Here is a 72089-nt window from a genome sequence, read left to right as displayed (position 1 = left end):
AAGAGCATTTCTACAGGGAGGAACAAAAATACCAAACTGAGTAAAATAAACTGTCAGATTAAATCCTGAATGTAAAAATAAATTCCCCATTAAAAATGCCTTGTCTGACCCAGGAAGAAGTACAGCGGCGTCTTAAAAAGATTAAAATAGACAAATCGCCAGGGCCAGATGGCATACACCCCCGTATCCTAAGGGAATTAAGTAATGTCATAGCCAGACCCTTATTTCTGATATTTGCAGACTCTATACTGACAGGGAATGTCCCACAGGATTGGCGCATGGCAAATGTGGTGCCAATATTCAAAAAGGGTCCAAAAACAGAGCCTGGAAACTATAGGCCGGTAAGTCTAACATCTGTTGTGGGTAAACTGTTTGAAGGTTTTCTGAGAGATGCTATCTTAGAGCATCTCAACGGAAATAAGCAAATAATGCCATATCAGCATGGCTTCATGAGGGATCGGTCATGTCAGACTAATTTAATCAGTTTCTATGAGGAGGTAAGTTCTAGACTTCAGAGCGGCGAATCAATGGATGTCGTATATCTGGACTTCTCCAAAGCATTTGACACTGTACCACATAAAAGGTTAGTATATAAAATGAGAATGCTCGGACTGGGAGAAAACATCTGTATGTGGGTAAGTAACTGGCTGAGGGATAGAAAACAGAGGGTGGGTATTAGCAGTACACACTCAGATTGGGTCACTGTCACTAGTGGGGTACCTCATGGGTCAGTATTAGGGGGGGTCGCTGTCACTAGTGGAGTACCACAGGGGTCAGTACTGGAGGGGTCACTGTCACTAGTGGAGTACCACAGGGGTCAGTACTGGAGGGGTCACTGTCACTAGTGGGGTACCTCAGGGGTCAGTATTGGGCCCTATTCTCTTCAATATATTTATTAATGATCTTGTAGAAGGCTTGCATAGTAAAGTATCAATTTTCGCAGATGACACTAAACTGTGTAAAGTAATTAACACTGAAGAGGACAGTATACTGTATATATACTACAGAGGACAGTATACTGTATATATACTACAGAGGACAGTATACTGCTACAGATGGATCTGGATAGATTAGAGGCTTGGGCAGATAAGTGGCAGATGAGGTTTAACACTGACAAATGTAAAGTTATGCACATGGGAAGGAATAATGCAAGTCACCCGTACATACTAAATGGTAAATCACTCGGTAAAACTGACATGGAAAAGGATCTAGGAATTTCAATAAACAGCAAACTAAGCTGCAAAAAACAGTGTCAGGCAGCTGCTGCCAAGGCCAATAAGATAATGGGTTGCATCAAAAGGGGCATAGATAGATGCCCGTGATAAGAACATATTTCTACCACTTTACAAATCGCTAGTCAGACCACACATGGAGTACTGTGTACAGTTCTGGGCTCCAGTGAACAAGGCAGACATAGCAGAGCTGGAGAGGGTCCAGAGGAGGGCAACTAAAGTAATAACTGGAATGGGGGACTACAGTACCCTGAAAGATTATCAAAATTAGGGTTATTCACTTTAGAAAAAAGACGACTGAGGGGAGATCTAATTACTATGTATAAATATATCAGGGGTCAGTACAGAGATCTATCCCATCATCTATTTATCCCCAGGACTGTGACTATGACGAGGGGACATCCTCTGCGTCTGGAGGAAAGAAGGTTTGTACACAAACATAGAAGAGGATTCTTTACGGTAAGAGAAGTGAGACTATGGAACTCTCTGCCTGAGGAGGTGGTGATGGTGAGTACAATAAAGGAATTCAAGAGGGGTCTGGATGTATTTCTGGAGTGTAATAATATTACAGGCTATAGCTACTAGAGAGGGGTCGTTGATCCAGGGAGTTATTCTGATGCCTGATTGGAGTCGGGAAGGAATTTTTTATTCCCCTAAAGTGGGGAAAATTGGCTTCTACTTCACAGTTTTTTTTTTTTTGCCTTTCTCTGGATCAACTTGCAGGATGACAGGTCGAACTCGATGGACAAATGTCTTTTTTCGGCCTTATGTACTATGTTTCTATGTTACTATGAGAGTAATGACTGGGATATAACAATACCAGGGTTCTCTCTATATAGGAAAGACAGAGAATGCAAGAAAGGGGGAGGGGTGGCCCTGTATGTGAAAGATAGCATAAAATCTAATCTAATACAAGTTAGCGAGACTAATTTAGAGTCAGTTTGGGTTACGTTGCAGCTTAATAATCATAAGGTAACTCGTGTAGGTGTGATATATAGACCACCTGGCGAAGTCAAAGAATTAGATGATCTACTAGTTAAGGAAATACCTAAAATGACATTGAAAGGGAAAGTTATCATTATGGGAGACTTTAATCTTCCTGATGTAAACTGGAAAACCAAAATAGCTAGTTCTGCCAGGAGTACAGATATACTAAATTCCCTATTGGGATTATCTCTACAGCAAGTAGTTGAGGAGTCAACCCGGAAGGAGGCCATTTTAGATTTAGTATTCACAAATGGGAATTTGGTATCTGATATTACTGTAGGGGAAAGCTTGGGCTCTAGTGATCACCAGTCAGTGTGGTTTACTATAAGTACAGTCGTGGCCAAAAGTTTTGAGAATTACATAAATATTGGAAATTGGAAAAGTTGCTGCTTAAGTTTTTATAATAGAAATTTGCATATACGCCAGAATGTTATGAAGAGTGATCAGATGAATTGCATAGTCCTTCCTTGCCATGAAAATTAACTTAATCCCCAAAAAACCTTTCCACTGCATTTCATTGCTGTCATTAAAGGACCTGCTGAGATCATTTCAGTAATCGTCTTGTTAACTCAGGTCAGAATGTTGACGAGCACAAGGCTGGAGATCATTACGTCAGGCTGATTGGGTTAAAATGGCAGACTTGACATGTTAAAAGGAGGGTGATGCTTGAAATCATTGTTCTTCCATTGTTAACCATGGTGACCTGCAAAGAAACGCGTGCAGCCAACATTGCGTTGCATAAAAATGGCTTCACAGGCAAGGATATTGTGGCTACTAAGATTGCACCTCAATCAACAATTTATAGGATCATCAAGAAATTCAAGGAAAGAGGTTCAATTCTTGTTAAGAAGGCTTCAGGGCGTCCAAGAAAGTCTAGCAAGCGCCAGGATAGTCTCCTAAAGAGGATTCAGCTGCGGGATCGGAGTGCCACCAGTGCAGAGCTAGCTCAGGAATGGCAGCAGGCAGGTGTGAGCGCATCTGCACGCACAGTAAGGCGAAGACTTTTGGAAGATAGCCTGGTGTCAAGAAGGGCAGCAAAGAGGCCACTTCTCTCCAAAAAAAACATCAGGGACAGATTGATCTTCTGCAGAAAGTTTGGTGAATGGACTGCTGAGGACTGGAGCAAAGTCATATTCTCCGATGAAGCCTCTTTCCGATTGTTTGGGGCATCTGGAAAAAGGCTTGTCCGGAGAAGAAAATGTGAGCACTACCATCAGTCCTGTGTCATGCCAACAGTAAAGCATCCTGAGACCATTCATGTGTGGGGTTGCTTCTCATCCAAGGGAGTGGGCTCACTCACAATTTTGCCCAAAAACACAGCCATGGATAAAGAATGGTACCAAAACACCCTCCAACAGCAACTTCTTCCAACAATCCAACAACAATTTGGTGAAGAACAATGCATTTTGCAGCACGATGGAGCACCGTGCCATAAGGCAAAAGTGATAACTAAGTGGCTCGGTGACCAAAACGTTGACATTTTGGGTCCATGGCCTGGAAACTCCCCAGATCTTAATCCCATTGAGAACTTGTGGTCAATCCTCAAGAGGTGGGTGGACAAACAAAAACCCACTAATTCTGACAAACTCCAAGAAGTGATTATGAAAGAATGGGTTGCTATCAGTCAGGAATTGGCACAGAAGTTGATTGAGAGCATGCCCAGTCGGATTGCAGAGGTCCTGAAAAAGAAGGGCCAACACTGCAAATACTGACTCTTTGCATAAATGTCATAATTGTCGATAAAAGCCTTTGAAACGTATGAAGTGCGTGTATTTATATTTCACTACATCACAGAAACAACTGAAACAAAGATCTAAAAGCAGTTTAGCAGCAAACTTTGTGAAAACTAATATTTTTGTCATTCTCAAAACTTTTGGCCACGACTGTACAGTGACTGAGTCACACCACACAAAAACAAAAGTTTTAGATTTTAGAAAAACTGACTTTTCTAAAATTAGATTAGTGGTCTACGAGTCCCTATCAGATTGGAACAGTTTCAATGGAGTTGAGGAGAAATGGGACTACTTAAAAGTGGCACTATTGAAGGCAACAGAAAATTGCATTAGGCTTGTCAGTAAAAGCAAAAAAGGGAAGAGACCACTGTGGTACTCAGCAGAAGTGGCCCAAATCATTAAAAACAAAAAGATAGCATTTAGGAATTATAAAAACAAAACGAGGATGACAGACAAATTTATAAGATTAGGCAGAGAGAGGCCAAACAAGTTATAAGAGCTTCTAAAGCACAGGCAGAAGAGAAATTAGCTCGGTCAGTGAGAAAAGGCGATAGGACATTCTTCAGATACATAAATGAAAAAAGGAAATTAAAACAAGGAAATACCAAATTAAAAACAAAAGAAGGAAGGTATATGGAAGAAGATAAAGAACTAGCTGACTGCCTCATGGAATACTTCTGTTCAGTTTTTACAAAGGAAAATGAAGGAAAGGGACCTCAGTTAGGAAGGAAGACTAATGAATCTTTTGATGCATGTGTCTTTACAGAGGAAGAGGTTCTGAGTCAGCTGTCTAAAATTAATACAAATAAGTCACAGGGGCCTGATGGGATACACCCAAAGCTATTAAAAGAGCTCAGCGGCGAACTAGCAAAACCATTAACAGATTTATTTAACCAATCACTGGCACCAGGAGTCGTCCCAGAAGATTGGAAATTAGAAAATGTTGTGCCCATTCACAAGAAAGGTAGTAGGGAGGAATCTGGCAACTATAGGCCAGTAAGCCTGACATCAATAGTGGGGAAATTAATGGAAACCATACTTAAGCAGAGGATTGTGGAACATCTAAAATCCCATGGATTGAAAGATGAAAAACAGCATGGGTTTACTTCAGGGAGATCATGTCAAACTATTCTTAGAGATTTTTTTTATTGGGTGACTAAAATAATAGATGGCGGAGGTGCAGTAGACATCGCTTATCTAGACTTTAGTAAGGCTTTTGATACTGTCCCACATAGAAGGCTTATCAATAAATTGCCGTCTTTGGGCTTGGACTCCCATATTGTTGAATGGATTAGGCAGTGACTGAGGGACAGACAACAGAGGGTTGTAGTCCATGGAGTATATTCAGACCATGGTCTTGTTACCAGTGGGGTACCTCAGGGATCTGTTCTGGGACCCATATTGTTTAATATCTTTATCAGCGAAATTGCAGAAGGCCTCGATGGTAAGGTGTGTCCTTTTGCTGATGACACAAAGATTTGTAACAGGGTTGATGTTCCTGGAGGGATACACCAGATGGAAAAGGATTTAGGAAAACTAGAGGAATGGTCAAAAATCTGGCAACTAAAATGTAATGTTGATAAGTGCAAGATAATGCACCTGGGGCGTAAAAACCCAAGAGCTGAATATACAATCAGTGATACAGTCCTTACCTCAGTATCTGAGGAAAGGGATTTAGGGGTCATTATTTCAGAAGACTTAAAGGTAGGCAGACCATGTCATAGAGCAGCAGGAGATGCTAGCAGAATGCTTGGGTGTATAGGGAGAGGCATTACCAGTAGACAGAGGGAGGCGCTCATGCCGCTCTACAGAGCACTAGTGAGACCTCATCTGGAGTATTGTGCGCAGTACTGGAGACCATATAGAAGGATACTGATACTTTGGAGAGAGTTCAGAGAAGAGCTACTAAACTGGTCCATGGATTGCAGGATAAAACTTACCAGGAAAGATTAAAGGACCTTAACATGTAGAGCTTGGAAGAAAGACGAGACAGAGGGGAGATGATAGAAACTGCTAAATACATAAAGGGAATCAACAAGGGAAAAGAGGAGAGAAGATTTACAAGAAGAAAAACTGCTACAAGAGGACATAGTGTTAAATTAGAGGGGCAAAGGTTTAAAAGTAATATCAGGAAGTATTACTTTACTGAGAGAGTAGTGGATGCATGGAATAGCCTTCCTGCAGAAGTGGTAGCTGCAAATACAGTGAAGGAGGTTAAGCATGCATGGGATAGGCATAAGGCCATCCTTCATATAAGATAGGGCCGGGGGCTATCCATAGTATTCAATATATTGGGCAGACTAGATGGGCCAAATGGTTCTTATCTGCCGACACATTCTATGTTTCAATCCAGAATCTGCCTAGTTTGCCAATCGATAGTTGGATTATGCTTGGTAAGCCACGGTAAACCCAGAACCATAGGTGCAGGGAGACCTTCAAAGACAAAACACGGGATAACTTCTTGATGAAAGTCACCCTCTCTTAATCTGATATTATACAAAACTTGCGACAAGCACCTCTGAGTAAGAGGGGCAGAATCAATAGCAAATACAGGAATGTCTTTTTTTTATGTACTTGGTGATAACCCGTGCATGCTGACAATCTAAGCATCAATCAGGTTCACCCCGGCCCCGCTGTCGATAAATAATTCAATTTCCACAGTTTTTGACTCTAGCGCCACCTCGGCAGAAATCGGGAACTACCAGCAAAGGACAAATGCACATTCTGTGACTCCCCACTCACACCTCTGATAGTCAGATGGGATTTAGACGCCCCTTTTTGCCGCTGAATGCTTGGACATATATTGACAAAATGTCCTCTTTGACAGCAGAAAAAACATACTCCCTGCTTGCCACTTCTACTTTTGCAAGCAGATCCAGGAGTCGCTCCCCCTAATTGCATGGGTTCATCCCCAGGTATAAGCTCAGGAGTCTCTTCACGCAAAGAGTCAAAGGAATACGATACATTATGTAATAGAGCGTCCTGAGAGAGCGGGCCCTTAGATCTCTCTCTCAGGCATCTATCAATACGTACAGCCAAAGACATAGCGGCTTCCAAAGACTCAGGATTCTCATGAAAGGCCAAAGCGTCCTTCAGCCTCTCAGATAATCCCTGACAAAACTGGCTACGGAGAGCTGGATCATTCCACTCAGTATCCGTAGCCCACCTCCTAAATTCGGAACAATAGATCTCTGCCGAACGCTCTCCCTGACAGAGGCCGCGTAATTTAGTCTCGGCTAGGGAGATTCGGTCCGGGTCATCATAGATGAGACCTAAAGCTCAGAAAAAATGCATCTAGATCAGAGAGACTGTGATCCGGTCGGCATAGAAAAAGTCCAAGACTTGGCATCCCCTTTACGCAACGAAATAATCACACCTACTCTCTGGCTCTCATTCTCAGATGAGTGTGGATGCAACTTAAAGTACCATTTGCACGCTCCCCTGAACCGAATAAAATTATCAATTCCCCCCCAAGAATCTATCCGGGAGGACAACTTTAGGTTCAGGACAGGTCAGGTAACCACTACTAGGATCAGCCAACAGTAGTCTCTGCATCTGTGAGACGGTCGTGCGGAGGTCATCCACCTCCAGAGACAGCCCCTGTAGCTGTCCGGTCAGTGCAGCGACAACATCCATGGCTGAACTGATACAGACAACAAAATGACGGTTATTCTGCGGTTTATAATGTCACGATCAGTGTGGGGGGAAAACGCCACATTGAACACAGGAGGGAAGGGGAACATTAACTGCGCCTGGAAACTAGGGAAGGAACAGGTCACCTCCTAAACAACCCTAATCCGGGCCCTAACTACCTATCAATATGAATAGACCTTGAAGGTAGGAATATTCATAAGCTGTATACCTAGGCCCGTATGTCCATATAAGGCCCTGGAATGAGGTTAGGACCAGAGACAACCCATTCCTCCTCAGATGGACGAATGGAAGTCTCTGTCTCAGGCTCAGATACAAACAACAGGGAAAATAACAAACACAATACAATAAGAAAAGACAAGACTTAGCTGAAAGTAGAAAACTAGCAACTCCAGAAACACTACAGAGTACAACCGACCAGCTAGTTAGAAGACAGGAAAAAAATCTATAAACCGCACCTCCAAGAGTAAGAAGCGGCTACTTATGGGAAAGGTAAATTACCAACAAGCAACACCTGAAGCAAGGGGTGTGGCAGTCACCAAAACACAGGCACAATAAGATCCACAGGGAACTTGTCAATTTAACCCACGAGTTGCCAGTCTCTCCAATCTCCTGGTACCTGCTACGGGAACGTCCGTGACAGGCAAAATGACAGAGTCTGAAGGTGGCGGCACCATCAGGAGGCCACAGAGTTGACCAATGACATAGTCTGGAGGTGGCGGCAGCATCAGGAGGCCACAGAGTTGACCAATGACATAGTCTGGAGGTGGCGGCAGCATCAGGAGGCCACAGAGTGGCACAGTGACAGAGTCTGGAGGTGGCGGCAGCATAAGGAGCTGAAGATGCTGTCAGCATCAGGAGGCCACAGAGTGGCACAATGACAGAGTCGTGGTGGTGGCAGTATGAGAGTGGCCCAATGACAAAGTGTGGTGGTGGCAGCAACATGAGGAGGCCACAGAGTGGCACGGTGACATAGTGGGGAGGTGGGTGGCAATACTAGTACCCGATGAAGATGGTGGGTAAAAGAAGGCTCTCGTGGCATCAGGCGGGTGGCAGCATCAGAGTAGTAGCTGAGGCAGGTAGCCAGAAGAAACCGGTCTCTTTTGTCAAAGTGTTGGTGTGGCACCATGGATGATCTAGTCTGATGCTTCAGGAATTGGTGGGTGGAAATCCTGGCTGATCCACGCCTGATTCATCTTGACAAAGGTCAGTCTCTCCACATTTTGGGGTGGACAGGCGAGTTCTTCTTGGGGTAATTATGGCCCCCACTGCACTAAACACCTGCTCTGATGCCACACTACTGGCTTGGGTATATTTCCACTGGACCGGGGGTCGAGTGGAGGGGTGGACCGTAGGCGCAAAAACGCAGCCAGAGTATTTTTAGAAACCAATGTTTTTTTTATTATTGTTATAGTGACAACGCGTTTCGGGGTTCTGCGGACCCCTTTTTCAAGTCGTGGGTGGAAACCGCTGGTGGAGAGAGCGCTGCTTCTAGCTCCTGGCACGTGACTTGAAAAAGGGGTCCGCAGAACCCCGAAACGCGTTGTCACTATAACAATAATAAAAAAAACATTGGTTTTTAAAAATATTCTGGTTGCGTTTTTGCGCCAACGGTCCACCCCTCCACTCGACCCCCGGTCCAGTGGAAATATACCCTATTCATCGACCCAGACGGCGGCTTGGCCCCCGCCAAAGGGGAACACGGACGGAATCGGCAGCATCAACCAGTGAGACGCAATCAGTCCTATCCACCTCCAGTCCAGTTGCACCAAACAATAGGTGCATCAACAAAAGGTGTGCAGTACCACTCTTCCTGTTGCTCTGGAGGCTCGGCTCTTAACTTATTTACCCTATGAGCGTCTTTTTCTCTCCTTGGCCATTATCTACACTACTGGCTGGACAGGACAGCTGTTCCAGGGCAAACTCTGCTAGTTGCGGCCGCAAATCCAGTTTGGCTGCCCAGTAGTCCAGAGGATCTTCAATGTGGGGTGGCAGGGTGCTGTCCAAGTATGCCACCACCTGCTAGTTCAGGTGCTGCTCTAGGTGTAGCTGCTGCTGCTGGTGAGTAGTTTCTTCACTAGGGGGGTGAAGGAAGCTGCTCATCAGTAACTCTAGACTCAGGCTGCTGCTGATGGAGCTGGTACTGCTCCTGCCAACCCACCCCTCCCCAGCAGCCATGGCAGTGGAATGTGAGTGCAGAGGGCCCCCCCTGGTCAAACCTACGAGAGGATGGACGATGGCGCAGATAGGCAGCGGCCAACTGACTACAAAGGATGTCTCTATAGTAGTTCAGTTTGTCCTCCCTCTCAGCGGGTGTAAAAAAGGCCCCCATTTTGGATCGGTAGCGAGGGTCCAACAAGGTGGAGAGCCAGAAGTCATCCCTCTGCCGAATGGTGACAATTCGGCTGTCACTACCCAAGCAAGAGAGCATGCATCGGGCCATTTGCGCAAGTGACTCCCTGCCTCCATCTCCACTCCATACTGCCATGGTGTGTCTGGGTCCTCTGCCTCGTCTTCCTCATCACCCTGTTGCTCCTCCGGCTGCTCCTCCTCTCCGGTCACCTGTGTAGAAAAACCACCCATTGCTTGTGCTCCAATGTCCTCCTCCTCTAGTTCAGCCCCCACAGGACTCATATGGCCATGAGATCTAGGCGCCTCATCTCCAGTCCCCTGACCAGCCAGATTTATCAGAATCTGTTCCAGGACATGAAGCAGTGGAATGACGTCGTTCATCCCGTGGTCCTGGCGACTGACAAATAACATGGCCTCCTCAAAGGGCCTGAGCAGATGGCAGGTGTCACACATGAGCTGCCACTGGCTGACATCGAAGTTACACAGGAGAGTACTCCTGTCCGCTTGGATCATCAGGAAATCGTTGATGGCCTTTCTATGTTCGTACAGTCGGTCCAACATATGAAGGGTGGAATTCTAACGTTTGGAAATGTCGCATATCAGCCTATGTTGGGGGATGCCGTTCTGCCACTGCAGCTGAAGGAGGGTGTGCTTTGTGGTGTACGAGTGGCTGAAGTGCATGCAAAGTTTCCTGGCCATTTTTATGATCTCTTGCAGTTGGGTGTAAGACTTCAGGAAACGCTTGACAACCAGATTGAACACGTGTGCCATGCAGGGCGCATGGCACAGCCCTCCTTGATGCAGCGCCGACACAATATTCTTCCCGTTGTCGGTCACCATGGTTCCGATTTTGAGTTGTCGGGGAGAAAGCCAGGATTCGATTTTTTGCTGAAGGACACGGAGCAGTTCCTCCCCTGTGTGACTCAGTTCGCCAAGGCAAACGAGGTCAAGAACAGCGTGACATCGCCGTGCCCTGCACATGTGGTATGCTGGAGGGGAACTGTGAATTATCCCTGCAGTGGAGGCTGAGGACACGGTGGAGGATGAGGAGGCGGACATTGACGCTTGACCAACGGCGTGGCAATGTGGAGGCGGAAGCGGTGTCACCTGGCCAAGTTGCTGGTGTGGCTGTGCAGGAACCACATTCACCCAGTGAGCTGTAAAGGACATGTATTGTCACTGACCGTAGTTACAGCTCTACACGTCGGCGCTGCCGTGCACTTTGGCAGACACAGACAGGCTCAAGGACTGGCCCATCTGCTGTTCTACATACGTGTGCAGGGCTTGTACTGCCTTTTTGGCAAATAAATGACGGCTTGGGACTCTGCACCTCGGCTCCACTACTTGGAAAGGGAAGGACTGCAGCACCAGCAACTTAGAAATCAGGTGCGTGCCACTGGGTGATGCAGCGGTTGCTGTGGCAGGCTGGTCCACCACATGGGAGCCATGGTTCTCCCAGGCCACTGTATGGCGACGCTGCATATGTTGACGCAGGGCCGTAGTGCCAACATTGGCACCCTGGCCACACTTCACCTTCTGCCCACAGATTCTACATATGGCCACGTTCACCTCCTCCTCCGGCTTAAGAAAAAACTGCCACACCGCCGAGTAGGTGATTTTACAAGCAACACTACGCACTGACTGAATGCTACTTCCGCTGCCTCCTTGAACCCCTGCACCACTACTTTCCGGGCAGGTAGGCTCCTGCGAAGCACGTGGTGTACCCCGGGCACGTTTGACTACCGACCTCCCACTGCTGCCACCCTGCTGACTCCCGCCCACGCTAGCAACTTGCTGGCTCTGCTGATGGCTCATGGGCAAGCTGCCACCCTCTCCTCCTGATGATGATGAAGCCCCTTTGTCACCCGGCTCCCAAGTGCGATCAGCTACATCATCATCATCGAGTGCTGTCTGCACGTCACTGATGTCCTCCTCAACGGTCTCTGGGTCTGGAGCCTGACCGCTCGCAACACCAGCTCCAGCGCCACTCTCCTCATCACTACTTGCCCACCTAGTGGAGGAAGCGGCGGATGTCTCCTCCACATCTTGGCTTGTCAGTAGCTGCTGACTGTCCTCTAGTAGCTCATCCTCGCTGTATAGTGGAGCTGAGCCCACAGCATATAATACTTCTCTGGCTGAGGGAACAGAAAAGGACAGAGGCAGTTTGAGGACAGGTGAGGGCACAGGGCCTGCTCCCGGGGCCATGCCAACTAAGGGTTGTGTCTGACGAACCCACCGACTCTTGGCTGGGGGTGTCTGATGTCACTTGCGACTAAGTCGAAGATCGAGTCAACCATTCAAGAAACGCTGGGTTGCCGGTCACGACATGACCGCTAGATGACACTGGGAGCTCAGGCCTCTCGCTGCTACCCCTGCTGCCACGGCCCCTAACTCTGCTGCGACCTCTGCCTGCGCCAGAAACATTTAGGACTCTGCCCGTCCCCTGTGCAGGGCCTGGCACTTCTCTGCCTCTCCCCTGTGCATGGCCTGGCACTTCTCTGCCTCTCCCCTGTGCAGGGCCTGGCACTTCTCTGCCTCTCCCCTGTGCAGGGCCTGGCACTTCTCTGCCTCTCCCCTGTGCAGGGCCTGGCACTTCTCTGCCTCTCCCCTGTGCATGGCCTGGCACTTCTCTGCCTCTCCTCTGTGCAGGGCCTGGCACTTCTCTGCCTCTCCTCTGTGCATGGCCTGGCACTTCTCTGCCTCTCCCCTGTGCATGGCCTGGCACTTCTCTGCCTCTCCCCTGTGCAGGGCCTGGCACTTCTCTGCCTCTCCCCTGTGCAGGGCCTGGCACTTCTCTGCCTCTCCCCTGTGCAGGGCCTGGCACTTCTCTGCCTCTCCCCTGTGCAGGGCCTGGCACTTCTCTGCCTCTCCCCTGTGCAGGGCCTGGCACTTCTCTGCCTCTCCCCTGTGCAGGGCCTGGCACTTCTCTGCCTCTACTCTGTGCAGGGCACTTCTCTGCCTCTCCTCTGTGCAGGGCCTGGCACTTCTCTGCCTCTCCCCTGTGCAGGGCCTGGCACTTCTCTGCCTCTCCCCTGTGCAGGGCCTGGCACTTCTCTGTCTGACATACTGTTAGATCAAATAAATAAAAAGGAATTTAAGACACCCCACCAAAGCCTTTACTACAGATAAGTGCACTGCAGAGCGGTAAATGTAGTCTGTAATTTTCTCACTTCACCACACAACAGCTAATAAGCCCCTTTTTTCCCCACTAATTTAAGCCTAAAAATACTTTAGAACATATAACTGCACCGCACAAGGGCAAATAAGACGTAGAAATATCTCCTGTAATAACCCTGATAATGGCGGTATCACACAGAACGTGCTCCCCAATAACAGGAACGGTTTGCTGGAATTACAGAGCTGTATGATGGCAATGTGGGTCCGCAGTCAGTGCAGCAAGGTGTAATAGGATTGTTCCTATTAGGCCTCTATCACATGACCTTTTTTTTTTTTTTCGTTTACGGGCCGTTTTTTGCGTTCCGTATACGGAACCATTCATTATAATGGTTCCGCAAAAAAAATATGGAATGTACTCCGTATGCATTCCATTTCCGTTTTTCCATTCCGTTGAAAGATAGAACATGTCCTATTATTGCCTGCAAATCACGTTCCGTGGCTCTATTTAAGTCAATGGGTCCGCAAAAAAAACGGAACACATGGAAATGCATCCCTTATCTGTTCTGTTTTTGCGGAACCATCTATTAAAAATGTTATGCCCAGCCCAATTTTTTCTATGTAATTACTGTATACTGTATATGCCATACGGAAAAACTAAACGGAACAGAAACGGAAGCACAACGGAAACAAAAAATGGAACAACAGATCCGTGAAAAACAGACCGCAAAACACTGAAAAAGCCATACGGTCGTGTGAAAGAGGCCTTACCCAGGCTGTGACCTCCCGACTGAACCCTGCTCTACAGAAACGCTGTGGAATGATTCCTCCCTGTCCTTTCCCTGCACTTCTATACAGCAAAATAAAAGTTTTAAAGTCTTTCCTCGCACTGTCCCTAGCGCCTGCTGACGTCTCTCCCTGCACTAAGTGCGCTGGAAACTGGCAGAATCCAAGATGGCTGCCGCTATTTATAGGGCTGTGACATCACAGGGCTAGCTGGCTGCTGATTGGCTGCATGCATGGCATTGTGGGTGATCCCGCCTTCCCAGAGTCTATGCTTCATGTCCTCACACGTGCAGCAGACATTTTCGGAAAAATGTGATTTGTTACTATAAAGCGCAAGAAAATTAGCATTCGGTCTTGCTTAATGTGGCGTTATTAGTGGTTATAATGCAGTCTTATTGTTGCTGCTTTGTATGTAGTGCAGTTGTTATTATGCAGTCTTATAATTGCTACTTTGTATCACAGTCCCATATATCGCCTGCTTGCTGTACACACAAGTCGGGTGTCATATAATGTTTTCCCAGCCCATCGACAGGCCCTGCATCCTCCCACTAGCCCCATGATGCCTCGTTTTTCCATCTTTTCTTTCTCTGATAATTACACTGTATATATTAGTAGTATAATTACATATAAAATAGGGAATTACACAGTGAAGAAAGAAAATGAATATGTATAAAGACTCTGCACAAGACATGGAGATAAGCTATGTGCTACATGTCACAGAAACAGGATGAATATGTTGAAATATACTGCACAAATCCCAAGGTCTGACTAATACATAGAGGACAATTGATCATTTATAGTCCGGTCCAGGTTTTAAACAAGAACACCAGCCCGATATAGTCCGGTTCAGGTTTTAAAAGATCATGGCGTCACGGGGTCCTATTCCGGTATCCCGGAATGAGTGAACAGCCCAAGGACCTTTTATTATATGCAACCCGAAAGGTCCATGAAAACACTCCACCACACAAAGGGATAAATAGTCCAGGAACCGGCATCAGTCCAATGGCAGGAGATGAGGGTCACACTCCTCCAGCTTGGAGATCGATATGGCCGTGCGGCTCCAGATGCTTCTTCTCTGTAGAGGCAGTATATTCCGGGGTAGTCAAGGTTCCTCCAAGTCTCTTTGGGGTGCTGTCCTTAGCATCAGCGTCCCACAAAGGATCTATCTTGCTGGCCTCTTGTCCTCCTCAGGTGCTGTCCTTATATCCCCAGGCTATGCAGACAGGGTGGATGGTTTTCAGGCCCCCCCCAGACCTGGAAATGGTGCCTCAGTGATCAAGGAACCACAGGGGGTGATCTCCAGCATTTGGAGAGCAGAGGGTCATGAATGGACAGTCAGGAGATGTCAGCAGGGGTTCATCAAGAGGCATGAGGACAACCAGGCTGCCCATGGTGACTGAGATCAGACCTTCCTGTAATGTAATTAAGACTGGACAATTCTGGGAATACACAGAATGGTAGAGCAACGAGACTACACTCCTAAAATCAGTAAAAATATCAACCGTGACACAATGATGGACAACACACCGTATCCCACCATCACAACCTCTCCCCCCTTCTGATAAGCGAGCACGCCATGAGGTCTACACAGACCTCTGGCCACCTCACTTTCGTCCACCTCACTCAACCGTTGACAGCTCCTTGTACATCAGTAGGTGAAGGTCGGCCTGAGGGAGTCTATGGTTCTTGTTGGGACAGTCCATCAGCGTTCTGGTGTTGGATGGAGACGTTGTAGGGTTGTAAGGACAAGCTCCACCTCAGCAATCGTCCATTATCCCCATATACGCGATTCAGCCATGTGAGGGGCCTGTGGTCTGTCACAATTGTAAAGTCTCTGCCATACAGGTGTCCATACAATGACAAGGCACTACTGTTCGATGGTTGATTTAGTCTCTCGTTCTCATTATATTCTCAACCACTGAAGAAGAAACCGTGAAGGTTTCGAAACGCGTTTGGTGAACATAAAAAGAAAATGACAGCGATACATACAGAGCGGAAAAACTTGTACTAAGAAGTAATACAAGCAGCTACGGAACACAGTCGGCGTCTCAATACCTCTAACCCGCATGCGCTGAGAAGTGCCGGCGCTGGCACAGATCCTGGCAACTAACAGCCGCGTATGAGGAAAATCACGTATTTGTATTAACTGCTACCAGCCGTATCAAAACCAACACATCGGTAATAAGCAGACAAAGATTAGATGACACCCGACTTGTGAGTACAGCAAGCAGGCGATATATGGAACCGTGATACAAAGTAGCAATTATAAGACTGCATCATAACAACTGATAACGCCACATTGAGCAAGACTGCAATAACCGGCTCCTTCAATATCGCTGTGGAATATGAAATATCCTAACTGGTGCGTGAGCTCCGCACTGGGAATAGACAGAGGCGACTATAGATTACTTTATGGTTGGGATTATATGTATTACTATTTTTTATGGTATTTTTTCATGGTTCTTTACTAAGAATATAGGGATATTTGTGTTATAGATTTTTTATGTACGACATTCATTTTTTCAAAGGATAAAAAAAATAAGAATATATACGTCTCATTTATATCGAGCCGGCCATTAATGAAATATTATACAGTACTATAACAGCTAGGCGGTGGAGCCGGCCGAGCAATATTCCGCTGAGCTCCCTCACCAATATAGTAATTATATATTATACAATGCAGCAGAGTGTACATTATACTACATTCTATATTACACACTGCGCTATATATTATACAATGCAGCAGAGTGTACATTATACTACATTCTATATTACACACTGCACTATATATTATACTACATTCTATATTACACACTGCACTATATATTATACTACATTCTATATTACACACTGCGCTATATATTATACAGTGCAGCAGAGTGTACATTATACTACATTCTATATTACACACTGCGCTATATATTATACAATGCAGCAGAGTGTACATTATACTACATTCTATATTACACACTGCACTATATATTATACAGTGCAGCAGAGTGTACATTATACTACATTCTATATTACACACTGCGCTATATATTATACAATGCAGCAGAGTGTACATTATACTACATTCTATATTACACACTGCACTATATATTATACTACATTCTATATTACACACTGCACTATATATTATACTACATTCTATATTACACACTGCGCTATATATTATACAGTGCAGCAGAGTGTACATTATACTACATTCTATATTACACACTGCGCTATATATTATACAATGCAGCAGAGTGTACATTATACTACATTCTATATTACACACTGCACTATATATTATACAGTGCAGCAGAGTGTACATTATACTACATTCTATATTACACACTGCGCTATATATTATACAATGCAGCAGAGTGTACATTATACTACATTCTATATTACACACTGCACTATATATTATACTACATTCTATATTACACACTGCACTATATATTATACTACATTCTATATTACACACTGCGCTATATATTATACAGTGCAGCAGAGTGTACATTATACTACATTCTATATTACACACTGCACTATATATTATACTACATTCTATATTACACACTGCACTATATATTATACTACATTCTATATTACACACTGCGCTATATATTATACAGTGCAGCAGAGTGTACATTATACTACATTCTATATTACACACTGCGCTATATATTATACAATGCAGCAGAGTGTACATTATACTACATTCTATATTACACACTGCGCCATATATTATACAATGCAGCAGAGTGTACATTATACTACATTCTATATTACACACTGCACTATAGTATAATATAATGTATAGCGCACTCAGTAGTATGTCCTTGATGTCAGAAACGCGTAGGATTGTGCACTTTGGGGATAACAGTTGATTTATTCGGTTTCACTAAAGGATTGACTTATCTCTGGAGATGGACTTACCTTTGGACCACAGACGTGTAACGCGGTGTCCACACACTGATGCAGGGAATCCATAGGAGTAAGTGAGCGGAAACCACAAAAACAACTATTCTGCCTTGTAATATATAGTGCAGTGTATAATGTACAGTGTCCTGGTAACGTATAGTGCAGTGTATAATGTATAGTGCAGTGTATAATGTACAGTGTCCTGGTAATGTACAGTGCAGTGTATAATGTACAGTGCAGTGTATAATGTACAGTGCAGTGTATAACGTATAGTGCAGTGTATAACGTATAGTGCAGTGTATAACGTACAGTGTCCTGGGTTATATATAGTGCAGTGTATAATGTATAGTGTCCTGGTAACGTATAGTGCAGTGTATAATGTACAGTGTCCTGGTAATGTATAGTGCAGTGTATAATGTATAGTGCAGTGTATAATGTATAGTGCAGTGTATAATGTATAGTGCAGTGTATAATGTACAGTTTCCTGGTAACGTATAGTGCAGTGTATAATGTATAGTGCAGTGTATAATGTACAGTGTCCTGGTAACGTATAGTGCAGTGTATAAATTGGTAGTGTAATTATCTTTACGTTTTCCCATTTTACTTTCCAGCACATGATATTCAGGCACCGACGCTCGACAGATAATCCGTGATATTCCCGCCACCACTTAGTGGTCTTAATGTTGTGGCTGCTCGTGTGCATGTAACCCTTTCCTTACAGGAGGCCATATAATACTGCTGTTTATTCGGGGAGGGGGATGAGGCTGCAGCATGAAAAGGGTGGAGTTAGGTGAGGCAGCTGATTGGTCAGAGCCCATAGCACAGCTCTGACATCACAACTGGAAGAGCCGCCCACTCAGAGAAATCCGTGTAGCGAGAGGGAAGGAACACATCCCGGTCCTGTAGGGGGCGCTCTACGCAGTCACATCATCAGTCAGACAGTGATGAGCAGCACACGAGGAGTTAACAGAACACAGACTTTACTGTCATCAAATGAAGATCATAAAAAACAAGCTCAGTGCAACATATCACAAAATGAGGGGAAGGCGGGCATCGGCGGGCTGGTCCTCACACGGTGTGGCGTCGGCGGGCTGGTCCTCACCTGGTGAGGGGGCAGCGGACTGGCCCTCACAAGGTTGAGGCCGCGGAGGGCTGGCTCTCACAAGGTTGAGGCCGCGGAGGGCTGGCACTCACGCAGTGCGGCGGCGGGCTGGTCCTCACACGGTGTGGCGTCGGCGGGCTGGTCCTCACACGGTGTGGGGGCAGTGGGCTGGTCCTCACACGGTGTGGGGGCAGTGGGCTGGTCCTCACACGGTGTGGGGGCAGTGGGCTGGTCCTCACACGGTGTGGGGGCAGTGGGCTGGTCCTCACACGGTGTGGGGGCAGCGGGCTGGCCTTCACAAGGTTGAGGCCACGGTGGGCCGGCTCTCACATGGTGCGGCTGGTTGGCTCTCACAAGGTTGAGGCCGCGGAGGGCTGGCCCTCACGCAGTGCGGCGGCGGGCTGGCCCTCACACAGGCCGCATTTCACAAGCAGTGACCACAGAACCAATTCCCAGCTGTCGTTGGTGCCATTATATCCGGCGTTCGCACCGCAGAGATGGCGTTCCAATGGGATCATGGTTTTGGCATCAGGTATAGGGAGGGATTGGGACTGGAATGAACCATTATAAAAAAAAGGAAGACGGTTTCCAGCAGGGGCCCTATGTACACGAATTCTTATTGGGTTCTCCTGTTCCTGAGCCATGCTCCACCTCCATATTCAAGATGGCCGCCCTGCGGGTAATCTATGAGGAAGACTGACCCAGCGATCCCAAGAAGACTTACCTGACCACCCAAACCCCTCCGAATTAACACTTTCACTCCCGGAGTGTATTACGACAAGATCGCTCCTTCCGGCAGTCGACCCATGATCCCACAGTGCAACAAAGAATCATACATATATATCAAGGGTTAAAAAACATGGCAGAACGGGCGCTTACAGAGGGCTCCGCGTGGGGCCCTTGGGGCCACACAGACATCTCTTGTGAGAGTGAAATGCACTTTTATAGAAATGATACAATCTCTTGCTGCTCGAGTCCACCCCCCCACTACCGGAGCGGGGGCACTGCCAGCCTGGCATCCGAGAAAGAGGAGGAATAAAACATGGCGGCAGGGGGCAATGTACTGAACCCAGGGCCCCGCCCGGTAGTGTGCACGTGGGTCACCCTTCTGTCCGAGGAGCAGATATACAAAGCTTTGGCAGGGGCCAGGGGAAAGGCACAAGGCCTGCGGGTCCTGGCACAGTCTGCCCGATTCCTCCTTGGCTGAAGTGAGCGGGCACGGCTGCTCTAGTCGATGGTGCCCGGGTGGATGCTGAGCACGGGCGGCTCCAAGCAGGTGGGAGAATAATTCAGGTGCGGCTCCTTGATCCATAAGAGCGGCACACCATTTTTGCCCTCGCCAGTCTTGCTAGACGGTCGGCTGCGGAAGCGGACGAGGAGGATGGTGATGATGAGGATGCCGAAGATGGGGAAGGGGTAGAAGAAGACCAGGTAGAAGAGCGCGTCGTTGGAGCAGATGACCGACTGCAGGTTGGATTCTGCGGAAGAAACAAACATGGATGATGGCACCGAGCGGCCGGGCAAGGGACACCGCGCCCGGGCAGCCGGGCCGAAACTGAGGGCAGAACTGACACTGCCCTGGCATCACAATGCTGATCTATGGAGTGACTGGTCTTTTACTCCAGTCGCAGCAACAGCTGCAGTCCCAATTCTGCTGGCCGTCCTTCAGGCTGATTCTGACACAGAACACACAATGCCAGGTGGCTGCATCCGAAGAGTGGCTACAGCTCTGGATGTGACTGGAGTATAAGACAGGATAGAACGCTGAGTATAAAGCTCAGGATTTATCCTGTAACCGGACATGAAGTGTTGTCGAGCCGCCCTGCCCCCACTTACCTTTGCCTTGCACGGTCACCCATCCGATCAGTCTTTCGTCCTGTGCCAGCAGGTACCAGTCCCCGCGGGGCCCCATCATCCATTCCTGGACAGCGCAGGAGTAGTTGCCGGAGTCGGTTGGCCCGGCCTGAGGGACCCGCAGCTTATACATAGTGGGCGAGAGCTGGATCTGCTGCAGGCGGCCCTCCCAGCGCGGGGCGAGGGGGCTCCACACCCCAGAGCGGTCAGCCGTCAGGATGGTCTCAGCGTCTGCCCCTCGACCTCCACTGTGTAGAGACCAGGACACCGCAAGCTGCGAATCCGGCCGGGAACGGGATAAGATGGTGCAGTCCAGAGCAAAATGGCTGCCGTCCAGCACAGAGACATTGAGGGGCGCCGTGTCCAGCAGGAGGTCCGCATCTGTGGGGGGCAACACAGCGTTAATGGCAAGTTCTACTACTTCCTAATAGTCTCCGCTTGCTGTCAGTGACTGGAATGTTCATTGTTTGCTTACAGAGGCTAAAGACCTAACAATTCTCACTGCTGAGGGTTTGTTACAATTGTATCCAGTCTAGACAATAATCTGTGTACTCCAGACTGATACATTGTAACAAACCCTCAGGGCTGGAGATTTGCGCTGCTGTGTTGTTCAGAGTCAGACTGGTACACAGGTACCGGGGAACGCTGGGGCCCCAGCATCTTGTGGCACTCACCTGGGCGCCGCACACTGACGTAGGTGGCAGCTGACCGCTCCTCTGCCCGCTTGTCCCACTTTCCCGTGGCGTCCTGCAGCCATTCCTGTACCCGGCAGCTATAGGCGCCACTGTCCTGCTCCTCGGCCCGCAGTAAGGTGAGGGTGTAGAGCCCGGGGGACGGCTGCCCGAGGTGAAGGCGACTGCTGAGCTCGGAGCCTCCTCTGTCTTCATCCTCACTGGGGGGCAGCGCGACGCCATCTGGGGATATCCGGCTCACAGTGCTCCTCTCAGACTCTCCTGCCCCCCAGACCATCCACTCCAGCGACAGGCGAGACTGCGGCAGGGTACGGTTCAGCACCCGGCACGTCACCGTGAAGCTCTCGCCCTCCAGGGAGGAAATATTCCGAGGGAGCTGATCCACCTGCAGGTTGATAACTGAAGAAGATGGGGCACACATGTCAACTGGGCACACTGACCACGCACCAAGCAGTTACCTCTACCAGGACGCTGATCTTCTCCTTATACAACCGACCGGCGTCCCCCTCCTCCTACGCGCTGCCGACCGGCGCCCCCTCCTCCTACGCGCTACCGACCGGCGCCCCCTCCTCCTACGCGCTACCGACCGGCGCCCCCTCCTCCTACGCGCTACCGACCGGCGCCCCCCTCCTCCCATACACCACCACACACCGGCGTCCCCTCCTCCCATACACCACCACACACCGGCGTCCCCTCCTCCCATACACCACCACACACCGGCGTCCCCTCCTCCCACACACCGGCGTCCCCTCCTCCCACACACCGGCGTCCCCTCCTCCCACACACCGGCGTCCCCTCCTCCCACACACCGGCGTCCCCTCCTCCCACACACCGGCGTCCCCTCCTCCCATACACAGGCGTCCCCTCCTCCCATATACCGGCGTCCCCTCCTCCCATACACCACACACCGGCGCCCCCTCCTCCCATACACCACACACCGGCGTCGTCTCCTCCTCCTCCTCCTATACACCACACACCGGCGCCCCCTCCTCCCATACACCACAGACCGGCGCCCCCTCCTCCCATACACAGGCGTCCCCTCCTCCCATACACCGGCGTCCCCTCCTCCCATACACCGGCGTCCCCTCCTCCCATACACCACACACCGGCGCCCCCTCCTCCCATACACCACACACCGGCGTCCCCTCCTCCTCCTCCTCCTATACACCACCAACCCGCACCCCTTTCACCCTCTTCTCACCGGGCATTTTCACGTTGACCTCCGTCAGTCCTGATGTATCCTTGGCCAGCTGGTACCAGGCCTGGTTGGGGTCGAGCACCCACTCCTCCACCTGGCAGTAGTAGCTGCCGCTGTCCTCCCTTCGGGCCCCTAGCAGGGTGAGTGTGTAGTTTCCGGGGGTCAGCTCCTCCAGCTGCAGCCGGTTCTTCAGATCCGCCTCCTCGGTGTAAGTGCCATACTCCATGCCGGCCCCGCTGCGCACAATCAGCCTCCCGTCAGCACCCGAGGGCTCCTGAGCGAACCACAGCACTGAGAAGCGGGAGTCCTGGGTACTCTGAGAGCGCACCGCGCAGGTCAGGGTCACCGATGAGCCCTCCACCAGCGCCACCAAGCGCTTCCCCTTACTGATCTGCAGCCGCGACACTGAAAGACAGGATGGGGCACAACCGTGAGAATAATGACCCCCAACCAGGAGGAAATGTAACCCTGCCTCCTACAGACTGGGAATACTGGGCGAGACCACTGCAGGCTACAGCTCACCGTCACCCAGCTTTTCCAGGCTCCTCACATACCGCTGTGTAATAAGGTGGATTGCCGTGGTCTCTGGGAAAGGTGGGTGACAATCCACGTGTATTCATCATTCAGGCTCCCGGGAAAGCTGGGTGACGCGATACAGTCAGTATAATCCTGCAGCTGATGGTGGGGGATGTGGGACACATCTCCTCGCCCCGAGCTTTCCCCATTGATACTGGGACCCGCAGACTGCAGTCACTTCCCTGCCAGGCAACCGTTGCTAAGCAGACCCACGTTTCTAGGGGAACCAGAGGCACAGAGTCCCGAGGAGTGGGCGTAGGAGAGAGGGCTGCGCAGAAATAGGGAGAAGATAACACAACTGATCCACATCTTATGTTAATGAGGACCCTATATACACCGGGATCAGTAAACATGGACCCTATATACACACCAGGATCAGTAAAGATGGAGCCTATATACACCGGGATCAGTAAAGATGGACCCTATATACACACCAGGATCAGTAAAGATGGACACTATATACACTGAAAGCAGTACGAAAGGACCCTATATACACTGGGATCAGTATACGTGGACCCTATATACACCGAGATCACTATACATGGACCAAATATACAGGTTTCAGTACGAAAGGACCCTATATACACCGGGATCAGTAAACATGGACCCTATATACACTGGGATCAGTAAACATGGACCCTATATACACTGAAAGCAGTACGAAAGGACCCTATATACACCGGGATCAGTACAAATGGCCCTATATACACACCGGGATCAGTAAAGATGGACCCTATATACACTGGGATCAGTAAACATGGACCCTATATACACTGGGATCAGTAAACATGGACCCTATATACACTGGGATCAGTACGAAAGGACCCTATATACACCGGGATCAGTAAACATGGACCCTATATACACTGGGATCAGTAAACATGGACCCTATATACACTGAAAGCAGTACGAAAGGACCCTATATACACCGGGATCAGTACAAATGGCCCTATATACACACCGGGATCAGTAAAGATGGACCCTATATACACTGGGATCAGTAAACATGGACCCTATATACACCGGGATCACTATACATGGACCCTATATACACTGGGATCAGTAAACATGGACCCTATATACACCGGGATCAGTAAAGATGGCCCTATATACACTGGGATCAGTAAACATGGACCCTATATTCACCGGGATCACTGGATCCCATATAGACAGGTCATATTTTTGCACATAGGACGACCATCCTGTCCATCTACAGGTGCGAGGTCATGTGACTGCCCCAGGTGGACAGGGGCGCTGTAGCTTGATAAATAAGGGCAGCAGAGGGGACCCATCCTCCTCGCCCCATCACCCTCCTCCAAGGTACAAATCTGAATCTAGAGCGGGCGATATCATCTCCATAACCTGATAGCTCGTGGTGTGTTTATCAGCCCCTCCCCCAATCTATGGAGAGGGGAGGGGGGGGGGGATGAATCCGTAATAATCAGGAACGATTCCCCTGGACGCAGAGCGACCATTATAACTGAGCCGGGACATCCAGGGGGACGCGACTAATGGCTTCCAGAGGAGGGGGCAATGCTGGAGAGACAGCAGGGAGGAGGAGAGACTGCAGGGAGGAGGAGAGAGACTGCAGAGAGGAGGAGAGAGACTGCTGAGAGAGGAGGAGAGAGACTGCTGAGAGAGGAGGAGAGAGACTGCTGAGAGAGGAGGAGAGAGACTGCTGAGAGAGGAGGAGAGAGACTGCTGAGAGAGGAGGAGAGAGACTGCTGAGAGAGGAGGAGAGAGACTGCTGAGAGAGGAGGAGAGAGACTGCTGAGAGAGAGGGCAATGATGGAGAGACAGCAGGGAGGAGGAGAGAGTGCTGAGAGAGGGGGCAATGCTGGAGAGACAGCAGGGAGGAGGAGAGAGTGCTGAGAGAACGGGCAATGATGGGGAGATAGCAGGGAGGAGAGATTTAACTATCTATATTGGATGTTATGTGGTGGGTTATGCTGTCTGTATAGTGGATGTTATGTGGCGGGTTATGCTGTCTGTATAGTGGATGCTATGTGGCGGGTTATGCTGTCTGTATAGTGGATGCTATGTGGCGGGTTATGCTGTCTGTATAGCGGATGCTATGTGGCGGGTTATACTGTCTGTATAGTGGATGCTATGTGGCGGGTTATGCTGTCTGTATAGCGGATGCTATGTGGCGGGTTATGCTGTCTGTATAGCGGATGCTATGTGGCGGGTTATGCTGTCTGTATAGCGGATGCTATGTGGCGGGTTATACTGTCTGTATAGTGGATGCTATGTGGCGGGTTATGCTGTCTGTATAGTGGATGCTATGTGGCGGGTTATGCTGTCTGTATAGTGGATGTTATGTGGCGGGTTATGCTGTCTGTATAGTGGATGTTATGTGGCGGGTTATGCTGTCTGTATAGTGGATGCTATGTGGCGGGTTATGCTGTCTGTATAGTGGATGTTATGTGGCGGGTTATGCTGTCTGTATAGTGGATGCTATGTGGCGGGTTATGCTGTCTGTATAGTGGATGCTATGTGGCGGGTTATGCTGTCTGTATAGTGGATGCTATGTGGCGGGTTATGCTGTCTGTATATTGGATGTTATGTGGCGGGTTATGCTGTCTGTATAGCGGATGCTATGTGGCGGGTTATACTGTCTGTATAGTGGATGCTATGTGGCGGGTTATGCTGTCTGTATAGTGGATGCTATGTGGCGGGTTATACTGTATAGTGGATGCTATGTGGCGGGTTATACTGTCTTATAGTGGATGCTATGTGGCGGGTTATGCTGTCTGTATAGTGGATGCTATGTGGCGGGTTATGCTGTCTTATAGTGGATGCTATGTGGTGTTCACAGGTAGCAGAGGTAGCGGTGTCCTATTACACACAGGGGGTGTAGATCTGGATTTACCAGTCGGACGGTGAGGGCCACGCCCGGCTCGGTGTGGCACAGGGTGGCAGCAGCCGCCTCTCACCTGGTCGCTGGACTCGGATCTCCAGCAGGTTGGAGGTCCTCTCGGCCAGGCGGCTCCAGCTGGAGTTGTAGTCCCTTCTCCACAGCTCGGCCAGGCACTGGTACTTCCCGGCCTCGGAGTCGCTGGCTCGGCTGACGCTCAGACGCACGTTGTGGCTGGAGTCGGTTTTCTCCACAATGCTGCGGCCTCGGAAGTTGCCAGCTCTGTCACCCCACTGCACCCCGCCAGAGCGGCTGAACGTCACCAGGTCATGGCTGTCCCCTCCGCTGGCCGGCTGGAATCGCCAGGTCACCGAGATGCCCACCCAGGGCGGATAGTGAGGCTTCAGGATGCACTGAAGGTCAAAGGAGTCATAGTAGCTGACACCAGGGGTGCGGGTGATGGCCGTCACCGCAAAACCCGTCTCTGGAGGAAGAAGAGGAGAATTAACACATAGCAGTCCTGAAATCCTCTGTGCTGCTCCTTCCACTATGTAACTCTCATCCTGCAACCTCCACAAGATCAGCTCACTTATCTCCTGAAATCCTATGTGCTGCTGGGAGGACCCTGCTCCTTCCACTATGTAACTCTCACCCTGTGACCTCCACAAGATTAGCGCACTCCTCTCCTGAAATCCTCTGTGCTGCTCCTTCCACTATGTAACTCTCACCCTGTCACCTCCACAAGATCAGCACACTCCTCTCCTGAAATCCTCTGTGCTGCTCCTTCCACTATGTAACTCTCACCCTGTCACCTCCACAAGATCGGCACACTCCTCTCCTGAAATCCTCTGTGCTGCTGGTGACCCTGCTCCTTCCACTATGTACCTCTCACCCTGTCACCTCCACAAGATCAGCGCACTCCTCTCCTGAAATCCTCTGTGCTGCTGGGACCCTGCTCCTCCCACTATGTAACTCTCATCTTGTCACCTCCACAAGATCAGCAGACTCCTCTCCTGAAATCCTCTGTGCTGCTGGGAGGACCCTGCTCCTTCCACTATGTAACTCTCAGCCTGTGACCTCCACAAGATCAGTGCACTGCTCTCCTGAAATCCTCTGTGCTGCTCCTTCCACTATGTAACTCTCATCCAGCGACCTCCACAGGATCAGTGCACTCCTCTCCTGAAATCCTCTGTGCTGCTGGGGACCCTGCTCCTTCCACTATGTAACTCTCAGCCTGTGACCTCCACAAGATCAGTGCACTGCTCTCCTGAAATCCTCTGTGCTGCTCCTTCCACTATGTAACTCTCATCCAGCGACCTCCACAGGATCAGTGCACTCCTCTCCTGAAATCCTCTGTGCTGCTGGGGACCCTGCTCCTTCCACTATGTAACTCTCAGCCTGTGACCTCCACAAGATCAGTGCACTGCTCTCCTGAAATCCTCTGTGCTGCTCCTTCCACTATGTAACTCTCATCCAGCGACCTCCACAGGATCAGTGCACTCCTCTCCTGAAATCCTCTGTGCTGCTGGGACCCTGCTCCTTCCACTATGTAACTCTCATCCAGCGACCTCCACAGGATCAGTGCACTCCTCTCCTGAAATCCTCTGTGCTGCTGGGACCCTGCTCCTTCCACTATGTAACTCTCATCAAGCGACCTCCACAGGATCAGTGCACTCCTCTCCTGAAATCCTCTGTGCTGCTGGGACCCTGCTCCTTCCACTATGTAACTCTCATCCAGTGACTTCCACAAGATCAGTGCACTGCTCTCCTGAAATCCTCTGTGCTGCTCCTTCCACTATGTAACTCATCCAGCGACCTCCACAGGATCAGTGCACTCCTCTCCTGAAATCCTCTGTGCTGCTGGGACCCTGCTCCTTCCACTATGTAACTCTCATCCAGTGAACTCCACAGGATCAGTGCACTCCTCTCCTGAAATCCTCTGTGCTGCAGGTGACCCTGCTCCTTCCACTATCTAACTCTCATCCTGCGATCTCCACAAGATCAGCACACTGCTCTCCTGAAATCCTCTGTGCTGATCCCTCTATGTGACTGTAGCGTCCTCGCCTCTGCTGGTGTCACATGACTCTGGTCTCATGGCGGTTACTGTCTCTGCTCGTGGTCACTCAGCCACGTCACGCCACTTATGCTTCTTGTCTGCAGTGGTAGCGAGAGGACAGCACGTTTCACACACTCATCATGGACCGGTGCCAGAATTTCAGGTAGAACCGTCGCACAGTTATCACCGTGATGTCTGACGCTCCAGTCACATCCAGAGCTGCAGCCACAACTATCCTGACAGGGCCCTGAGCTTCTTCATCACCCCCCATGTAGATGTGAGCGGTGGCTTCACGCTTTGCCAAAATCGCCATGATCGGTACGGTTAATGAACTGACCTGCCCCATGTATACATCACATCCAGAGCTGCACTCACGTTTCTGCCATCTTCTACTCTAATACTACTCTGACCTCAGAGGATGCTGCTTGTTGAGTGTCTCCACAGAGCATGGGGCCCATGACGCTGAATTCCAGGTCAGTGCAGAGCTCTGCCCGTCAGCAGATGTGTGGAGGCAGCACTGGATGTGACTGGAGTAGAAGCGGTTGTGTTACCTTATGGAGCATGAGCCGGATTGTGAGCTTGGTGACTCACCTAGCGAGGTGACGTCCACACTGGTCCTGGCGGACCTCTCGCCCAGCCTCTGCCAATCTCCGTCATAGCTGGGCAGCCACTCTGTGACGCGGCACTCGTAGGAGCCAGCATCTTGGCGCTGGCTGCTCTCCAGCTCTAGGGTGAAGGTGTCGGAGCCGGACCTCACCATCCGCAGACCTCCGCTACTGGCTCGTTCTCGGTACGCCTGGCTCGCCCAGGTCACTCCATCCCGATCCTGCTGGATGACCTCTCTCTGGCGGGTTTGTGCATCCTGGAGGTGCCATGAGGCAGATATGCGGCTCTGTGGACCAAACAGTGAGGCCACCAAACAAGTCAAGAAGATGCGGGAGCCTTCCAGGACCGAGCTGGAGTTCGCCAACACCGTGACTGTGACCGAGGTCTCTGCGAATGAGGAAGAGACAAAAACAAGCAACATTTACATCCGACCCCAGGACATGGAGGAGCCCCGGCAACAGGAGGGGACAGACACGGAGGAGGCCCCGGCGACAGGGAGGGGGACAGACACGGAGGAGGCCCCGGCGACAGGGAGGGGGACAGACACGGAGGAGGCCCCGGCGACAGGGAGGGGGACAGACACGGAGGAGGCCCCGGCGACAGGGAGGGGGACAGACACGGAGGAGGCCCCGGCGACAGGGAGGGGGACAGACACGGAGGAGGCCCCGGCGACAGGGAGGGGGACAGACACGGAGGAGGCCCCGGCGACAGGGAGGGGGACAGACACGGAGGAGGCCCCGGCGACAGGGAGGGGGACAGACACGGAGGAGGCCCCGGCGACAGGGAGGGGGACAGACACGGAGGAGGCCCCGGCGACAGGGAGGGGGACAGACACGGAGGAGGCCCCGGCGACAGGGAGGGGGACAGACACGGAGGAGGCCCCGGCGACAGGGAGGGGGACAGACACGGAGGAGGCCCCGGCGACAGGGAGGGGGACAGACACGGAGGAGGCCCCGGCGACAGGGAGGGGGACAGACACGGAGGAGGCCCCGGCGACAGGGAGGGGGACAGACACGGAGGAGGCCCCGGCGACAGGGAGGGGGACAGACACGGAGGAGGCCCCGGCGACAGGGAGGGGGACAGACACGGAGGAGGCCCCGGCGACAGGGAGGGGGACAGACACGGAGGAGGCCCCGGCGACAGGGAGGGGGACAGACACGGAGGAGGCCCCGGCGACAGGGAGGGGGACAGACACGGAGGAGGCCCCGGCGACAGGGAGGGGGACAGACACGGAGGAGGCCCCGGCGACAGGGGGGGGACAGACACGGAGGAGGCCCCGGCGACAGGGGGGGGACAGACACGGAGGAGGCCCCGGCGACAGGGGGGGACAGACACGGAGGAGGCCCCGGCGACAGGGGGGGACAGACACGGAGGAGGCCCCGGCGACAGGGGGGGACAGACACGGACAAGGCTCGCTCACATGGGGGACAGACACGGACAAGGCTCGCTCACATGGGGGACAGACACGGACAAGGCTCGCTCACATGGGGGACAGACACGGACAAGGCTCGCTCACATGGGGGACAGACACGGACAAGGCTCGCTCACATGGGGGACAGACACGGACAAGGCTCGCTCACATGGGGGACAGACACGGACAAGGCTCGCTCACATGGGGGACAGACACGGACAAGGCTCGCTCACATGGGGGACAGACACGGACAAGGCTCGCTCACATGGGGGACAGACACGGACAAGGCTCGCTCACATGGGGGACAGACACGGACAAGGCTCGCTCACATGGGGGACAGACACGGACAAGGCTCGCTCACATGGGGGACAGACACGGACAAGGCTCGCTCACATGGGGGACAGACACGGACAAGGCTCGCTCACATGGGGGACAGACACGGACAAGGCTCGCTCTCATGGGGGACAGACACGGACAAGGCTCGCTCACATGGGGGACAGACACGGACAAGGCTCGCTCACATGGGGGACAGACATGGAGTTGGTAGCTTACTCAGGGCTGAGACAGTGATGGGGATGTTCTTCGGTCTTTTGCTGTCGCGGTCCACCATTTCGCCGGATGCCGACTTCTCCCTCTCCGTCACTCTGCAGTTGTATTTGCCGCTATCTTCTGGACGAAGCCGAAAGATCTTGAGGGAGAAGATGCTGTCACTGTCCCGGGCCACGCGCACCTCTCCATGACCCTCCCTCTGGCTGTAGTCTCCGGTCAGGGTGGCCACCCCGCCGGGGCTCAGACTGGCGATCAGCGAGCTGTTAAAGGCCCAGGACACCGCAAATATGCGATCGGCTGCGTTCTGAGCCTCAATGATGCAGCGCAGCTCCGCGGCCTCCCCTGCGCTGTACATGCGGCGGTCCGTCTCCAGACGCACATTGAATTCCTTATCTACAAGAGAGAGATTGTCCCATAGTGACCAACGGGCTGACTCCAGCTATCCCCTATACTGCTGCTGACAACCTGCCCATATGTCATATCAGCCCCATGTCCCCAGCTTTCCCTCCATTTTTACCTGTTGCTTGGACAATGACCTCTGACCCCTCGGAGTGTTTGGTGGTCATAGTGAACCAGGATCGGTCGGGGTCCTCTATCCACTCGGCCCCCTGGCAGTAGTACTCCCCGTGGTCAGACGGGTGCAGGTTGTACATGGTCAGGCGGAAGGTGCTGTTCCCCACTTTATTCAGCTGGACGTCCCCCACTGAGAAGCGCTGAGTGTAGGACGAACCAGGGCGCAGGGTGAACTCTCGGGTCAGGGCGATCACCTCCTCCGTCTGCTCGCCATTCCTGCGGTACCATGACACGGAAATGTGGGTGTGCTGGAGGGTGCTGTGGGAAACGTCACACGAGAGCTGCAGGGAGCCCCCCTCAACCTTCTGCAGGGTCTGAGCCGAGGACGAGACGAGCAGCGTGTCAGGGATCACTGCGGACAGAGGAAACGGTGAGAGCGGGGTCAGGGGTCACTGCGGACAGAGGAAACGGTGAGAGCGGGGTCAGGGGTCACTGCGGACAGAGGAAACGGTGAGAGCGGGGTCAGGGGTCACTGCGGACAGAGGAAGCGGTGAGAGCGGGGTCAGGGGTCACTGCGGACAGAGGAAGCGGTGAGAGCGGGGTCAGGGGTCACTGCGGACAGAGGAAACGGTGAGAGCGGGGTCAGGGGTCACTGCGGACAGAGGAAACGGTGAGAGCGGGGTCAGGGGTCACTGCGGACAGAGGAAACGGTGAGAGCGGGGTCAGGGGTCACTGCGGACAGAGGAAACGGTGAGAGCGGGGTCAGGGGTCACTGCGGACAGAGGAAACGGTGAGAGCGGGGTCAGGGGTCACTGCGGACAGAGGAAACGGTGAGAGCGGGGTCAGGGGTCACTGCGGACAGAGGAAACGGTGAGAGCGGGGTCAGGGGTCACTGCGGACAGAGGAAACGGTGAGAGCGGGGTCAGGGGTCACTGCGGACAGAGGAAGCGGTGAGAGCGGGGTCAGGGGTCACTGCGGACAGAGGAAACGGTGAGAGCGGGGTCAGGGGTCACTGCGGACAGAGGAAACGGTGAGAGCGGGGTCAGGGGTCACTGCGGACAGAGGAAACGGTGAGAGCGGGGTCAGGGGTCACTGCGGACAGAGGAAACGGTGAGAGCGGGGTCAGGGGTCACTGCGGACAGAGGAAACGGTGAGAGCGGGGTCAGGGGTCACTGCGGACAGAGGAAACGGTGAGAGCGGGGTCAGGGGTCACTGCGGACAGAGGAAACGGTGAGAGCGGGGTCAGGGGTCACTGCGGACAGAGGAAACGGTGAGAGCGGGGTCAGGGGTCACTGCGGACAGAGGAAACGGTGAGAGCGGGGTCAGGGATCACTGCGGACAGAGGAAACGGTGAGAGCGGGGTCAGGGATCACTGCGGACAGAGGAAACTGTGAGAGCGGGGTCAGGGGTCACTGCGGACAGAAGAAACGGTGAGAGCGGGGTCAGGGGTCACTGCGGACAGAAGAAACGGTGAGAGCGGGGTCAGGGATCACTGCGGACAGAGGAAACGGTGAGAGCAGGGTCAGGGATCACTGCGGACAGAGGAAACTGTGAGAGCGGGGTCAGGGGTCACTGCGGACAGAGGAAACGGTGAGAGCGGGGTCAGGGGTCACTGCGGTCAGAGGAAACGGTGAGAGCAGGGTCAGGGGTCCCCCCAACAAAAACCTGAACCCCCAAACCACACGAGCTGGACAAGGACAAACAGTTATACATTCTGTACGTCAGTGGGAAGAGAAGGGACCTTCAATAGCTGCGGGCCCCACATGCCGAGCATGGACGTCTATCAGTAGGAAAGGAGGCACGGTGCTGCCAGCAACCTTATGTACCCCCGTCTACCAGACCCCTCCACCCCCTTTCCCCAGGACCCCACCGCTCTCCCCAACTTCCTCCGGACCCCTCCGCTCTGCCCCCCCACCCTTCCTCCGGACCCCTCCACTCTCCCCCCCACCCTTCCTCCGGACCCCTCCACTCTCCCCCCCACCCTTCCTCCGGACCCCTCCACTCTCCCCCCCACCCTTCCTCCGGACCCCTCCACTCTCCCCCCCACCCTTCCTCCGGACCTCTCCGCTCCCCCCCCACCCTTCCTCCGGACCCCTCCGCTCTCCCCCCCACCCTTCCTCCGGACCCCTCCGCTCTCCCCCCCACCCTTCCTCCGGACCCCTCCGCTCTCCCCCCCACCCTTCCTCCGGACCTCTCCGCTCCCCCCCCACCCTTCCTCCGGACCCCTCCGCTCTCCCCCCCACCCCCCCTTCCTCAGGACCGCTCTCCCCCCCGCCCACCCTTCCTCAGGACCGCTCTGCCCCTCACCTCCCCTTCCTCAGGAACGCTCTGCCCCCTGCCCCCCCCCCTTCCTCCGGACCCCTCCGCTCTGAGTTGGGAGACCCCCATACACATTATACACTTGTCTGGCCCCCCCCATACTTGGTGGGCTCGCCCCGTCTATCATCTCATCAGGCTCCCTTAGCATTAGGTGGGGTTACGAGGCTCAGGGGCCCAGACCCCCAGATGGAGGACGATAAGAACATGTAATCATGTTCCAGCCTCGCCAATCCATCCTCATTTAATAAAGCCGTGGGGGAGGGGGGCACAAATTAACTCGTCAACTGCCAGCGCACAGCAGCCGCCAGGAGACAAAGCAGCTTCCGCTCCAGACATAAAGCAGATCTGTAATGAAAAGATAAATGACCAGCTGCCAGACAGGGCGCGGGCAGAGGAGGAGGGAAGGTGCCAGGGCGCGGGCAGAGGAGGAGGGAAGGTGCCAGGGCGCGGGCAGAGGAGGAGGGAAGGTGCCAGGGCATGGACAGAGGAGGAGGGAAGGTGCCAGGGCATGGACAGAGGAGGAGGGAAGGTGCCAGGGCATGGACAGAGGAGGAGGGAAGGTACCAGGGCGTGGGCAGAGGAGGGAAGGTACCAGGGCGTGGGCAGAGGAGGGAAGGTGCCAATCAAATTCCACCTTTCATTTTACAGATGGCCCTCCCTGCCGTCCTCCTGTGTATGATGGGTGTCCCCTCCCTGCCGTCCTCCTGTGTATGATGGGTGTCCCCTCCCTGCCGCCCCCCTGTGTATGATGGGCGTCCCCTCCCTGCCGTCCTCCTGTGTATGATGGGCGTCCCCTCCCTGCCGTCCTCCTGTGTATGATGGGCGTCCCCTCCCTGCAGCCCCTCTGTGTATGATGGGTGTCCCCTCCCTGCCGTCCCCCTGTGTATGATGGGCGTCCCCTCCCCGTGCAGTCCCCCTGGGTATGATAGGTGTCCCCTCCCCGTGCAGTCCCCCTGGGTATGATGGGCGTCCCCTCCCTGCCGCCCCCCTGTGTATGATGGGCGTCCCCTCCCGGTCGTCCTCCTGTGTATGATGGGCGTCCCCTCCCTGCCGTCCTCCTGTGTATGATGGGTGTCCCCTCCCTGCCGCCCCCCTGTGTATGATGGGCGTCCCCTCCCTGCCGTCCCCCTGTGTATGATGGGCGTCTCCTCCCTGCAGTCCTCCTGTGTATGATGGGCGTCCCCTCCCCGTGCAGTCCCCCTGGGTATGATGGGTGTCCCCTCCCCGTGCAGTCCCCCTGTGTATGATGGGTGTTCCCTCCCCGCTGCCCCCCTGTGTATGATGGGTGTCCCCTCCCCGTGCAGTCCTCCTGTGTATGATGGGTGTCCCCTCCCTGCCGCCCCCCTGTGTATGATGGGTGTCCCCTCCCTGCCGTCCTCCTGTGTATGATGGGCGTCCCCTCCCTGCAGCCCCTCTGTGTATGATGGGTGTCCCCTCCCTGCCGTCCCCCTGTGTATGATGGGCGTCCCCTCCCTGCAGTCCTCCTGTGTATGATGGGCGTCCCCTCCCCGTGCAGTCCCCCTGGGTATGATGGGTGTCCCCTCCCCGTGCAGTCCCCCTGTGTATGATGGGTGTCCCCTCCCCGTGCAGTCCTCCTGTGTATGATGGGTGTCCCCTCCCCGTGCAGTCCCCCTGTGTATGATGGGTGTCCCCTCCCCGCTGCAGTCCTCCTGTGTATGATGGGTGTCCCCTCCCCGCTGCCCCCTGTGTATGATGGGCGTCCCCTCCCTGGCAGCTGTGGTGGGCACTGGTATGGCCCCTCCTGGAGCGTCCCTTCCCTCTGACTGTCTCCAGCTGTCGGCCATCTGCCCCCCTCGCCTCTCACACCAGATTCCCTGGAGCTTCTCTCTGAAAGCGGCGGCCGGGGGTGGAAAGTGTCCCATTAACTATTTATGTGCCAGCTGGGAATGTGTCGTGCAGAGGAGGGGGAGCGTTCCCCACCTATAACCTGGGAGGGGGCTACAGCCAGATGCAAGACCCCAGCGCTGGGGGGGCCTGACCTGGATCATATTGTTCCTTGTAGGACCCCCGACGCCCCCCAGTACCCTCTGTGCGAGCCGCCTCCGCCCCAGTCACATCCAGAGACGCCCGCGGCCGCCGCTCCTCGTCTTATGATTAGTTAAGAACAAAAGTGTTTGCGTGAAGAAGCGAGAGGAGATGGAAGAAGCCGCAATCAATAGCGAGACGTCAGGGAAGATGTGAGTGTAACTACACCCCAGGCCGCAGCCGTCCGGGGGAGGGGTGGCGCAGAGCTCCGCGAGCGCGCAGGAAGGCCGAGCCTCAGCCCATAGTGAGCACTTACCGCTCAGGTTGACCTTGGCGCTGTAGCTGCCGTAGAATTTGGGGTCGGTGTTGGGGGTGTGACACTCGTACTCTCCGGCGTCCCGTTCCTGCAGCTGGCGGATGTGTAGGACGCTGTGGTCCCCGGTCACCCTCTCCACGTAGATGTCACCACTGCGGACCCGCTGGCTGTAGATGGCGTAGGAGAAGGAGGCGTCCTGGGTGCTGACCATCTGGACCTCCCTGTCGGGGGCGGACGGCAGGTAGATGGAGTACTGGAAGTTCTGCTCCGAGGGGCCCTGGTAGCCTCTCACCTGGCACCAGATGGTAATGTGGGAGCCCACGGTGCGGTACAGGGGCCCCTGCTGGACGGTCACCTCCCGCTGGGCCCAGGAGACGCCTGCGAAGAGGACACAAAATGGAGAATTATTTCAAGATCAGAGCGTCATTTACCGTAAATATTACGCCAACATATCGGCGCCAAACTGGCTCCGGCATCATAGGAGAAGTACGGCGACAGATTCCTCATGAATCACATCCAGCGCCCACGTCTCATCCTCCGCGCCCACACAGAGCAGCTCCGGTGCCAGCTCATCTCACAGCGCTGGCAGGTGTCATGGCCGCCAGGGACTGTTACTGACAGTCATACGTGACCCCTGTGTACGCCGTGTGGGGTGGCACGTCATATGTGACCCCTGTGTACGCCGTGTAGAGCGAAATGACATACGTGACCCCTGTAAATGCCATGTGTGGAGTGGGTGACATGGCAAACGTCATCCCACACACAGCGTATACAGGGGTGACATGTCATACGTGACCCCTGTATACTCCATGTGTGGGGTGACATGTCATATGTGACCCCTGTATATGCCGTGTGGGGTGGCACGTCATATGTGACCCCTGTGTACGCCGTGTAGAGCGACATGACATACGTGACCCCCCTGTATACTCCGTGTGGAGTGAGTGACATGACATACGTGACCCCCCCTGTATACTCCATGTGTGGGGTGACTGGTCATACATGACCCCTGTATACGCCGTGTGTAGGGTGACTGGTCATACATGACCCCTGTATACGCCGTGTGTAGGGTGACGGGTCATACATGACCCCTGTGTACGCCGTGTAGAGTGACATGACATACGTGACCCCCCCTGTATACTCCGTGTGGAGTGAGTGACATACGTGACCCCTGTATACTCCGTGTGGAGTGAGTGACATGACATACGTGACCCCTGTATACTCCGTGTGGAGTGACATGACATACGTGACCCCCCCTGTATACTCCATGTGTGGGGTGACTGGTCATACGTGACCTCTGTATACGCCGTGTGTGGGGTGACATGTCATACATGACACAGCCGTGACAAGGAGACCTCACACTGGATTCCTCATGTTTCTGAAGCTCCTGTGCACCTCCCCCACCCTGACAGCTGGACGTGAGGGGCGGGAGAGGAGGAGGAAGGGACTATAATACTACAAGGCCAAGGACCAGCAGCTCCCAGCCTGGAGGGCAAGGACATGAGTGGGTCACACACAGCCGAGATTCATCAACAGAGTCATAAATCTATGTGGCGGTATATGGTACAGGGTGAGGCACAGGTACCAGACATTGTTCCATCCCAGCATCTTAACGTCTACCCGTTCTCTGGGCGCTCATCAGCCGTGTGAAAAGCCTTCAGAACAATAAATCTGGAGTATGCCTGCAGTCTGAAAAACACATGACGACATGAAGAACTTGACCATGGGGAGGTGAAAGACAACATGGTGCATCTGACCATGAGGGGAGTGAGGGACAACATGGAGAACTTGACCATGAGCAGAGTGACGGATGGTATGGAGAATATGACCATGAGGGGTGTGAGGGACAACATGAAGAACCTGACCACGAGGGGAGTGAGGGACAACATTGAGAACCTGACCACGAGGGGAGTGAGGGACAACATGGAGAACTTGACCATGAGCAGAGTGACGGATGGTATGAAGAATATGACCAGGAGGGGTGTGAGCGACAACATGAAGAACCTGACCGTGGTCAATGGGGTTGAGGGACGACATGGAGAACCTGGCCATGAGGAAGGTGAGGGATGGCATGGAGAACATGAACATGAAGCATGAAGGGTGAGGGACAACATAGAAAACGGACTATGAGGGGAGAGAGGGACAACACGGAGCACCTGACCATGAGAGGGTTGGGGACAGCATGATGGGAGTGAGGGACAAGATTGAGAACCTGACCACGAGGGGAGTGAGGGACCACATTGAGAACCTGACCACGAGGGGAGTGAGGGACAAGATTGAGAACCTGACCACGAGGGGAGTGAGGGACAAGATTGAGAACCTGACCATGAGGGGAGTCAGGGACGACATTGAGAACCTGAACATGGGGGATGGCGTTGAGGGGTGACATGGAGAACCTGGCCATTGCACGTAAGGTCACAGAGGCTGAACATGGCACATGGTTGTGATGAATGCGCGGTGACAGGTGCCGCTGACACATCAGTTACTCAGCGGTTAGACTGGTTCAGTCATGAATGAGGAAATCATCTTCTCAGCAGCTCCTCGCCCCGGGGGTCACAGAGTCGTCTCTACCCCCCACTCCCTGACCGGATTTCACACCACTACCCCACATTGGGTTTTACGTAAACTTCAGTGTCTCTGCTCCGATTCCTTTATATAGAAGGTCACTCCCCTCTCCTATTGTCTGGCAGTGTGTCAGTCTTCACTGCTTAGTTCTGACCTTGTATTCATGGGCTCAGGATGATGAGAGCTGGGAATTGTGGGAGGACATGGTGACTGATATCAGCCCTGCGATTATCACCGGTTGCTCGGCTGCGTCTATACCATACGTGATCTGGAGTGGTTACGAAACGCCAGAGTCATCACCCCGCTGCGAGTGCGGTTTTAATAAGAAGTTCTGTACATTATTATTAAATGTCTCACACGAAGTTCATTACCATAACACAAACACGGATCTGCGTCCGGTGCCGGGGGAACCGTCAGCGTCGCCATGGAAACACCGAGCGCAGCCCGCGTCAGAGCTGAAAAAGCTCAGAGACTAATAGGTAATCTGATTTTATCAGAATGTAAAGGGAGAAAAGGCTGCAAAATGGAGGAGGGGATGGCGGCACGCCACGGCCGCGCCAACCACACAGGGCGGCCAAATTTCCCTCTCGCGGATTGTTCCAATGGTGCGTTCAATAAAACAATCCCAGAGAGGATGTCCGAGGCTTGTAGCATAATGAGCGCCGCACGGCGAGCCGGGTCACATTACAGTACAGGGAGGGGACAACATGGCGGCAGCTGCGGCCTGACCGGTGCCGACCGGTCTTACCATCGCATGTCACACGGGCATGGCATAACCACATCCGTGTAATACACTGCACGCGTTTCACCCGTCGTTATAACGCTCCAGTAACAGATTATAACAGAACGTTATCACAGCGCCGCGTTGACCGGACGCCATGAGGATCCCGTAATCAGAAGCAGGGAGGAGAATTCCTAGAAGGAAGCGGCTCCCGTGTTACTGCACACGCCACAAATCACATACATCGCCTCACCCGCCGGGGACACGGATGTTACAGCCGACTCTTCCTTACATTAGAACGCATAAAATATTCATCACCAAACTGCACCCGATCAATATTACATTCACAGCGAAATAAACGGAAACCCGCCCTCAACGCCAAACAGACCCCAAACAGGTCACCTGACCAGAATCCAACCAAAGAGAGTCGGAAAACACCGACAACCAACACCTCCAACCATACTACAGGAGAATAAAGCCTTCCTTATAGGAGAAGAGCAATCTTATAATCCAGAAGATACCCAGGTTATACCAGCTGCACACGAGGAGATGCCCGGGTTATAGAAGGTGTAGATATATAATTATATACAGGAGATACCCAGGTTATACCAGCTGTACATATATAATTATATACAGGCGATGCCCAGGTTATACCAGCTGTACATATATAATTATATACAGGCGATGCCCAGGTTATACCAGCTGTACATATATAATTATACAGGAGATACCCAGGTTATACCAGCTGTACATATATAATTATATACAGGAGATGCCCAGGTTATACCAGCTGTACATATATAACTATATACAGGAGATACCCAGGTTATACCAGCTGTACATATATAATTATATACAGGAAATACCCGGGTTATACCAGCTGTACATATATAATTATATACAGGAGATGCCCAGGTTATACCAGCTGTACATATATAACTATATACAGGAGATGCCCAGGTTATACCAGCTGTACATATATAACTATATACAGGAGATACCCAGGTTATACCAGCTGTACATATATAATTATATACAGGAGATACCCGGGTTATACCAGCTGTACATATATAATTATATACAGGAGATGCCCAGGTTAGACCAGCTGTACATATATAACTATATACAGGAGATACCCGGGTTATACCAGGTGTACATATATAATTATATACAGGAGATACCCGGGTTATACCAGCTGTACATATATAATTATATACAGGAGATGCCCAGGTTATAGCAGCTGTACATATATAACTATATACAGGAGATACCCAGGTTATACCAGCTGTACATATATAATTATATACAGGAGATACCCGGGTTATAGCAGGTGTAGATATATAACTATATACAGGAGATACCCGGGTTATAGCAGGTGTAGATATATAACTATATACAGGAGATACCCGGGTTATACCAGCTGTACATATATAATTATATACAGGAGATACCCAGGTTATAGCAGGTGTAGATATATAACTATATACAGGAGATACCAGCATGGTCCATATCACCATACTGTGCAGCCCCCACATATTGTAGGTCAGGATTTGGGGTGACCAGCAGCGGTGGTGGACGCAGCTGGATCCCCTCAGGGAGCGGTGCACGTGGTGGTTGCAGCTGGTCAGCTCTGTGGTCACATTTATGGGGGATACAAGTAAACAGAAGACTGGAAGCTTCACCTCCCAGAAGTAAACATCCTGTGTGTACACGTACTTCATCCGCACTAATCCCACAACCACCAGGAGTGGGCTGTCTGGTCAATGAGGGGGTCACATGAGCACAAGGCTATCCTTCCAATGGGGTCACATGAGCACAAGGCTATCCTTCCAATGGGGTCACATGAGAACAAGGCTATCCTTCCAATGGGGTCACATGAGCACAAGGCTATCCCTCCAATGGGGTCACATGAGCACAAGGCTATCCCTCCAATGAGTGGAATCACATGGACACAAGGCTATCCCTCCAATGAGGAGGGGGGGGGGCACATGAGCACAAGGCTATCCCTCCAATGAGGGGGGGGGGCACATGAGCACAAGGCTATCCCTCCAATGAGGGGGGGGGGGGGGTCACATGAGCACAAGGCTATCCCTCCAATGAGGGGGGGGGGGGGTCACATGAGCACAAGGCTATCCGTCCAATGAGGAAGGGGGGGGGGTCACATGAGCACAAGGCTATCCCTCCAATGAGGGGGGGGGGGTCACATGAGCACAAGGCTATCCCTCCAATGAGGGGGAGGGGGGTCACATGAGCACAAGGCTATCCCTCCAATGAGGGGGGGGGGCACATGAGCACAAGGCTATCCCTCCAATGAGGGGGGGGGGGCACATGAGCACAAGGCTATCCCTCCAATGAGGGGGGGGGGGCACATGAGCACAAGGCTATCCCTCCAATGAGGGGGGGGCACATGAGCACAAGGCTATCCCTCCAATGAGGGGGGGGGGCACATGAGCACAAGGCTATCCCTCCAATGAGGGGGGGGGGGCACATGAGCACAAGGCTATCCCTCCAATGAGGGGGGGGGCACATGAGCACAAGGCTATCCCTCCAATGAGGGGGGGGGGGCACATGAGCACAAGGCTATCCCTCCAATGAGGAAGGGGGGGCACATGAGCACAAGGCTATCCCTCCAATGAGGGGGGGGGGGCACATGAGCACAAGGCTATCCCTCCGAGGGGGGGGGGCACATGAGCACAAGGCTATCCCTCCAATGAGGGGGGGGCACATGAGCACAAGGCTATCCCTCCAATGAGGGGGGGGGGCACATGAGCACAAGGCTATCCCTCCGTGTTTTGTGGATCTGCAACCTGCGGACTGTATAACAGACTCCAGTCATGTGCATGAGCCCTTACTCCGTTAGCGAAACTGCCCCAGACAACTGCCCGGTGCTCTTAACCCCTTCAGCACCGCATAGAGAAGAGTCAACTCAGAAAGCCATGAACATCTACCCCACCAAGACCAGCATCCGCCCCACCAGTCCAAGGATAACCCCACCAAGACCAGCATCCGCCCCACCAGTCCAAGGATAACCCCACCAAGACCAGCATCCGCCCCACCAGTCCAAGGATAACCCCACCAAGACCAGCATCCGCCCCACCAGTCCAAGGATAACCCCACCAAGACCAGCATCCGCCCCACCAGTCCAAGGATAACCCCACCAAGACCAGCATCCGCCCCACCAGTCCAAGGATAACCCCACCAAGACCAGCATCCGCCCCACCAGTCCAAGGATAACCCCACCAAGACCAGCATCCGCCCCACCAGTCCAAGGATAACCCCACCAAGACCAGCATCCGCCCCACCAGTCCAAGGATAACCCCACCAAGACCAGCATCCGCCCCACCAGTCCAAGGATAACCCCACCAAGACCAGCATCCGCCCCACCAGTCCAAGGATAACCCCACCAAGACCAGCATCCGCCCCACCAGTCCAAGGATAACCCCACCAAGACCAGCATCCGCCCCACCAGTCCAAGGATAACCCCACCAAGACCAGCATCCGCCCCACCAGTCCAAGGATAACCCCACCAAGACCAGCATCCGCCCCACCAGTCCAAGGATAACCCCACCAAGACCAGCATCCGCCCCACCAGTCCAAGGATAACCCCACCAAGACCAGCATCCGCCCCACCAGTCCAAGGATAACCCCACCAAGACCAGCATCCGCCCCACCAGTCCAAGGATAACCCCACCAAGACCAGCATCCGCCCCACCAGTCCAAGGATAACCCCACCAAGACCAGCATCCGCCCCACCAGTCCAAGGATAACCCCACCAAGACCAGCATCCGCCCCACCAGTCCAAGGATAACCCCACCAAGACCAGCATCCGCCCCACCAGTCCAAGGATAACCCCACCAAGACCAGCATCCGCCCCACCAGTCCAAGGATAACCCCACCAAGACCAGCATCCGCCCCACCAGTCCAAGGATAACCCCACCAAGACCAGCATCCGCCCCACCAGTCCAAGGATAACCCCACCAAGACCAGCATCCGCCCCACCAGTCCAAGGATAACCCCACCAAGACCAGCATCCGCCCCACCAGTCCAAGGATAACCCCACCAAGACCAGCATCCGCCCCACCAGTCCAAGGATAACCCCACCAAGACCAGCATCCGCCCCACCAGTCCAAGGATAACCCCACCAAGACCAGCATCCGCCCCACCAGTCCAAGGATAACCCCACCAAGACCAGCATCCGCCCCACCAGTCCAAGGATAACCCCACCAAGACCAGCATCCGCCCCACCAGTCCAAGGATAACCCCACCAAGACCAGCATCCGCCCCACCAGTCCAAGGATAACCCCACCAAGACCAGCATCCGCCCCACCAGTCCAAGGATAACCCCACCAAGACCAGCATCCGCCCCACCAGTCCAAGGATAACCCCACCAAGACCAGCATCCGCCCCACCAGTCCAAGGATAACCCCACCAAGACCAGCATCCGCCCCACCAGTCCAAGGATAACCCCACCAAGACCAGCATCCGCCCCACCAGTCCAAGGATAACCCCACCAAGACCAGCATCCGCCCCACCAGTCCAAGGATAACCCCACCAAGACCAGCATCCGCCCCACCAGTCCAAGGATAACCCCACCAAGACCAGCATCCGCCCCACCAGTCCAAGGATAACCCCACCAAGACCAGCATCCGCCCCACCAGTCCAAGGATAACCCCACCAAGACCAGCATCCGCCCCACCAGTCCAAGGATAACCCCACCAAGACCAGCATCCGCCCCACCAGTCCAAGGATAACCCCACCAAGACCAGCATCCGCCCCACCAGTCCAAGGATAACCCCACCAAGACCAGCATCCGCCCCACCAGTCCAAGGATAACCCCACCAAGACCAGCATCCGCCCCACCAGTCCAAGGATAACCCCACCAAGACCAGCATCCGCCCCACCAGTCCAAGGATAACCCCACCAAGACCAGCATCCGCCCCACCAGTCCAAGGATAACCCCACCAAGACCAGCATCCGCCCCACCAGTCCAAGGATAACCCCACCAAGACCAGCATCCGCCCCACCAGTCCAAGGATAACCCCACCAAGACCAGCATCCGCCCCACCAGTCCAAGGATAACCCCACCAAGACCAGCATCCGCCCCACCAGTCCAAGGATAACCCCACCAAGACCAGCATCCGCCCCACCAGTCCAAGGATAACCCCACCAAGACCAGCATCCGCCCCACCAGTCCAAGGATAACCCCACCAAGACCAGCATCCGCCCCACCAGTCCAAGGATAACCCCACCAAGACCAGCATCCGCCCCACCAGTCCAAGGATAACCCCACCAAGACCAGCATCCGCCCCACCAGTCCAAGGATAACCCCACCAAGACCAGCATCCGCCCCACCAGTCCAAGGATAACCCCACCAAGACCAGCATCCGCCCCACCAGTCCAAGGATAACCCCACCAAGACCAGCATCCGCCCCACCAGTCCAAGGATAACCCCACCAAGACCAGCATCCGCCCCACCAGTCCAAGGATAACCCCACCAAGACCAGCATCCGCCCCACCAGTCCAAGGATAACCCCACCAAGACCAGCATCCGCCCCACCAGTCCAAGGATAACCCCACCAAGACCAGCATCCGCCCCACCAGTCCAAGGATAACCCCACCAAGACCAGCATCCGCCCCACCAGTCCAAGGATAACCCCACCAAGACCAGCATCCGCCCCACCAGTCCAAGGATAACCCCACCAAGACCAGCATCCGCCCCACCAGTCCAAGGATAACCCCACCAAGACCAGCATCCGCCCCACCAGTCCAAGGATAACCCCACCAAGACCAGCATCCGCCCCACCAGTCCAAGGATAACCCCACCAAGACCAGCATCCGCCCCACCAGTCCAAGGATAACCCCACCAAGACCAGCATCCGCCCCACCAGTCCAAGGATAACCCCACCAAGACCAGCATCCGCCCCACCAGTCCAAGGATAACCCCACCAAGACCAGCATCCGCCCCACCAGTCCAAGGATAACCCCACCAAGACCAGCATCCGCCCCACCAGTCCAAGGATAACCCCACCAAGACCAGCATCCGCCCCACCAGTCCAAGGATAACCCCACCAAGACCAGCATCCGCCCCACCAGTCCAAGGATAACCCCACCAAGACCAGCATCCGCCCCACCAGTCCAAGGATAACCCCACCAAGACCAGCATCCGCCCCACCAGTCCAAGGATAACCCCACCAAGACCAGCATCCGCCCCACCAGTCCAAGGATAACCCCACCAAGACCAGCATCCGCCCCACCAGTCCAAGGATAACCCCACCAAGACCAGCATCCGCCCCACCAGTCCAAGGATAACCCCACCAAGACCAGCATCCGCCCCACCAGTCCAAGGATAACCCCACCAAGACCAGCATCCGCCCCACCAGTCCAAGGATAACCCCACCAAGACCAGCATCCGCCCCACCAGTCCAAGGATAACCCCACCAAGACCAGCATCCGCCCCACCAGTCCAAGGATAACCCCACCAAGACCAGCATCCGCCCCACCAGTCCAAGGATAACCCCACCAAGACCAGCATCCGCCCCACCAGTCCAAGGATAACCCCACCAAGACCAGCATCCGCCCCACCAGTCCAAGGATAACCCCACCAAGACCAGCATCCGCCCCACCAGTCCAAGGATAACCCCACCAAGACCAGCATCCGCCCCACCAGTCCAAGGATAACCCCACCAAGACCAGCATCCGCCCCACCAGTCCAAGGATAACCCCACCAAGACCAGCATCCGCCCCACCAGTCCAAGGATAACCCCACCAAGACCAGCATCCGCCCCACCAGTCCAAGGATAACCCCACCAAGACCAGCATCCGCCCCACCAGTCCAAGGATAACCCCACCAAGACCAGCATCCGCCCCACCAGTCCAAGGATAACCCCACCAAGACCAGCATCCGCCCCACCAGTCCAAGGATAACCCCACCAAGACCAGCATCCGCCCCACCAGTCCAAGGATAACCCCACCAAGACCAGCATCTGCCCCACCTGTCTAGTGTTAACTCCACCAGTTCCACCACCAGTCCAGCATCTATACCAGGCATGGCCAACCTGCAGCTCTCCAGCTGTTGTAAAACTACAACTCCCACCATGCCCCGCTGTAGGCTGATCGCTGTAGACTGTCCGGGCATGATGGGAGTTGTAGTTTTGCAACAGCTGGAGAGCCTCAGGTTGGCCATCCCTGATCTATACAAACCCTGACATCCCATGTGGGACTTACCTGCAAGCAGAGCCCCGGTAAGTAGCAGGCAGATGCCTGGGAGGCCCATAGTGTGTGTTGTCACAATGCCATGTGTGTCCTGTAATCACAGCCTGGAACCCCAGGAGGTCACAGCAGCAGCTGACGAGGCCCCTCAGTCCTAGGGGACAAGGGGAGCAGATGGTGAGCGGGGACCCGGACACATGGGGCACACACCCTGACAGTCCCTGCATGTGGCACAACTGGCACCGGCTGCCAAGATATACACACACAGAGCACCGACATCACACACACCGTATACAATATACACACAGAGCACCGACGTCACACACACCGTATACAATATACACACAGGACACAATATATACACACAGGCTGTGCACAGACATCACACACAATATATCATACACACACACACACACACACACACACACACACACACACACACACTCTATATGCAAGGTATCATATATACACACACACTATATACAATGTATCATACACACACTCTATATGCAAGGTATCATATATACACACACACTATATACAATGTATCATACACACACTCTATATGCAAGGTATCATATATACACACTATATACAATGTATCCTGTACACACACACTATATACAATGTATCATACACACACACACACACTATATATACAATGTATCATACACACACACTATATACAATGTATCCTGTACACACACACTATATACAATGTATCATATATACACACACTATATACAATGTATCCTGTATACGCACCCTGCTCGCTGCTCTCTCCATCCACAGATCATGGAGACTCAATACCAACTGACAATGAAATCCACAACCACACCTCTAGACACCCGAACAAGAGACAGCCCCCAGCCCAGCCCAGCCCATGCCAAGAGACAGCCCACATCTCTAATAAGAGCCAGCCCACACCTCTAACAAGAGACAGCCCACACCTCTAACAAGAGACAGCCCCCAGCCCACACCTCTAACAAGAGACAGCCCACACCTCTAACAAGAGACAGCCCACACCTCTAACAAGTGACAGCCCACACCTCTTACAAGAGCCAGCCCACACCTCTAACAAGAGACAGCCTACACCTCTAACAAGAGACAGCCCACACCTCTAACAAGAAACAGCCCTCACCTCTAACAAGAGACAGCAGGCCACCCCTCCCAACAAGACACACCACACCAGTCCAAGTAGAGACAGCCCCAATCCCCAGTGAGACACCACACCTGTAGAATGGACAGCCCCTTTCCCACAGGACAGAGTGTGTTCAGAGAACAGTCATCATTCCTACTATAGACAGCCCCAGCCTGTGGAGAGACAGCCCAGACAGCAGCACAGTGTGCCCAACATCAAGAGACCTCCACCACACAGAGGCAGTGCACACATGAGACAGCACTGTAGTTATGAGACATGCACATCTGAAAGACACCTACATGTGAGACACTTTCATGTAACTATGAGACATCCACATCTGAGGGACAGCCCTATATCGGTGAGACATCACTGTAACAACAAGACATCCAAACCTTACAAAGAGACCTGACTCTGAGCTATCCACCTGACAGACGGCGAACATTGCATGTAACGCCATATAGTGCACAGAAAGCGTATATAGCCCTGATAATACTGCCAGAAGATAGTCTTGTGCTCACAAGTGTCCAAACAGTGCTGAAAGGAGGTCAAATAATACCATCATATAGTGATCAGATAGTACCATACGGAAGTCATATAATACCATCATATAGTGCACGAACGGCAGTCCACATAGAGGACAAAGAGTGCCATCCTATAGTGTACAGATAGTACCATACAGAAGCCGTATAATACTATCACATATAGAGGTAAAAGTTACCATCATATAGTGTACAAATAACAGTAATGTCATGTGTGCCCCTCTCTCTAATGATGACCTGCTGCACTGTGACCCAGTAGTGGTGGGAGCTTCCTGTAGGTCCCAGGATGAAGGTCTGGCTTCTTAGAGATGTCCTCCAGCATCTTGTGTTCTTTGGCTCATCTTCCTAGACAGAGGGTCTCCTCACCCCCATGTAGAGGTCACGTGTGCCCCTCTCTATAATGGTCTATTCTGTATCTATACTGTGACCCAGTAGTGGTGGGAGCTTCCTGTAGGTCCCAGAATGAAGGTCTGGCTTCTTAGAGATGTCCTCCAGCATCTTGTGTTCTTTGGCTCATCTTCCTAGACAGAGGGTCTCCTCATCCCCATGTAGAGGTCACGTGTGCCCCTCTCTATAATGGTCTATTCTGTATCTATACTGTGACCCAGTAGTGGTGGGAGCTTCCTGTAGGTCCCAGAATGAAGGTCTGGCTTCTTAGAGATGTCCTCCAGCATCTTGTGTTCTTTGGCTCATCTTCCTAGACAGAGGGTCTCCTCATCCCCATATAGAGGTCACGTGTGCCCCTCTCTATAATGGTCTATTCTGTATCTATACTGTGACCCAGTAGTGGTGGGAGCTTCCTGTAGGTCCCAGAATGAAGGTCTGGCTTCTTAGAGATGTCCTCCAGCATCTTGTGTTCTTTGGCTCATCTTCCTAGACAGAGGGTCTCCTCACCCCCCATGTAGATGTCACGTGTGCCCCTCTCTATAATGGTCTATTGTGTATCTATACTGTGACCCAGTAGTGGTGGGAGCTTCCTGTAGGTCCCAGAATGAAGGTCTGGCTTCTAAGGCTCCATTCAGACGTCCGTAACATGTTTTGCGGATCCACGGATCCGCAAAACACGGACAGCGGCAATGTGCGTTCCCCATTTTGCGGACCGCACACTGCCGGCACTAATAGAATATGCATATTCTTTTCCGCAATTGCGGACAAGAATAGGACATGTTCTATTTTTTTCGGGAACGCAATTGCGGACCCGGTGGTGCGGGTCCGAAATTCCATATCCGTAATTCCATTTCCATAGAAATGAATGGGTCCGCAATTCCGTTCCGCAAAATGCGGAACGAAATTGCAGACGTGTGAATGGACCCTTAGAGATGTCCTCCAGCATCTTGTGTTCTGGAGATACTTTTCCTGGACAGTGGTGGTCTTCTCTTTGGAAACACCATGTAGATGTCACATGTGTTCCCCTCTCCAATTGTTGCCACCTGAACTGAGACCCAGTAGTGGTGAGAGCTTCCTGTAGATCCCAGAAGTTTTGGATTCTTAGAGACTTCTTCCAGCATCTGGTATTCTGGGGATGCACTTCCTGGACAGTGGTTGTCTTCTCCTCTGATGTTCTTCCTGGACAGTGCCAGTGTGTAGTGCCCTGGAGCAGGGTTACTTTTAAGTCTGGACATTTGTGGATATTTGCCCCTGTTTTCCCCTAGGCAAAGTCATCAACTCATTACTTTATTTCACCCGAAAGGGTTAACTTGCACTGTTTAATACTGTGTTACTGCATTTTATATGTATGTTGTGATATATGTCCTGTTCATTTGCACTGTGCGAGGCTCTGTAGAAAGGGTTAATGAATACCGAGAGACTTTTGGGACTTTGAATGAGAAGTTAGTAGTTTTCCACAGCTGCCATACAGTTAAAGAAGATTATGTTTTGGAGGAAAAAAGCCAGACCTGTTTACCACCAAAACCAGACAGACTGACCTTTTGAATGTCTGGTTTTGCTCTGTTGTTATGTCTGAAGACTTGTTTTTGTCTGAAAAAAATGCTGTCATTGCCATTGAGAATCATTGAAGCTCTAATGTAAGTCTATGCCAGACGGGAGCTGTAACATTGTATCTGTTTGTGCTGAGTTTCTCCACTCCACCCCTCCCACTACAAGTTTCCAGTCTAGCTAAAACTGTATATAAGGAGAGCAGTCAGAGACCCCAGTGTGCTGCAGTTAGGGACCAGTGCTTGGAGGGGAAGAGTCTGCCAGACTGCATGAGTGACCAGAAGAAGACGCTAAATCACAGACCATGGGTCACCAGCCCTGTGACCAAGGAGACACCCGGACTACTGAGCTACAGACAGTGTGCCCTTGACCAGGATGCCAGCCTTCTGAGAGAGAGAGAGAGGGACAGCTAGCTCAGGCCTTTTCTCAGGACCAAACCTTCTTCTGCCAGGGAGGAGACTGGAGAAGCCTCTCAGTGCACTGCCTGTATTGTTTTGCACTTAAATTCCTCCAGTAAACAAGCATACTGGTTTACTGCAGACCCTGACTCTCTGGACTTATTTCCCATTGGGGTGCCTCACGCCTTACCGTCCCTTCCGGAGAGCAGCAACACGTGGTGACACCTCGATGGTGTCCGGGGATCCAGTGTAGCATTGGTGCCACCCCAAACCCGACCACTGCAGGTGGTCTCCTCTTTGCAAACCACACATAGATGTCACTTGTCCCTCTCTCGAATTGTTGCCTTTGACACTGTGACCTAATAGAGATAAGAGCTTCCTGTAGATTCCAGGAGAAGTTTTGGCTTCTTAGACATCTTCCTGCATCTTGTGTTCTCTGCAGGGTCGGGCTTTACCAAGTGAAAACCAAGCAAACGCTTGGGGCCCCAGAGAGAAGAGCCACAAACAGTTGGCTGAAATACTGCCTGTGCAGCCGATACAGCTGTTTAGGGACCTTTCCTGGCTGCAGAGCAGTGGCAGAAGTGCCCAGGCTACACTGCAAAGCTGAGAGTGAGGATCACCAGGCCAATGTGGTGGAGCTTATTGCTGCGAAAGGGACCCTCAGAAATAAATTTGCTTGGCGCCCCAGAAATGCCAAATGTGCTTCTGGTTTTCCGAATGATCATAGTGGTAGTGTTGGTTTCCTCCTGGCACCTCCCTGTAGATAATGTGTGTCCTTCTGCAGGGCTCCACTGCTTAGGGTTAAAAATGTGTGCTTTTTATGTACCATTTTTGTTGTATTAAATTCCATCCTGAGGATTGTGAATATGTCACCCCATATACACAATCCATGGATACTGCCAGCCATAGGGCTCATGCACACAAACGGATTTTTGTTCCACATCCGATCTGCATTTTTTGCGAGTCGAAAGCAGATCCATTCACTTCACACCACGTGCTGTCCGCATCCATATGTCCGTTCTGTGGCCCCATAAAAAAATAGAACATGTCCTATTGTTGTCCACGAACAAGGATAGGACAGTTCTACAGAGGGCAGGACGTTTCGTTCTGAAAAATGTGGAACAAACGGCCAGTTTGCCTGTTCTGCGGACCGAAAAAACGGAAACAGTTGTGTGGATGAGCCCTTTAGTAAGGTTGTGGCTGCTCCTCCCTCTGCCTCAGTCAGTAGTTGGTGATAGTTCAGAGAGGAAGCAGCAGCAGCCAGCAGGAGACAGAGCCTAACCTCCTGCCTCTGAGGACAGATTCTGATGGTTAAGAAGCCAGCGCAGGAGGTTGCAGTGATGTCATTGCGGCTTCTTGCGCTGTTCTGAGGCCTAGCGGCCTGAGACTTGTGAGGTTGGACGGCTATGAGTGCGCCCCCCTTTATCGGTAGTGAGGTGGCGTCCTGGGCGGACGACTACCCTCCCCTATCCATTGTCCCGGCCCTAATTCAGAGCACATTACCGCAGGAGCTATAACATGAGAGGACTACAACTCCCAGCATTTCCAAGCCGTATAAGAGGAGAGGACTACAACTCCCAGCATATCCAGGGTGTTGTAATGTACCCTGATATTACATAATAATGGCCTGGACATGCTGGGAGTTGTAGTCCTCTCCTCATACCTCATCTTGTAATATACTCTGATATGACATAACAGGAGGTATAAGAGGAGTGGACTACAACTCCTAGCATTTCCCTGGCTCTTACATTGAATCCTTCACTTCTTCCCATGCATGGCTGGTCTCTCCTTCATTACTTTACTGCACTGCCGAGCTCCGCCTCCTGTTCTGGTCACATGATGGTGAGGTCATCGCAGGTCCTTTATCCCCTCTTCTCTGCTAAACTCCGCCTCCTGTTCTGGTCACATGATGGTGAGGTCATCGCAGGTCCTTCATCCCCTCTTCTCTGCTAAACTCCGCCTCCTGTCCTGGTCACATGATGGTGAGGTCATCGCAGGTCCTTCATCCCCTCTTCTCTGATAAACTCTGCATCCTGTTCTGGTCACATGATGGTGAGGTCATCACAGGTCCTTTATCCCCTCTTCTCTGCTGAGCTCCGCCTCCTGCAGGTGACATCATGGCAGGTCCTACAGCTCCAGTAGAGGGCGCTGCTGGTGGCGTTTCTGGGTCCGCTTGTGAGATCCGTTTCAGGGCTCTCACAAGCGGCCCAAAACGGATCAGTTCAGCCCCAATGCATTCTGAATGGATAAGGACTAGTTCAGAATGAATCAATTTGAATGCGTTTGGTCTCCGTTGCGTTTTTTAGATAGTCACTAAAATGCAGCTTGCAGCGTTTTGGTGACCGTCTGGCGATGTGCAGCCAAACGGATCCGTCCTGACTTACAAAGTTTTTCACGAACATAATACGGTGCAATTGAAAAGTCTTGACTTAGGCCTCTTTCACACGTGCATCACGGATTTGGGCCGGATAAGATGCGGGTGCGTCGCGGGAAAATGTGCAATTATTCCACGCGAGTGCAAAACATTTTAATGTGTTTTGCACGCGTGTGAGAAAAAAATCGGCATGTTTGGTACCCAAACCCGAACCCGGACTTCTTCACAGAAGTTCAGGTTTGGGATCTGTGTTGTGTAGATTTTATTATTTTCTCTTATAACATCCAGGCTTCTCTTCTTTCTTCTTCTTTGAGGAAAAGGACCTGTGCTGACGTCACTGCGCTCATCACATGGTCCATCACATGATCCTTCACCATGGTGATGGATCATGTGACGGACCATGTGATGAGTGCAGTGACGTCACCACAGGAAAATGTCCACAAATGTCCAGACTTTAAAGTACCCCTTTTTCAGGGCACTACAGACCGCGCTTATCTCACTGCGCTGTGGAGCCAGGTGCGGGGATAGCGCACATCTCACTGCACTGTGGAGCCAGGTGCGGGGATAGCGCACATCTCACTGCACTGTGGAGCCAGGTGGGGGGATAGCGCACATCTCACTGCACTGTGGAGCCAGGTGCGGGGATAGCACACATCTCACTGCGCTGTGGAGCCAGGTGGGGGGATAGCGCACATCTCACTGCACTGTGGAGCCAGGTGCGGGGATAGCGCACATCTCACTGCGCTGTGGAGCCAGGTGCGGGGATAGCGCACATCTCACTGCACTGTGGAGCCAGGTGCGGGGATAGCGCACATCTCACTGCACTGTGGAGCCAGGTGCGGGGATAGCGCACATCTCACTGCGCTGTGGAGCCAGGTGGGGGGATAGCGCACATCTCACTGCGCTGTGGAGCCAGGTGCGGGGATAGCGCACATCTCACTGCACTGTGGAGCCAGGTGCGGGGATAGCGCACATCTCACTGCACTGTGGAGCCAGGTGCGGGGATAGCGCACATCTCACTGCGCTGTGGAGCCAGGTGGGGGGATAGCGCACATCTCACTGCACTGTGGAGCCAGGTGCGGGGATAGCGCACATCTCACTGCGCTGTGGAGCCAGGTGCGGGGATAGCGCACATCTCACTGCGCTGTGGAGCCAGGTGCGGGGATAGCGCACATCTCACTGCACTGTGTCCATCATCTTTACATTCTGTGATAGGAGATTAAAAATTAACGCCCTTAGGTGAAAAATAGAAACCCGTACGCGGGGTGTTAGAGGGCGAGGCGTGGCGGGACCTCACAGTCCGTACATATCAGGCGGCGTTCAGACACATGAATACGAATCTCGTCAATCCTGCGCCAGGTTTACACTAGAAATGGTCGTCTTTGGAAGGAATTTACCAGGAGGAATATCTGAGGTCTTCAGTCTGGGCCTCGTGCGCCTCCTACTGCAGGAGATTGAGACTTTTTTGTGACTTTTGATAAATCTGGGGTGAAACTCATTAGCATGTCTGGCCACGCCCACGTCCCCACCCATTTTGTAAAGCTGGAGCGCGTGGTGTCAAAATGCGAAAAGGCACAAAAGCCCAATTCTGCAGCCTTTTGAAGCCCGGATTCTGGAGAGTTTTGTGGCGGCCGAGATCAGACCACTGATAAATTAGCGCAGTTTTACTCCAAGAATGAGGCAAATGTTTGGAGCCGCATTTATCTAGATAGATGGCGGACGTCAGGGGTTTGGCGCGGGGTCGTTCATTTCCCGGCTGCTCACGTATTTTTCCCTTTTACTCCATGTCGGGGGTGGATGGAAGGAGACATAGTAATGGCACCGACGTCGCTCACATCATTAACTCCTCGCAGACCACAGAGCAGCAGAAGCCGGAGGCCGCACAGGGCGTCACATCGCCCATCACAAGTCAGAAAACGAATGCAGGCAACAGCACAGAGGATTTCAGGAGAGACATGATGCTGAGACTCATCAGCAGTTCCACCAGCAGCACAGAGGACTTTCATCAGAGGACTTTTGGGCATGCGGTATATAGGAGGCTGGTGTTCTAGATATTCCTGATATGCGGTATATAGGGGGCTGGTGTTCTGGATATTCCTGATATGTGGTATATAGGGGGCTGGTGTTCTGGATATTCCTGATATGTGGTATATAGGGGGCTGGTGTTCTGGATATTCCTGACATGCGGTATATATGGGGCTGGTGTTCTGGATATTCCTGGTATGTGGTATATAGGAGGCTGGTGTTCTAGATATTCCTGATATGCGGTATATAGGGGGCTGGTGTTCTGGATATTCCTGGTATGCGGTATATAGGGGGCTGGTGTTCTGGATATTCCTGATATGCGGTATATAGGGGGCTGGTGTTCTGGATATTCCTGATAAGTGGTATATAGGAGGCTGGTGTTCTGGATATTCCTGATATGCGGTATATAGGGGGCTGGTGTTCTGGATATTCCTGATATGTGGTATATAGGGGCTGGTGTTCTGGATATTCCTGACATGCGGTATATAGGGGCTGGTGTTCTGGATATTCCTGATATGCGGTATATAGGGGGCTGGTGTTCTGGATATTCCTGATAAGTGGTATATAGGGGGCTGGTGTTCTGGATATTCCTGATATGTGGTATATAGGGGCTGGTGTTCTGGATATTCCTGATATGCGGTATATAGGGGGCTGGTGTACTGGATATTCCTGATATGCGGTATATAGGGGGCTGGTGTTCTGGATATTCCTGATAAGTGGTATATAGGGGGCTGGTGTTCTGGATATTCCTGATATGTGGTATATAGGAGGCTGGTGTTCTGGATATTCCTGATATGTGGTATATAGGAGGCTGGTGTTCTGGATATTCCTGATATGTGGTATATAGGGGGCTGGTGTTCTGGATATTCCTGATATGTGGTATATAGGAGGCTGGTGTTCTAGATATTCCTGATATGCGGTATATAGGGGGCTGGTGTTCTGGATATTCCTGGTATGCGGTATATAGGAGGCTGGTGTTCTAGATATTCCTGATATGCGGTATATAGGGGGCTGGTGTTCTGGATATTCCTGATATGCGGTATATAGGGGGCTGGTGTTCTGGATATTCCTGATAAGTGGTATATAGGAGGCTGGTGTTCTGGATATTCCTGATATGCGGTATATAGGGGGCTGGTGTTCTGGATATTCCTGATATGTGGTATATAGGAGGCTGGTGTTCTGGATATTCCTGATATGCGGTATATAGGGGGCTGGTGTTCTGGATATTCCTGATATGCGGTATATAGGGGGCTGGTGTTCTGGATATTCCTGATATGTGGTATATAGGGGCTGGTGTTCTGGATATTCCTGACATGCGGTATATAGGAGGCTGGTGTTCTGGATATTCCTGATATGTGGTATATTGGAGGCTGGTGTTCTGGATATTCCTGATATGTGGTATATAGGGGCTGGTGTTCTGGATATTCCTGATATGCGGTATATAGGAGGCTGGTGTTCTAGATATTCCTGATATGCGGTATATAGGGGGCTGGTGTTCTGGATATTCCTGATATGCGGTATATAGGAGGCTGGTGTTCTAGATATTCCTGATATGCGGTATATAGGGGGCTGGTGTTCTGGATATTCCTGATATGTGGTATATAGGGGGCTGGTGTTCTGGATATTCCTGATATGCGGTATATAGGGGCTGGTGTTCTGGATATTCCTGACATGCGGTATATATAGGGGGCTGGTGTTCTGGATATTCCTAACATGCGGTATATAGGAGGCTGGTGTTCTGGATATTCCTGATATGTGGTATATAGGAGGCTGGTGTTCTGGATATTCCTGATATGCGGTATATAGGGGGCTGGTGTTCTGGATATTCCTGATATGTGGTATATTGGAGGCTGGTGTTCTGGATATTCCTGATATGTGGTATATAGGGGGCTGGTGTTCTGGATATTCCTGACATGCGGTATATAGGGGGCTGGTGTTCTGGATATTCCTGATATGTGGTATATTGGAGGCTGGTGTTCTGGATATTCCTGATATGTGGTATATTGGAGGCTGGTGTTCTGGATATTCCTGATATGTGGTATATAGGGGGCTGGTGTTCTGGATATTCCTGACATGCGGTATATAGGGGCTGGTGTTCTGGATATTCCTGATATGTGGTATATAGGGGGCTGGTGTTCTGGATATTCCTGATATGTGGTATATTGGAGGCTGGTGTTCTGGATATTCCTGATATGTGGTATATAGGGGCTGGTGTTCTGGATATTCCTGATATGTGGTATATAGGGGGCTGGTGTTCTGGATATTCCTGATATGTGGTATATTGGAGGCTGGTGTTCTGGATATTCCTGATATGTGGTATATAGGAGGCTGGTGTTCTGGATATTCCTGATATGTGGTATATTGGAGGCTGGTGTTCTGGATATTCCTGATATGTGGTATATAGGGGGCTGGTGTTCTAGATATTCCTGATATGTGGTATATAGGGGGCTGGTGTTCTGGATATTCCTGATATGCGGTATATAGGAGGCTGGTGTTCTGGATATTCCTGATATGCGGTATATAGGAGGCTGGTGTTCTGGATATTCCTGATATGCGGTATATAGGGGGCTGGTGTTCTGGATATTCCTGATATGTGGTATATAGGGGGCTGGTGTTCTGGATATTCCTGATATGCGGTATATAGGAGGCTGGTGTTCTGGATATTCCTGATATGCGGTATATAGGGGGCTGGTGTTCTGGATATTCCTGATATGCGGTATATAGGGGCTGGTGTTCTGGATATTCCTGATATGTGGTATATAGGGGGCTGGTGTTCTGGATATTCCTGGTATGTGGTATATAGGGGGCTGGTGTTCTGGATATTCCTGACATGCGGTATATAGGAGGCTGGTGTTCTGGATATTCCTGATATGCGGTATATAGGGGGCTGGTGTTCTGGATATTCCTGACATGCGGTATATAGGAGGCTGGTGTTCTGGATATTCCTGATATGCGGTATATAGGAGGCTGGTGTTCTAGATATTCCTGATATGCGGTATATAGGAGGCTGGTGTTCTGGATATTCCTGATATGCGGTATATAGGAGGCTGGTGTTCTAGATATTCCTGATATGCGGTATATAGGAGGCTGGTGTTCTGGATATTCCTGATATGCGGTATATAGGGGGCTGGTGTTCTGGATATTCCTGATATGTGGTATATAGGAGGCTGGTGTTCTGGATATTCCTGATATGTGGTATATAGGGGGCTGGTGTTCTGGATATTCCTGATATGTGGTATATAGGGGGCTGGTGTTCTGGATATTCCTGATATGCTGTATATAGGAGGCTGGTGTTCTGGATATTCCTGATATGTGGTATATAGGGGGCTGGTGTTCTAGATATTCCTGATATGTGGTATATTGGAGGCTGGTGTTCTGGATATTCCTGATATGCGGTATATAGGAGGCTGGTGTTCTGGATATTCCTGATATGCGGTATATAGGAGGCTGGTGTTCTGGATATTCCTGATATGCGGTATATAGGGGCTGGTGTTCTGGATATTCCTGATATGTGGTATATAGGGGGCTGGTGTTCTGGATATTCCTGGTATGTGGTATATAGGGGGCTGGTGTTCTGGATATTCCTGACATGCGGTATATAGGAGGCTGGTGTTCTGGATATTCCTGATATGCGGTATATAGGGGGCTGGTGTTCTGGATATTCCTGACATGCGGTATATAGGAGGCTGGTGTTCTGGATATTCCTGATATGTGGTATATAGGAGGCTGGTGTTCTAGATATTCCTGATATGCGGTATATAGGAGGCTGGTGTTCTGGATATTCCTGATATGCGGTATATAGGAGGCTGGTGTTCTGGATATTCCTGATATGCGGTATATAGGGGCTGGTGTTCTGGATATTCCTGGTATGTGGTATATAGGGGGCTGGTGTTCTGGATATTCCTGATATGCGGTATATAGGGGGCTGGTGTTCTGGATATTCCTGACATGCGGTATATAGGGGGCTGGTGTTCTGGATATTCCTGATATGTGGTATATAGGAGGCTGGTGTTCTGGATATTCCTGATATGCGGTATATAGGAGGCTGGTGTTCTAGATATTCCTGATATGCGGTATATAGGAGGCTGGTGTTCTGGATATTCCTGATATGCGGTATATAGGGGGCTGGTGTTCTGGATATTCCTGATATGTGGTATATAGGAGGCTGGTGTTCTGGATATTCCTGATATGTGGTATATAGGGGGCTGGTGTTCTGGATATTCCTGATATGTGGTATATAGGGGGCTGGTGTTCTGGATATTCCTGATATGCTGTATATAGGAGGCTGGTGTTCTGGATATTCCTGATATGTGGTATATAGGGGGCTGGTGTTCTGGATATTCCTGATATGTGGTATATTGGAGGCTGGTGTTCTGGATATTCCTGATATGCGGTATAAAGGAGGCTGGTGTTCTGGATATTCCTGATATGCGGTATATAGGAGGCTGGTGTTCTGGATATTCCTGATATGCGGTATATAGGGGCTGGTGTTCTGGATATTCCTGATATGTGGTATATAGGGGGCTGGTGTTCTGGATATTCCTGGTATGTGGTATATAGGGGGCTGGTGTTCTGGATATTCCTGACATGCGGTATATAGGAGGCTGGTGTTCTGGATATTCCTGATATGCGGTATATAGGGGGCTGGTGTTCTGGATATTCCTGACATGCGGTATATAGGAGGCTGGTGTTCTGGATATTCCTGATATGTGGTATATAGGAGGCTGGTGTTCTAGATATTCCTGATATGCGGTATATAGGAGGCTGGTGTTCTGGATATTCCTGATATGCGGTATATAGGAGGCTGGTGTTCTGGATATTCCTGATATGCGGTATATAGGGGCTGGTGTTCTGGATATTCCTGGTATGTGGTATATAGGGGGCTGGTGTTCTGGATATTCCTGATATGCGGTATATAGGGGGCTGGTGTTCTGGATATTCCTGACATGCGGTATATAGGGGGCTGGTGTTCTGGATATTCCTGATATGTGGTATATAGGGGGCTGGTGTTCTGGATATTCCTGACATGCGGTATATAGGGGGCTGGTGTTCTGGATATTCCTGATATGTGGTATATAGAGGGCTGGTGTTCTGGATATTCCTGATATGTGGTATATAGATGGCTGGTGTTCTGGATATTCCTGACATGCGGTATATATAGGGGGCTGGTGTTCTGGATATTCCTGATATGTGGTATATAGGGGGCTGGTGTTCTGGATATTCCTGATATGCGGTATATAGGGGCTGGTGTTCTGGATATTCCTGATATGTGGTATATAGAGGGCTGGTGTTCTGGATATTCCTGGTATGTGGTATATAGGGGGCTGGTGTTCTGGATATTCCTGATATGTGGTATATAGGGGGCTGGTGTTCTAGATATTCCTGATATGTGGTATATAGGGGGCTGGTGTTCTGGATATTCCTGACATGCGGTATATAGGGGGCTGGTGTTCTGGATATTCCTGACATGCGGTATATAGCAGGCTGGTGTTCTGGATATTCCTGACATGCGGTATATAGGGGGCTGGTGTTCTGGATATTCCTGATATGTGGTATATAGAGGGCTGGTGTTCTGGATATTCCTGATATGTGGTATATAGGGGCTGGTGTTCTGTATATTCCTGATATGTGGTATATAGGAGGCTGGTGTTCTGGATATTCCTGATATGTGGTATATTGGAGGCTGGTGTTCTGGATAATCCTGATATGTGGTATATAGGAGGCTGGTGTTCTGGATATTCCTGATATGTGGTATATTGGAGGCTGGTGTTCTGGATATTCCTGGTATGTGGTATATAGGGGGCTGGTGTTCTGGATATTCCTGATATGTGGTATATAGGGGGCTGGTGTTCTGGATATTCCTGATATGTGGTATATAGGGGCTGGTGTTCTGGATATTCCTGACATGCGGTATATAGAGGGCTGGTGTTCTGGATATTCCTGATATGTGGTATATAGGGGGCTGGTGTTCTAGATATTCCTGATATGTGGTATATAGGGGCTGGTGTTCTGGATATTCCTGATATGTGGTATATAGGAGGCTGGTGTTCTGGATATTCCTGATATGTGGTATATAGGGGGCTGGTGTTCTGGATATTCCTGGTATGTGGTATATAGGGGGCTGGTGTTCTGGATATTCCTGGTATGCGGTATATAGGGGGCTGGTGTTCTGGATATTCCTGACATGCGGTATATAGGGGGCTGGTGTTCTGGATATTCCTGATATGTGGTATATAGGAGGCTCGAATCCGAAGGCAGCACAGAGCGGGATATTCCGCCCCTGCCCACCCAGAATAATAATAATAATTGCTGGCGGTATGTCACCCTCTATTGATGAATAGTTGCTAAATAATTGGGAGGGTTCGAACTGTATGCGCCGCCTTCCGACTCCAGGAAAGTAGAATTACAGGTAAGGCTGCTGTCACATCTGTGTTTTCCTTTGGGATCTAGCAGAGGATCTAAAAACTGGAGGAAAATGCATCGGTTTGAATAAGTCAACCGGCTGCATCTATTCAGAACAGATCCAGTTGCATTATATCGTAAATGAACGTGCTACCGCAGGAACACCACGCATCGAACACCCTGTACTACCGCAGGAACACCACGCATCGAACACCCTGTACTACCGCAGGAACACCACGCATCGAACACCCTGTACTACCGCAGGAACACCACGCATCGAACACCCTGTACTACCGCAGGAACACCACGCATCGAACACCCTGTACTACCGCAGAAACACCACCCATCGAACACCCTGTACTACCGCAGAAACACCACGCATCGAACACCCTGTACTACCGCAGGAACAACACGCATCGAACACCCTGTACTACCGCAGGAACACCACGCATCGAACACCCTGTACTACCGCAGGAACACCACGCATCGAACACCCTGTACTACCGCAGAAACACCACGCATCGAGCACCCTGTACTACCGCAGAAACACCACGCATTGAACACCCTGTACTACCGCAGGAACACCACTCATCGAACACCCTGTACTACCGCAGGAACACCACGCATCGAACACCCTGTACTACCGCAGAAACACCACGCATCGAGCACCCTGTACTACCGCAGGAACACCACGCATCGAACACCCTGTACTACCGCAGAAACACCACGCATCGAACACCCTGTACTACCGCAGGAACACCACGCATCGAACACCCTGTACTACCGCAGGAACACCACGCATCGAACACCCTGTACTACCGCAGAAACACCACGCATCGAACACCCTGTACTACCGCAGAAACACCACGCATCAAACACCCTGTACTACCGCAGGAACACCACGCATCGAACACCCTGTACTACCGCAGGAACACCACGCATCGAACACCCTGTACTACCGCAGAAACACCACGCATCGAACACCCTGTACTACCGCAGGAACAGCACGCATCGAACACCCTGTACTACCGCAGGAACAGCACGCATCGAACACCCTGTACTACCGCAGGAACACCACGCATCGAACAACCTGTACTACCGCAGGAACACCACGCATCGAACACCCTGTACTACCGCAGGAACACCACGCATCGAACACCCTGTACTACCGCAGGAACACCACGCATCGAACACCCTGTACTACCGCAGGAACACCACGCATCGAACACCCTGTACTACCGCAGGAACACCACGCATCGAACACCCTGTACTACCGCAGGAACACCACGCATCGAACACCCTGTACTACCGCAGGAACACCACGCATCGAACACCCTGTACTACCGCAGGAACACCACGCATCGAACACCCTGTACTACCGCAGGAACACCACGCATCGAACACCCTGTACTACCGCAGGAACACCACGCATCGAACACCCTGCACTACCGCAGGAACACCACGCATCGAACACCCTGTACTACCGCAGGAACACCACGCATCGAACACCCTGTACTACCGCAGGAACACCACGCATCGAACACCCTGTACTACCGCAGAAACACCACGCATCCACATGTCCATAGAAGCAGTATTATATTAGTTATATTCTTGTACATAGGAGGCAGTATTATAGTACATAGAAACATAGAAACATAGAATGTGTCGGCAGATAAGAACCATTTGGCCCATCTAGTCTGCCCAATATACTGAATACTATGGATAGCCCCCGGCCCTATCTTATATGAAGGATGGCCTTATGCCTATCCCATGCATGCTTAAACTCCTTCACTGTATTTGCAGCTACCACTTCTGCAGGAAGGCTATTCCATGCATCCACTACTCTCTCAGTAAAGCAATACTTCCTTATATTACTTTTAAACCTTTGCCCCTCTAATTTAAAACTGTGTCCTATAGTAGTTATATTCTTCTACATAGGAGCAGTATTATAGTAGTTAGATTCCTGTACATAGGAGCAGTATTATAGTAGTTATATTCTTGTACATAGGAGCAGTATTATAGTAGTTATATTCCTGTACATAGGAGCAGTATTATAGTAGTTATATTCCTGTACATAGGAGCAGTATTATAGTAGTTATATTCCTGTACATAGGAGCAGTGTTATAGTAGTTATATTCTTGTACATAGGAGCAGTATTATAGTAGTTATATTCCTGTACATAGGAGGCAGTATTATAGTAGTTATATTCTTGTACATAGTAGCAGTATTATAGTAGTTATATTCTTGCACATAGGATGCAGTATTATAGTAGTTATATTTCTGTACATAGGAGGCAGTATTATAGTAGTTATATTCTTGTACATAGGAGCAGTATTATAGTAGTTATATTCTTGTACATAGGAGCAGTATTATAGTAGTTATATTCTTGTATATAGAAGGTAGTATTATAGTAGTTATATTCTTGTACATAGGAGCAGTATTATAGTAGTTATATTCTTGTACATAGGAGGCAGTATTATAGTAGTTATATTCTTGTACATAGGAGCAGTATTATAGTAGTTATATTCTTGTAAATAGGAGGCAGTATTATAGTAGTTATATTCCTGTACATAGGAGCAGTATTATAGTAGTTATATTCTTGTACATAGGAGCAGTATTATAGTAGTTATATCCCTGTACATAGGAGCAGTATTATAGTAGTTATATTCTTGTACATAGGAGGCAGTATTATAGTAGTTATATTCTTGTACATAGGAGCAGTATTATAGTAGTTATATTCTTGTACATAGGAGGCAGTATTATAGTAGTTATATTCTTGTACATAGAAGGCAGTATTATAGTAGTTATATTCTTGTATATAGGAGCAGTATTACAGTAGTTATATTCTTGTACATAGGAGCAGTATTATAGTAGTTATATTCTTGTACATAGGAGGCAGTATTATAGTAGTTATATTCTTGTACATAGGAGGTAGTATTATAGTAGTTATATTCCTGTACATAGGAGCAGTATTATAGTAGTTATATTCTTGTACATAGGAGCAGTATTATAGTAGTTATATCCTTGTACATTGGAGCAGTATTATAGTAGTTATATTCTTGTACATAGGAGCAGTATTATAGTAGTTATATTCTTGTACATAGAAGGCAGTATTATAGTAGTTATATTCTTGTACATAGGAGCAGTATTATAGTAGTTATATTCTTGTACATAGGAGGCAGTATTATAGTAGTTATATTCTTGTACATAGGAGCAGTATTATAGTAGTTATATTCTTGTAAATAGGAGGCAGTATTATAGTAGTTATATTCCTGTACATAGGAGCAGTATTATAGTAGTTATATTCTTGTACATAGGAGCAGTATTATAGTAGTTATATCCCTGTAGATAGGAGCAGTATTATAGTAGTTATATTCTTGTACATAGGAGGCAGTATTATAGTAGTTATATTCTTGTACATAGGAGGCAGTATTATAGTAGTTATATTCTTGTACATAGAAGGCAGTATTATAGTAGTTATATTCTTGTATATAGGAGCAGTATTACAGTAGTTATATTCTTGTACATAGGAGCAGTATTATAGTAGTTATATTCTTGTACATAGGAGGCAGTATTATAGTAGTTATATTCTTGTACATAGGAGGTAGTATTATAGTAGTTATATTCCTGTACATAGGAGCAGTATTATAGTAGTTATATTCTTGTACATAGGAGCAGTATTATAGTAGTTATATCCTTGTACATTGGAGCAGTATTATAGTAGTTATATTCTTGTACATAGGAGCAGTATTATAGTAGTTATATTCTTGTACATAGGAGCAGTATTATAGTAGTTATATTCTTGTACATAGGAGCAGTATTATAGTAGTTATATTCTTGTACATAGGAGGCAGTATTATAGTAGTTATATTCTTGTACATAGGAGCAGTATTATAGTAGTTATATTCTTGTACATAGGAGGCAGTATTATAGTAGTTATATTCTTGTACATAGGAGCAGTATTATAGTAGTTATATTCCTGTACATAGGAGCAGTATTATAGTAGTTATATTCTTGTACATAGGAGGCAGTATTATAGTAGCTATATTCTTGTACATAGGAGGCAGTATTATAGTAGTTATATTCTTGTACATAGGAGGCAGTATTATAGTAGTTATATTCTTGTACATAGGAGCAGTATTATAGTAGTTATATTCTTGTACATAGGGGCAGTATTATAGTAGTTATATTCTTGTACATAGGAGCAGTATTATAGTAGTTATATCCTTGTACATAGGAGGCAGTATTATAGTAGTTATATTCTTGTACATAGAAGCAGTATTATAGTAGTTATATTCTTGTACATAGGAGCAGTATTATAGTAGTTATATTCTTGTACATAGGAGCAGTATTATAGTAGTTATATTCTTGTACATAGGAGCAGTATTATAGTAGTTATATTCTTGTACATAGGAGGCAGTATTATAGTAGTTATATTCTTGTACATATGAGGCAGTATTATAGTAGTTATATTCTTGTACATAGGAGGCAGTATTATAGTAGTTATATTCCTGTACATAGGAGCAGTATTATAGTAGTTATATTCTTGTACATAGGAGCAGTATTATAGTAGTTATATTCTTGTACATAGGAGCAGTATTATAGTAGTTAAATTCTTGTACATAGGAGCAGTATTATAGTAGTTATATTCTTGTACATAGGAGGCAGTATTATAGTAGTTATATTCTTGTACATAGGAGCAGTATTATAGTAGTTATATTCCTGTACATAGGAGCAGTATTATAGTAGTTATATTCTTGTACATAGGAGCAGTATTATAGTAGTTATATTCTTGTACATAGGAGCAGTATTATAGTAGTTATATTCCTGTACATAGGAGCAGTATTATAGTAGTTATATTCTTGTACATAGGAGCAGTATTATAGTAGTTATATTCTTGTACATAGGAGCAGTATTATGGTAGTTATATTCTTGTACATAGGAGGCAGTATTATAGTAGTTATATTCTTGTACATAGGAGCAGTATTATAGTAGGTATATTCTTGTACATAGGAGCAGTATTATAGTAGTTATATTCTTGTACATAGGAGGCAGTATTATAGTAGTTATATTCTTGTACATAGGAGCAGTATTATAGTAGTTATATTCCTGTACATAGGAGGCAGTATTATAGTAGTTATATTCTTGTACATAGGAGCAGTATTATAGTAGTTATATTCTTGTACATAGGAGCAGTATTATAGTAGTTATATTCCTGTACATAGGAGCAGTATTATAGTAGGTATATTCTTGTACATAGGAGGCAGTATTATAGTAGTTATATTCTTGTACATAGGAGGCAGTATTATAGTAGTTATATTCTTGTACATAGGAGCAGTATTATAGTAGTTATATTCTTCACCTCTCTTCACTTTCTTTGTCATTTCTCGCTCCTCCTGGTAGTTCGCCTGCAGACGTCCATAGGCTTCTACACTTCCTGGCAGATTAGATGGTTTTTCATGACAATATAAATTTATGTGATTTGGTGGCACATTTTTCCCTCCATAACAGCAGTGTTGCCCTTTAATTTTTAAGCTCTTGGGACTAGCAGCTGTGATATGAGGAGATATCAGCTTCATGCACATTTAACCAGTCCATTGCTGGATCGACTCTGAAGATCCCTTTGGTCCCGGCCGTGTGAAGACATTATCGTGCAGGATGAGGCATGTTGTGCCCAGGAGAGACTCTCACAGCTTATGTCTAAATAAAGAGGTGATAGCGCCCCCCCCCCCTCCCTATTTCTCACCCTTTATCATCAGTTCGAGGGGGGGGGGGGGTCAGTGCGTCAGCTGCCAGGAAGAGCATCCAGAGGTTACACTGGAGCAAGACGAATGGCTGGAGCTTTACCGATGAATACAGACAACCAGATCCTTAAGATCAGCGCACTCCTCTCCTCAAATCCTCTGTGCTGCTGGGAGGACCCTGCTCCTTCCACTATGTAACTCTCATCCTGTGACCTCCTACAATATCAGCACACTCCTCTCCTGAAATCCTCTGTGCTGCTGGGACCCTGCTCCTTCCACTATGTAACTCTCAGCCTGTCACCTCCACAAGATCAGCACACTCCTCTCCTGAAATCCTCTGTGCTGCTGGGACCCTGCTCCTTCCACTATGTAACTCTCACCCTGCGACCTCCACAGGATCAGCACACTCCTCTCCTGAAATCCTCTGTGCTGCTGGGACCCTGCTCCTTCCACTATGTAACTCTCATCCTGTGACCTCCACAAGATCAGCACACTCCTCTCCTAAAATCCTCTGTTCTGCTGGTACCCTGCTCCTTCCACTATGTAACTCTCAGCCTGTCACCTCCACAAGATCAGCACACTCCTCTCCTGAAATCCTCTGTGCTGCTGGGACCCTGCTCCTTCCACTATGTAACTCTCAGCCTGTCACCTCCACAAGATCAGCACACTGCTCTCCTGAAATCCTCTGTGCTGCTGGGACCCTGCTCCTTCCACTATGTAACTCTCATCCTGTGACCTCCACAAGATCAGCACACTCCTCTCCTGAAATCCTCTGTGCTGCTGGGAGGACCCTGCTCCTTCCACTATGTAACTCTCATCCTGTGACCTCCACAAGATCAGCACACTGTTCTCCTGAAATCCTCTGTGCTGCTGGGAGGACCCTGCTCCTTCCACTATGTAACTCTCATCCTGTGACCTCCACAAGATCAGCACACTCCTCTCCTGAAATCCTCTGTGCTGCTGGGAGGACCCTGCTCCTTCCACTATGTAACTCTCATCCTGTGACCTCCACAAGATCAGCACACTCCTCTCCTGAAATACTCTGTGCTGCTGGGACCCTGCTCCTTCCACTATGTAACTCTCACCCTGTGACCTCCACAAGATCAGCACACTCCTCTCCTGAAATCCTCTGTGCTGCTGGGACCCTGCTCCTTCCACTATGTAACTCTCAGCCTGTCACCTCCACAAGATCAGCACACTGCTCTCCTGAAATCCTCTGTGCTGCTGGGACCCTGCTCCTTCTACTATGTAACTCTCAGCCTGTCACCTCCTCAGGATCAGCACACTCCTCTCCTGAAATACTCTGTGCTGCTGGTACCCTGCTCCTTCCACTATGTAACTCTCATTCTGTGACCTCCACAAGATCAGCGCACTCCTCTCCTGAAATCCTCTGTGCTGCTGGGAGGACCCTGCTCCTTCCACTATGTAACTCTCATCCTGTGACCTCCACAAGATCAGCACACTGTTCTCCTGAAATCCTCTGTGCTGCTGGGAGGACCCTGCTCCTTCCACTATGTAACTCTCATCCTGTGACCTCCACAAGATCAGCACACTCCTCTCCTGAAATCCTCTGTGCTGCTGGGAGGACCCTGCTCCTTCCACTATGTAACTCTCATCCTGTGACCTCCACAAGATCAGCACACTCCTCTCCTGAAATACTCTGTGCTGCTGGGACCCTGCTCCTTCCACTATGTAACTCTCACCCTGTGACCTCCACAAGATCAGCACACTCCTCTCCTGAAATCCTCTGTGCTGCTGGGACCCTGCTCCTTCCACTATGTAACTCTCAGCCTGTCACCTCCACAAGATCAGCACACTGCTCTCCTGAAATACTCTGTGCAGCTGGGACCCTGCTCCTTCCACTATGTAACTCGCAGCCTGTCACCTCCACAAGATCAGCACACTCCTCTCCTGAAATACTCTGTGCTGCTGGGACCCTGCTCCTTCCACTATGTAACTCTCTCCCTGTGACCTCCACAAGATCAGCACACTCCTCTCCTGAAATCCTCTGTGCTGCTGGGACCCTGCTCCTTCCACTATGTAACTCTCAGCCTGTCACCTCCACAAGATCAGCACACTCCTCTCCTGAAATCCTCTGTTCTGCTGGGACGTTATTCTATCACTCGGTGCAGAGCGGCTGCGGCCATAATACACATCATGCAGCACATGGCACATACAGCGCACACTATGCTGGCACCAGGCGCCATCTGGTGGTGGCTGGAGGTATCACATAATATGCATAGCTTCCTGCCACAGACTGTACAGTGATGGCATAAAGTCAATAATACACTTTATTTGCAAAATTCATAAGGAAATTCAGGTATTAAAAACAAGTGCAGGGAAATGGCGGCACCAACCAAAAGGGGGCGCAATGGTAACAATTCATAGTAATCCAACAAAGTAAAATCCAGGTTAAAGTTCAAGTGCAAGAAATAATAAGACAAGTATGCAAAGGACAGAATCAATTACCCATAGTGTGCCTCCTCCGGGATGGCACCAACCCCGAAGCGCGTTTCGGCAAACCTTCGTAGGTAGTCTTATATAGGTATTTATATTGTTGTTTCTTGTGATTACTCAGCAATATATGGTAGTTACGTAATGTGAGATATTTCTCAAATTGTACTATTAAAGGCTGAGCTTCTACTGGGGTTTGTATACCGTGATCGCTATGTGTGCCCCCTCTGGTGGTCAACTGTGATATTACACCTGGAGCCTGGGATGGAGGAGAGGGATCACAGAGAGCGATGAACCCAAAGCTCTCCTCACCAGCACCACTAACCATCCCCAAAATCCGGAGCACAGTGCACAGGCGAGGATGGATGGGCCCCTGATTACATGATGACATGGACGATAACTTGGGCCCCAAAGTATCTGACACCACAGAGTCACATAATGGACCCCCAGCACATTCTGCCCATGACAAAGGGCCACACAGCAGACTGAGGACCACACTATACTGTGTCATCCTGCTGACAATAGCGCCCATGTTATCAGATGTGCACAATAACTGCTGCAGGAAATCTGAGTCTGTGCAGGTTGTCACCCAGCTTTCCCAGGTGTAGATACAGCGATGACAAGCAGACATGAAGCCAAGCACCAATGACAGATCCTGGTGTTACCGGATTACAACTCCCATCATCACTCACTGACTGGAGATAATCCCCCCAAACATGGAGACCTGAGTCATCCTCTGTATAATGTGGATCCATTATCGGCAGCACCCGACATACACCCTAAAAGTGACGCCCCACCCTGAACACCCACCAAGGTGACCGCCAGCAGATCCACACTTTATCATCTCAGATTATTTCTTCTTCTTTTCCCAGGAAACTATCAACAAGATGCTGATGATGGATCTGCAATTACCCCTGAATACACAGAGGAGGGACTGTAAAGAGTTAAATGCTAATCCCATGCACAATAAAGAGCAAGTGAAAACAGTCTATTGCCCCCTGTTATCAGCCATTTCAGGGGGGAGGATGACTGTAGGACAGGAGAATACAGTCTATTGCTCCCTGTTATCAGCCATTTCAGGGGGGAGGATGACTGTAGGACAGGAGAATACAATCTATTGCTCCCTGTTATCAGCCATTTCAGAGGAGAGGATGACTGTAGGACAGGAGAATACAGTCTATTGCCCGCTGTTATCAGCCATTTCAGGGGGAGGATGACTGTAGGACAGGAGAATACAGTCTATTGCCCCCTGTTATCAGCCATTTCAGGGGAGAGGATGACTGTAGGACAGGAGAATACAGTCTATTGCTCCCTGTTATCAGCTATTTCAGGGGAGAGGATGACTGTAGGACAGGAGAATACAGTCTATTGCTCCCTGTTATCAGCCATTTCAGGGGGGAGGATGACTGTAGGACAGGAGAATACAATCTATTGCCCCCTGTTATCAGCCATTTCAGGGGAGAGGGTGACTGTAGGACAGGAGAATACAGTCTATTGCCCCCTGTTATCAGCCATTTCAGGGGAGAGGATGACTGTAGGACAGGAGAATACAATCTATTGCTTCCTGTTATCAGCCATTTCAGGGGAGAGGATGACTGTAGGACAGGAGAATACAGTATATTGCCCCCTGTTATCAGCCATTTCAGGGGAGAGGATGACTGTAGGACAGGAGAATACAGTCTATTGCTCCCTGTTATCAGCCATTTCAGGGGAGAGGATGACTGTAGGACAGGAGAATACAATCTATTGCTCCCTGTTATCAGCCATTTCAGGGGAGAGGATGACTGTAGGACAGGAGAATACAGTATATTGCCCCCTGTTATCAGCCATTTCAGGGGAGAGGATGACTGTAGGACAGGAGAATACAGTCTATTGCCCCCTGTTATCAGCCATTTCAGGGGAGAGGATGACTGTAGGACAGGAGAATACAGTCTATTGCTCCCTGTTATCAGCCATGTCAGGGGAGAGGATGACTGTAGGACAGGAGAATACAGTCTATTGCTCCCTGTTATCAGCCATTTCAGGGGGGAGGATGACTGTAGGACAGGAGAATACAGTCTATTGCTCCCTGTTATCAGCCATTTCAGGGGAGAGGATGACTGTAGGACAGGAGAATACAGTCTATTGCTCCCTGTTATCAGCCATTTCAGGGGGGAGGATGACTGTAGGACAGGAGAATACAGTCTATTGCTCCCTGTTATCAGCCATTTCAGGGGAGAGGATGACTGTAGGACAGGAGAATACAATCTATTGCTCCCGGTTATCAGCCATTTCAGGGGGGGAGAGGATGACTGTAGGACAGGAGAATACAGTCTATTGCTCCCTGTTATCAGCCATTTCAGGGGAGAGGATGACTGTAGGACAGGAGAATACAGTCTATTGCCCCCTGTTATCAGCCATTTCAGGGGAGAGGATGACTGTAGGACAGGAGAATACAGTCTATTGCTCCCTGTTATCAGCCACTTCAGGGGAGAGGATGACTGTAGGACAGGAGAATACAGTCTATTGCCCCCTGTTATCAGTCATTTCAGGGGAGAGGATGACTGTAGGACAGGAGAATACAGTCTATTGCTCTCTGTTATCAGCCATTTCAGGGGAGAGGATGACTGTAGGACAGGAGAATACAGGCTATTGCTCCCTGTTATCAGCCATTTCAGAGGAGAGGATGACTGTAGGACAGGAGAATACAGTCTATTGCCCCCTGTCATCTGCCATTTCAGGGGAGAGGGTGACTGTAGGACAGGAGAATACAGTCTATTGCCCCCTGTTATCAGACATTT

At 50.5% G+C, this 72089-nt stretch overlaps 1 protein-coding gene across 1 annotated transcript; it reads right to left on the bottom strand.

Moving 5' to 3' along the window:
* Positions 1–18933: 18933 nt before the first annotated feature.
* IGSF3 (immunoglobulin superfamily member 3) lies at positions 18934–47212 on the bottom strand. The gene is made up of 11 exons (XM_040422777.1): positions 47063–47212; positions 46313–46451; positions 35806–36183; positions 31189–31596; positions 30675–31064; positions 28697–29098; positions 26129–26533; positions 22620–23021; positions 21401–21817; positions 20709–21107; positions 18934–20350 (listed from the first exon to the last, which is right to left on the bottom strand). The coding sequence occupies exons 2-11, from the start codon at positions 46359–46361 to the stop codon at positions 20100–20102; spliced, it is 3501 nt and encodes a 1166-aa protein (XP_040278711.1). The 5' UTR covers positions 46362–46451; positions 47063–47212; the 3' UTR covers positions 18934–20099.
* Positions 47213–72089: the final 24877 nt, after the last annotated feature.

The sequence above is a fragment of the Bufo bufo genome, chromosome 3, assembly GCF_905171765.1.
Source record: "Bufo bufo chromosome 3, aBufBuf1.1, whole genome shotgun sequence".
Taxonomy (NCBI): domain Eukaryota; kingdom Metazoa; phylum Chordata; class Amphibia; order Anura; family Bufonidae; genus Bufo; species Bufo bufo.
Note: the sequence above shows the minus strand (reverse complement) of the source record. Positions and strands in the feature narration are given on the sequence as shown.

Coding starts and splice junctions, on each gene's coding strand:
- IGSF3 (XM_040422777.1), bottom strand. CDS start 46,361: ATGGGCCTCCCAGGCATCTGCCTGCTACTTACCGGGGCTCTGCTTGCA. Junction 36,184..46,312: donor TACCGGGGCTCTGCTTGCAG/GTAAGTCCCACA, acceptor TCCTCTTCGCAG/GCGTCTCCTGGGCCCAGCGG. Junction 31,597..35,805: donor CGCCAAGGTCAACCTGAGCG/GTAAGTGCTCAC, acceptor CTCTGTCCGCAG/TGATCCCTGACACGCTGCTC.